Source organism: Populus alba, chromosome 19, assembly GCF_005239225.2.
Source record: "Populus alba chromosome 19, ASM523922v2, whole genome shotgun sequence".
NCBI classification, from domain to species: Eukaryota; Viridiplantae; Streptophyta; class Magnoliopsida; order Malpighiales; family Salicaceae; genus Populus; species Populus alba.
The window spans coordinates 10,347,924-10,420,012 of NC_133302.1; the positions used below are offsets into that span (position 1 = coordinate 10,347,924).

Sequence of the window (72,089 nt, forward strand, 5' to 3'; positions counted from 1 at the left end):
CCCAGCCTGTCACATTTTGGCTGGGAGACTAAGCCCATTTGGGCCTATCTCATTGTTATTTTATTTAGCCCAATTGGGCTTGTCTCATTGTTATTTTATTTATTTGAAATTATTTATGTTAAACAGTTTGATTTGATGGACCAAGCCCAATAGCGAGATGTTTTAGGGTTTACCATTTATATGTTCCTCTGTCATTTTGTAAGACAATTTTTTATGATTAATGAAAATATTGCAGCTTTTGCATATCTTCAATCCCTTTTTTTCTCTTCTTTAGCTACTTTCTTTCTCAAATGCTTTTTTTTTCTTGCTTTAATTCTTATTATTTATTGTCTCACATCATTGCCCCATCAAATCAAACTGTTTAACATAAATAATTTTAAATAAATAAAATAACAATAAGATAGGCCCAAATGGGCTTAGTTTCCCAACCAAAACGTGACAGGCTAGGCCATCCTACGTCGTCTCCATCCATATATTCGTGTAGCTTGTGATGTGGGTTTGGTGTCTCCACCAATCACTTTGGAACATTGATGTTGGTTTTTGTTATAATATATTTTGGTCATATCATTGATGTTCCCAAACATTAATATGCTTTTAATATTTTCAAGTTACAATTCAATGCATGCAATTTTGCGATTCTATATTTCATCTTAGTTTTTCAGCTCAACATTTTATAGATACACTTATTATGTTTTCCTTTGCTTTAATGATTCAGGGAATGAAATTGTTGCCAACTGGAAGGAAAAACTTTTTCCATCTTTTCATATATGGATCAGTGGTGAGTTTGCTTTTAGTTTAGCTGTAAGTTCCAATATTTTCTTATCATTTCTTCACACATGCTCCCTTTTTTTAGATAATTTTCTTCTTTCTTTTGTCTATGATGCATAGCTATCTTTTTATCCAATTCTGGTGCAGCTTGGAGCTGTCACTTTTGTTTTACATCAAACTTCAATTCTGGTAAATTCGATTCTTGTCAATTTTGGGCTGAGTGAAGAGATGCACTATCTAGTAAGCCTTTCTCTTTTGCATAGTTTTATAGCTTACTTGCAATTACAGATTCAAGGGAATCAATGTTCTAGAGCCATTCCTGCAACGACCACCGTCTCACCATGCAAGCACTCACATATTGATACTACATTAAATCTTTTGGGTACCTAATGCCAACGACTTCAATTTCTCATATTTTCTTTTGGAATATCCATAAAATTATCCACAAGCTACGTTGGCTGTTCTAATAGGCTTCTTAAGACACATATTTGGCATTACTTTCTTATTTGATAAATGTGATTTATTCTGATAATATTTAAAAATTTTGATAAAAAAAGAGAGATACAGCTTTTACTTAATTCAAAATCCCCTTCTCTCAAAGCACTTGTACACAAAGAAAAGAAGGGGAGAACCAATTGTGTGCATAAGGTCCTTTTTACTGTATTATTCTCCACATAAAGTTCATTCTTTATTTGCTTCTTCCTAACTGTTATTTTATGACCTTTCCCTATTTCACTACAGGTCTACATATTTGTATTAGTAGGGATTGTTCTTGCTGGAGCTGGTTTAGGGTACTGGATGGTGAGGAAATTTGTAATCTCAAAGGATGGAAGCGTGGATGATGGAGTAGCTCAGTTTGTTAAATGGGCAACACGCATTATTGCATCCATCTTTATTTTCCAGGTATGACATGTGTTCAGGTTGATTCCATTGCTCAATGATGAACTATACAAAGATTTCTAAAGTTGTTAAAATGCCTCAAAATTGAAGAATCATCATACAGTTGCAGCATTTTACAGATGTACCTTTGCCCCATTGTACATCCACACATATAAATACAACTAGAACCCATGCATGATGATGGCATGGATAATGAAGTTCACCTATTTACAATGAATACCCTCCTTCATTCGTTGCATGAATAAATCTCTTATGCCGCCATAGTCCACAGATGCATGAGGGGACTTGTTTAATTTATATATAAAAAAAAAGGGGGGGCGGGAGTTACTTTAGTGCATGAACACAAAAAAGCTTTAATGTTTTAGATAGTAGAAGATGTCATTAAAGAAGAAAAGCTTTATAAATCACCTAGAAAAAAGTTTTTTGGGGAACATAGAGGCTACTGAAGGGCCAATGATGCAAGCTTCAATCACTTAACAAGACCTTACTACCTATTCAAAGGTATCCAGTTCTTTGTTTTGACAAGAGAAAGTGAGAGAATGGTAATTGGTTATCTGTGACTTGCTTATATTGTATGATATTCCCTAAGTTACTACTATCATTGGACAGAATATTATATAGGATGAGGTAATGCCTCAGCAGACTTTGATTGTTGTTAGCCAGCCCTTTAGATCATGTTAGATAATTATATTATGTCATGGTTTGTGTACTTGTGTTGGTTAAAGCTGCTTTTCTGTTCACCGTGTTCTGCTTCGTGCTGAATTCCATTGTGGCAGTTGGCCTTAGTTTCAGCCCTGTAAGGCAATTCTTTGATCCTTCCAATAATTGTGCCTTATTTTCCTATGACAATGAGACAAGATGAGTGTGAACTTGCATACATCCTCTTCACACTCCAGAATCCATGTAGTATAGACTCGACTTTATTCAAAAAGCACCATCATCATTCACTACCTTGGGCACTGTGTACATTGTCATTCTATTACAATCTTCTTGTGTCTACTAGCTTAGCTTTTTTCTTTTTAGCTCATTTATCTTCTGATGCAAGTGAAGTAAATCTCTTGTAGTTATTTGAAGGACAAATTTTGTTTGACAGCAGATTTGAGTGATGACTGATGGGTGACCTTTCATATTCTTGTTTTCCTCTTCTTTCTCAGAGCACTCTTGATACTCTTTTAGCAATCGCTGCCTTGGTTTCTTCTTGGGCAATCTGCACTCTTATTTTAAAGAGGTGGTATCGAATGTGAGTACTATAATTTTTATGTCCCTACCTTTTTTTTCTTAGTACTTTTGTTTTGAAGTGGATGCATTCCGCTAAAAAGTTGGTAAATTTTGTATCAAATTAGTATTTGGAATCTAAAACAAATTAATTGCCTTGTGAAACGTTTTTTAGCAAATTATCTAGATTGTGCATCTAAATGGTCTTAAGAAAGTTATTTGGATGGGTGGTTGTAAATCCTGAAAAATAAATGTTTGCGTAAATTACAAACTAAATAAATGAAAAATAAAATTGAAGAAATTCATGTACAAATTTAAATAAAGAAAGACCTATATTGGTTGCTAATATGGTTTTATATGAAATGTATCCTTGAATGAGGATAGTTTATGAGATATGCTTGTGATTATAGGAGGGACCACATGCGTGATGCTGCAGCAGCAGCAGCAACAACAACGGAGCACGAGTAGAACTTCTATTGTAGGTAGGTAATTTGCACCTATGCTTCTTAGTTAAATTTCATGATTTAATATATTATTAAGGTGAAATGTGAATTAGCGAATGTTAGATATTATATGAAAGAATGAAAGTTTATGTAATGACATTGTTATTTTGGATAGTATCCTGAATGTATATGTGTTTAAGGTGAACGGTCTTTTGTGTGAATTGCCAATTGATGGAAGTATGTGTTCAAGGTGAATGGTCTTTCGTGTGAATTGCCAATTGATGGAAGTATCGCTGACATAGAAAATATGAGAAGTGTGATATATGGCATGGACTAACATACATTTAGTGTATGTTAGGATCCCAGGTAAGGGGATCACCATGTATTGCCTAACATATATTTAATGTATGTTAGGGTCTCGGGTAAGGAGATTGCTATGCATCAATGCCTATAAGGTGATGATGATACCGGTGAAATTGGTATCGACAATGTGTTAGGCGGTAATAGATGTGATTGATTTTATGGAATCTTGAATAGAAGTTGGAAATGGAAGATGAAACAGTTTTAGTAGTTGAATGAGAAAGAGTTCCAATAGAAACAAAAGGGAGAAGTGAATAGAATAAGAAGACATGTCTACCTTTTTAAGTTATTGGATATTTGTGTTACTATGCTTATTGTGATATTCATGTTTCAATAATATATATTTTGTTTCAGGACCATCGCATGCACGACAGGAGTAGATTCTAACTTTTGTTCACTTTCTGTTATGTAGTTTAGGGAGTATATCTTTGTATTTTGTAATAATGAAACATTTATATAACTTAATTTGTATAATTAATGTTAAAACTTGAATAGATGAACTTAACTCTAAATTTCATATAACCATGTTTCATGTATGCGTGTTTATCTCATTTACCCCTCTATAATGATATATGTTGTTTAATGTATGTTATAAATATTGTGGTTAAGATGATGATGATGATGGTTGTGAGATTGAGACCCAGGATAATTGGGTCATGATTGAGTTATGAAATGTGAGATATTAGAAGTGTAAACAGGTTATATGTCGATAACTTGGGACTTTCCAGTATAGAGAAGACTTCGCCGAAATTTCAAAAGACTTCTATATGAAAACTATATAAAAGAAAACATTTGCCCTGTTTGCTTATATCTTTGGAGGTGATTTGTTCCTGAAAAATTGAAAACGTTACAGTGGTTGCCATGCTCCTTGTTCATAAAGTTCAATCAACAGATGTTGAATTTGTTCAACGTCATCTTGACATCCTACATTAGAGTTGAAGTTTTTTGAAAAAAACAGGTTAAGTTGGACACATTTCAGATGGTATAAACAAGGTTGTATTATTCTCTGTTTGTAAAGTGCTTGTGAAAGACTTGTTTGTTTGTATGTGTTCTAAATATTTTACTTCGTCTATTAGCATTTAACTTCAGAACTCAACTGTGATTTCATGCAGGGATCAATCAGATTCTGGGGGTGCGCATGCTTGGCTCCAGCCCACAGGACAGGTGGCAAGATATAGACGTGTTGAATTCCTTAGCAGGTCAGGGAAGATGCGCAGCAGTCCAAAAAGCTCTTCTGCCTGGACCAATTCCCCTGTTAAAGGTGAGTAGCTAGGACCACAATTGTTACACGATTTTGGTGCACAAAGTGGTCACACAGTAAATACGAGCCAATGGATTAGAATCTTCTTGCTTATTTTGTCCTTGTTCTACAATTCCACTTTAAGCCATTAGGCTCTGATGTCAAACATACTATAAATTATGAAACAATCTCTGAACTAAGAATTCATATAAAACAATCCTATTTCATTCACAAAAAAATGTGAAAGAATTCAAAAAATAATTTTGACAATACAAGGCAGTCCCAAAATATTTAAATTTGTACACAGTTATCCTGAATGCTATTATTATTATATGATCTATCTATCTATCTATCTATAGTTTGTTCTTGAATTTAGGCCAAAATCTTCAAGTCAAGGACCGAATGGGCATAAGAAAAAATTGATTCAATGAATAAGAGTCCAAAATATAGATAGATAGATAGATCATATAATGATATAATTAGCGAATAGGCCTAATTCTTTTATATAATGTGAGTTTCTTTTCTTGGCTTTGGCAGGTTTGGTATCACCATCTTCTCTTTCGGCAACAGTAGATAAACAGGATTACTACTCAACCTTCCACAAGACACCAAAGCAAAAGAAGTTCACAAAGAAACAGAGGGAGGATTTCACCAGGGAATCAACACACCAAGCTGCGGCCGAATGGGCAGCGTCACCGGAAGTCACCGCTGGATCATCAGGAATGCTGATCGGATTCAACTCCTTCCAGGTGATAGCTCAGAAGAAATGGTGGAAAGCAAATCAGACTCGACGGGCGAGACTGGGAGTGGCAAGCCATTTTTTAGCCTTTTTAATCGGCGGTGACTGGACCAGAGAAATCAAGGTAGCAATCAGGGATCAGGTATTTAAATTGTGCAGGAGGTGGCACTAGTTTAGGAAATGTAGTTTGCTGCACCAACAAGCCGAATGGCTTTTTTTCTAGGATTAGCTAACCATTTGGCTAACAGTTTGTTTCCAGAATTAATCTCCTAAGGACATGCAAGGTTACCTCTGTAAGTAAAAAATCACAGTTGTGCACAGAAGGGAAAGCCATTACTAGTTCTTGATTACTTTCTGCTTGCTTGTATGGTAATATGCGGTGGGAGGTGCTTCTACTCCCACTACACTATCAAAAAAAAAAAAAAAAAAAGTTGATTCCACCATCAATTAATGCTTGTGGTTGTGGTCAATGGTCATAATTAAGTTTAATTATACAGTAGAATACTTTTTAACCATAACTTTTTATATATGTATTAAAATCCAAAAGCAAAAGCAAGAAACAAGAGTCAGAAAAAGAATAGTTTGTTTCAAGTATCAAATCCATCCATAAGCATGTAGCCATTCGCAAGGTGATGGAGTTTAGTAAATAAAACTAGTGGGGGTGGCCTGCCCAATGCTACGGGTTATTATTATTATTTATATTATATATATATATATATATATATATATATATATATATTCAAGAATATTAGATTATCCAAAAATTTTGAGTTTGGTTGTAATATTTTACTCAATAATAATATTTATAATAATTATTATAATACCAATAATAATATTTACAATACAAATAATAATATTTTTCATATTGGTAATAATATCAAACTTATCTGACTCGGGTTTTTATAGTTTTTTATCCCTTGAAATCATATTTATGGTTTTTCTTCGATATTAATAAATTGTTAATAATAATGATAATGATAACAATAAAAATAATACTAATGATTATAAACTTGGGTTTGGCATCCCAGCCACATCCAAGTTTTTGGGGTCTGGTTCCCCTAATAATAATAATAATAATAATAAACTTATTTGATCCAAGTTTTTATAATTTTTAATTCTTTCAAATTAAATTTATGTTTTTTTTTTCAATAATAATAATATTTTTTTTCAAATTCAATAATAATAACAATATTAAGAATAAAAATAACACTAATAATCATAATAATAATATTAGCAATATTCATCATAATACAAATAATAATATTTTTAATAATAATAATAATAATAATAATAATAATAATAATAATAAACTTATATGACCTAAATTTAAGTGAGTCTGGCTGCAACGCCAAGCCTAAAAGCCTTGGGTTTGGCTACATTAACAGACCCAAGAGCCTTAGGTTTAAGTTTGACTGCAAGACCGTATCATGAAAGTGCGATAACTAAATAGAAAAAAAAATTAATATTAACAACTAAAATTAAAAAAAAAAAGATTAATTGAAAAGGGAAAAGCAAAGAAAAGCATTATTCCAATGAATAGTGCTTTGCGAGGAGAGGTAAAGTAAAATCTCCTCATGAGATCACGATAATCTAATGAAAAGTAAAGAAAACAAATTATAAAGTTTAATTCTCAATCAAATCAATATTAAAAGATAAAATTAAAAGAAAAAAACTAATTAAGAAAAAAAAATCTGAATTAACCAAGTTAACTCGCCAAACCTGGGATCTGCGTCATGAGAGTGCGATAACTAAATATTAATTTTTTAAATATTAACCAACTAAATCAAACAAAAAAAAATTAATTAAAAAAAAGAAAAAAAAACATGTAACTAGTAATATGTTTTTCAAATTTATTAATTATTATATTAGCAATATTCATTATAATAAAAATAATAATATTTATAATCGAAATAATTATATTTTTAATATTAATAATAGTATTAAACTTGTATGACTCAAGTTTAAGTGGATTTGGCTGCAGCAACATGCTTAAGAGCCTTGGATATGGGTCTGGCTATTAAGTCGTGCCATGAAAGTGTGATAACTAAATTAAAAAAAAAATATTAGAAATGAAATTTAACAAAAAAGAAAAAGATTAATTGAAAAGGAACAAACAAAGTAAAAAAACAAAGCAAAGCATTATTCCAATGAATAGTGTTTTGCGAGAAGGGATACAGTAAATTCCCCTCATGAGATCACGATAATCTAATGAAAAGTAAAGAAAACAAATTATAAAATTTAATTCTCAATCAAATCGATATTAAAAGATGAAATTGTAAGAAAAAACTAATTAAGAAAAAAAAAAAAAAAAATTAAAACAATCGGGTTAACTCATCAAACCTGGGATCCATGTCATGAGAGTGTAATAACTAAATAGAAAAAAATTTAACATTAACGAACTAAATCAAACACAAAAAAAAATTAATTAAAAAAAACAAAGCAAAAAAAAAAAAACCTATAACTAAAAGGTATCTGCCTTTCAGTGTGGATTTGCATGGTGCAATCCACATTGAAAAAAAAAACCTATAACTAATAATAATTTTTTCAAATGTATTACTTATTATATTACCAATATTCATTATAATAAAAATAATAATATTAAACCTCATGAGATCACGATTATCTAATGAAAAGTAAAGAAAATAAATTAAAAAGTTTAATTCACAATCAAATCGATATTAAAAGATAAAATTGAAAGAAAAAAATAATTAAGAAAAAAAAATCTAAATTAACCGGGTTAACTCGCCAAACCTAGAATCTGCGCCATGAGAGTGCGATAACTATATATAAATTTTATTAATATTAACGAACTAAATCAAACAAAAAAAAAAGATTAATTAAAAGCAAAAAAAAAAAAACATGTAACTAGTAATATGTTTTTCAAATTTATTAATTATTATATTAGCAATATTCATTATAATAAAAATAATAATATTTATAATCGAAATAATGATATTTTTAATATTAATAATAATATTAAACTTATATGACTCAAGTTTAAGTGGAATTAACTGCAATAACATGCTTAATAGCCTTGGGTCTAGCTGCAATATCAAACCCAAGAGCCTTGGATGCGGGTCTGACTGTTAAGCCGTGCCATGAAAATATAATAACTAAATAAAAAAAATATTAAAAATAAAATTTAACAAAAAAGAAAAAGATTAATTGAAAAGGAACAAACAAAGTAAAAAAAAACAAAGCAAAGCACTATTCCAATGAATAGTGCTTTGCGAGAAGGGATATAGTAAATTCCCCTCATGAGATCACGATAATCTAATGAAGAGTAAAAAAAACAAATTATAAAGTTTAATTCTCAATCATATCGATATTAAAAGATGAAATTGTAAGAAAAAAAACTAAAACAACCGGGTTAACTCATCAAACCTGAGATCCATGTCATGAGAATGTGATAACTAAATAGAAAATTTTTTAACATTAACGAACTAAATCAAACACAAAAAAATTAAAAAAAAAAAGCAAAAGGAAAAAAAAAAACCTATAACTAAAAGACATCTGCCTTTTAGTGTGGATTTGCATAGTGCAATCCACATTGAAAAAAAAAAAAAAAACCATAACTAATAATACTTTTTTCAAATGTATTAATTATTATATTACCAATATTCATTATAATAAAAATAACAATATTAAACTCACATGTCCCAAGTGTAAATGAGTTTGGGTGCAACGCTAAACTCAAGAGCCTTGAGTCTGGCTGCAACATCAGATCCAAGAGCTTTGAATGTGGGTCTGGTTGCAAGGCTATGTCATGAAAGTATGATAATTAAATAAAAAAAAATTTAACAATAAAGAATGAAATTAAAAAAAATTAATTGAAAAGGGACAAACAAAGAAAAAAAACAAAGCAATGAATAGTGTTTTTGCGAGGAGGGTTACAGTAAAATCCTTTCATGAGATCACGATAATCTAATGAAAAGTGAACAAAACAAATCATGAAGTTTAATTCTCAATCAAATCAATATTAACAAATTAAATTGAACTAAACAAAATAACTACGAAAAAGAAAAAAAAATCTGAATCAAATGGGTTAGCCAGTCAAATATGGGGATCCGTGTCATGAGAGTGTAATAACTAAATAGAAAAAAAAATATTAAAGAACTAAATCAAACAAAAAATTTTAATTAAAAAGAAAAGGCAAAAAAAAAAAGCAAAAAAAAGAAACCTATAACTAAAAGCATCAATCTTTTCACTGTGGATTGCACAGTGCAATCCACAATATTAGCAATATTCATTATAATAAAAATAATAATATTTATAATACAAATAATAATATTAGATTCACATAATCCAAGTTTAAGTGAGTTTAACTGCAATGTTAGACCCAAGAGCCTTGAGTCTGGCTGTAACACCAGACCCAAGAGCCTTGGATGTGGGTTCGACTGTAAAGCAATATCATGAAAGTGTGATAAATAAATAGAAAAAAATTTAATATTAAAAAATAAAATAAAAAAAGATTAATTGAAAAGGAAAAAACAAAGAAAAAAAAAACAAAGCCTTTACTATTTCAATGAATACTACTTTGTAATGAGAGGTACAATAAAATCCCCTCTTGATATCACGATAATCTAATGAAAAGTAAAAAAAAGTAAAATCATAAAGTTTTATTCTTAATTAAATCGATATTAAAATATGAAATTGAAAGAAAAAAAACTAATTAAAAAAAGAATAAAAATCTGAATCAACTAGGTTAAATCGTCAAACTTAGAATCTGTGTAATTGAGAATGTAATAACTAAATAAAAAATAAAATAATATTAACAAACTAAATCAAATAAAAAAATTAATTAAAAATAAAAAAAAAAAAAAGTTAAAAAATATATAACTAAAAATATCAGTCTTTTTATAGATAACACAATGTAATTTAAAGTAAAATATTGAATATCATAATTTTAACATTTATATATTGAAATCTCAAAACAATTGGATCAAGAATATGGGATTGTGAAAGTGAAAAATTAATAATTAATTTTAAATAAATAAATAAATTTTAATAAAATCATGAAACATGATTTTGATTATAATTTTAAAAGGTGTTTGAAAAAATAATTAAAAAGTGTTTGAAAGAATGACAATAATTATTTATTAAAGTATTTTTTATTAAAAACATATTATTTTTTTAAAAAAATTAAAACATCAAATAATCTAAAAATACAAAAAAATAATTTAAAAGAAAATAATAATTTTTAATTTTTTTTTTAAATAAAACAAACGTTCTCAACGAAATTAAGCTATGAGAATATCTATTCCAGACAACTTTAGAAGAAAGGACGCCCACCACCCACCATCGTCACTCACCATGCAGACCGGCAGGCCCCACCCTCTCTTTATAAAATTAACCACACCCTCTCTTTCTTCTTCAAAAATCGAAAAAAACTTCCCCTCAAATTCCCAGCACCCAACACGCTCCCTTCTCCTTTCTCAATGCCACCCACCACCTCGTCACCACCGCCATGCACATCCCCGACCTCTTCGCTCTCCATAACAGAAACAGTAAACGGGTCCCACAAATTCACAATTCAAGGCTATTCATTAGCCAAAGGAATTGGTGTAGGGAAACACATAGCTAGCGAGACTTTCACTGTTGGTGGTTATCAGTGGGCAATTTATTTCTACCCAGATGGCAAAAACCCTGAAGACCATTCCTCTTATGTCTCTGTTTTCATCGCTCTTGCTAGCGAAGGCACCGATGTTCGTGCCCTTTTCGAGCTCACCTTGATTGATCAGAGTGGTAAAGGCAAACATAAAGTTCATAGTCACTTTGATCGCTCCCTCGAGAGTGGACCATATACCCTCAAGTATCGCGGCAGCATGTGGTATAATAAGATTCTGGGTTTTCTTTTTTACTTTTCTATTGTAGTTTCCTAATTAGGCATCAGAAGAACTTGGGATCTTGAGTAGAATCAATTGCATGATAGAGTAGAGTGATTGAATTTAAAATAAAGTTTGTTTGCGGGATGGTTGATGTCATTTATGAGCTGTGCTAATTTGTACGAATGCAGTTTCCGAGTGATCTAATTCTGAGCCCCGCTTGAGACTTGCAGATGAGACGCTGCCAATTAAATTGTTGTTGGTTTTTCATGGCCTTCCTTTGTGTGGTTTACTTTGTGGGATTAATGCTCTTCCACTATTTGGAACCTCTCCTATACTATTAAGAGGATATATGCTGTTTTATTTATTGAAATGGAATATTAGAGTTGACTTTGGTGATAAAATGGCATTTTCTGTATTTTCAATTTTACGGTTGAGAACATCTAAAGTTTTAAGTGATCTATAGATTCTTTACTGATACAATTTTCAGTGTTTTTACCTTTTATTTTGTTGGAATTGGTTATTAGCGTATGGAATGGTTTCCAGTTCCTATAGCTAAATGTGTGCCCTTTGTGCCCCCCCTCCAGGGGTTACAAGCGATTCTTCAGACGAGCAATGCTTGAATCGTCAGATTTTCTAAAAGATGATTGCTTGAAAATTCACTGCACTGTTGGTGTTGTGGTTTCCACAACTGATTGCTCGAGATTGCACTCTATAAAGGTCCCTGAATCAGATGTTGGAGACCATTTTGGTATGCTATTGGAGAATGAAGATTGTTCTGATATCATTTTCAATGTGCAAGGGCAAAAGTTTCATGCTCACAAGTTGGTATTGGTTGCTCGGTCTCCTGTATTCGAAAATGAACTTCTTGATGCAATGGAGGAAGATAACAGCGAAAAAGTTATTTCAGATATAGAACCTAAGGTTTTCAAGGTATCATTTCTTGAAGTGTTCTGCTTTACCTTTAAATAATGAATTATATGTTTGAAGCATGCATTATTTTAGAACTCAATTTACTCCAAGTATTGATATTTTTGGTGCAGTCGTGGAAATTATTTGTTCTAAAGATTATTTTAGTCTTTGAAGGTTTTGTCTTAGGTCAGTTAAGATTATTTTAGTCTTTGAAGGTTTTGTCTTAGGTCAGTTAAGTAATTATGCAGACAATCAGACATAATTCAAAATTTGCCAAGTTTGGTTAAAATATTCTATTAACCACCCACTGTAATGCATATAATTGAGTTTTTACGCTAAGATACATCCTTCAACTTGAGTTTTATTTCTATTTTATTTTTGGGTTACAAGGGACAATAATTTTATAAACATCAGAATAGGAGAGCAAGATATCCTTTGAAATAACAGTGTACCAAAAAAAACGAGCTTCTCAGTCCTGCTGTTTATCAGCCAGGGAATTTTGCCAAGTCTCTGCAGCAAAAAAACACAAAGAAGCTAAATCATTAGTGTTACCCCATGGAGTTCCAAAACCCTTTGATTTGATCTCAAAGGGTGCTTACTGCTGAATGGAGCTGAGGATCAGCAATGACAAGAGAAGATTTTAATGTGACCATTTCCCTCTCATAGATGTTTTTGATGACATTTATGAGACTTATATGGGATTGGAAAGAAATGTGTCATGAAATATGTATGAAGAACATTATGTTTATTCACATTGTAATGCTTGTCTCAAAAACAAGCAGATATGAAATTTAAGCTGTGGAATGAGTTTTGGTACCTGTAAAATCATGAAATATTTGGATATCAAATATAAAGGGGCCATTCGAAGTAAATATATGCGTGGCCTACAATAGAGGGAAAGAGAAATTTTCCAGCCTTGTTTTTTAATATCTTCTTGCATGTCTGTTGTCCAGGCTTTGCTACATTTCATATACAAAGATGATCTAATTGAAGATGAGGAACTTTCTGCTTCTAGTTCAACTTCTGTGATATCTGTGTTTGACACATTAACTGCAAAATTGTTGGAGGCAGCAGACAGATATGACTTACCTAGACTCAGACTTATGTGTGAGGCTGTACTCTGCAAGGATATATCTGTGAGTTCTGTTGCCAAGATTCTTGCCCTGGCTGATCGATACCATGCTATGGATTTGAAGTCTGTTTGCCTAAAATTTTCTGCTGAAAATCTCGTAGGTATGTTCTTGTTTTATTTCTCATTTTCAAGGTTTCTATATAGAACAGTTTGGACATTGCTTTACACAAACTGCAAAAATGATGTTTTTTTTTTTATTTTTTGTTGTTCTTGTGATTAATTGACTAGCCACACTTGGGATATCCGTTGCATATATTCAGGTTGTACTGAGTTAGACCATCATTTCAATGATCTTAGCAACATTTATATGTTTGTGGCCCTAAAAAGCAGTTCTTTTGTGAGTAGCATCTGATGGTTTCTGAGGTATTTGTCTGTTACTGTATCCTCTCTTGCATCAACTATTGGGACGGGTTTTGTGGCTTATAGACTTTAGTTTTCAACTCCCTCTTTCTCTCTTCAATGTTGGCTTTTATTCAAGGCAAAGTCATTCTTACAGAAATCAAATGAATTATGACTATTTCTGTAGGCTTTCTTGAATAGAAAACACATAAGAATTTCTTATATGAGAAAGAGGGAAGGAGGGGGGGTATTACTAACCTGGTAATTTTCTTTTTCTTTTTCTTTTTCTTTCTTTAAATGCTGAATTATTGTTGTTGGAGTGCATTAGATGGTCTAGCAAGTAAGTCACATGCAACCTCGCAAATTATAACCAATTTTAGGTTGCTCGCATGAATAATGATACAGCTTAAGTGCAAATGACATGTGGTGATAAAAGAAATTTTGGCTGGAGGGACAGTTTGTGGATTTCAAGAAAACTACTTCATTTCTTTGGTGGGATGCATAAAGGTTGTTTTTCTTTGTTTTCACTGATGCATGTCTTTGTTTATGTGCATTTGTAGAGAGGGGAGGGGTTTCCTTATCAACAACATAATTTTAACTTGTGAAATTTCCTTATTCTATGTTTAGTAAGAAAAAATATAATCTAAACTTGTGCAAGGAAATGTCTTAACTTTTTTCCTTTTCAACTTGAAAATGCACACCCAATGGTAATCAACCAGCAGTTGCCTTGTTTAGGAGTTAGATACTGTATCCATTAGGCCACTGGTGCTTCTTCTTATGTGCTAGGCCATGTAAAAATTTCTATGTAGTTTTACCGGTTTGTTTCTGTTTTATTTAATTACTCTACAGCTATTTGTTTGAAATGGAAGCAAAAAGATTCTTAAAAGCAAAAAAAGTAACGCAAGTTCAATGGTCCAATGTTGGACACGTTTGATCTGAAGTTAGGGACCGGTTTTTATAAAAACCTTTAAAGCTTGTTGGCCATTTTCCAAATGCCACTGGTTGAACTGGTTTTGACTGTTTTGCATTGCATCTCTCTCCATTGGAACCAACAAGCTGGAAAAGCTCTTGTCTATAGTATGGTTTGACAGTCTGGTTTGTATAACCATGCTATAGTCTTAGTGAGCTTACATAAAGGAGATGATAAAGTTGTGTTTATCATTTTTATGAGTCATTTTATGTTGTCCTTTGAATTGCTTTAAAAAGCAGTCCTGTCTCAAATACAGCTGTGAAGCTATCTTATATCCCATTTACAGAAGTATAGTTGAGCCAAGGGCCATGGACTATGTTTAGCACTTCTGCATTATGTTTGATCAAAATTTCCATCGCTACATTTAGTTGAGGTGAAAAGACTTCAAGGAAAGTTGTCTTGCTTTCCGTATTTGAACTCCTTCCCATAACTCTCTTTGCCAATGAAGAGCATAAAAATGCTCTTTTTTGCCAACCTTGCACTCTGTATATGTATATTATTGTGTTTTGGCTACCTGTCAGCCACCAAAAATAACTTATACTTTCACTGCTGATGTTACTTGTGTGTTTCGTGATTGCCCAGGTATAATAAATGGTGGCAAATATAATGCGATTTCTTCTCCTTTTATCTAATTTTTAAAGCCTGGCATGTGAATGGGCGATGATGTAATTATAGAACTGAGACCGGCACATTTTCTTTTCCTATGGGATTGTTTTGTGCTGGAGGTCCCAAGGCCATGTCACTAGGAAAGGGATTGGAGCTTAGGATTTTTATTATACATAAGCTTTTCTCAGTGTTTAATTATTTGTTTGCTTTGCTTGTTCTGATTGTATCATTTGATGCAGCTGTTGTACAGTCTGATGGTTTTGAGTATCTGAAAGAGAACTGTCCACTGCTGCAATCTGAGCTCCTAAAAACCGTGGCAGGATGTGAGGAGGATGTCAGTGGAGGTGGAAAGAGCCGAAGCGTTTGGGCACAGTTCTCAGATGGAGGTGATACAAATGATAGGAGTATCAGGCAACCATGGGAAAATGGAGGGGAAAGGAGCCAAAACATGTGGGCTCAACCTGAAAATAGCAATGGAAGGAGTCCTAGGCAAGAAGAATGACATGAAAGTAACCTTGATTTGTATTTTGACAACGGTGGAAAGGGATGGGCAAGTAACCGGGAATGAGGTAGGAGGAAGACAAGGAACAGTATGAAAACATTGTCTCCGTGATAGAATTGTGTATCCTCCTTTGGTGTTGCAAATACAGCTGAAGACATTTTCGTAAGAACTTGTAATTTATCCGAAGAACTTGTGATTTCTCTCCAGAAAAGGTGATTTTCTAATATTCTTCAACCTCTGAAATTCATTCAAAACTGAAATAACGGTAAAGCAATGCTGTAAAAAAAATTGATATGAATACTAAATTAGGGGCGAGCAAAATAAGTGAATTGTTTAGAGAGTAAGCCCTAGTTAGCTTGATAATTGCAGGCAAATATACCGATGAACAACTGGTGTTAAAAGGCAAATACATACATGAGTGAGAAACTGCTGAGTTTCAAGGGTTGGAAAAGAAATTAATCTCTGTAAATATGCACATTACAAAGAGAATTTGAAAGCAGTGGAGGATAATTAACTCGTTGAAAACTCCCTGCAGAAATTATCAACCACATAGAGAGTTGCTGGTGAAATAGTCATAGAGAAGAAAGTTGTTGAAGAAGTCCTTGAAAATTTATTGCAGAAACTTGAACATGTTGCTACAGCTGAGAAGATAACAGACATTGGCTTACAATATATGAACTGATGGATTATATCAAGGCGTATGAACATGATAGTGTCATGTACTGCAAATCAGAGCATGCTTTTTAAACCAAAATCACAAGGCTCGGATGCTTGTAAGAAGTTATTTGCAACAAAATGATTGTACGTGTTCCCCATACTGAATATTGAAGAACAAATCTTGTAAAAAAAAAAAAAAATATATATATATATATATATATATATATATATATATATAAAAGGCTTTTTTTTTTTTTAAATCCTTTTGAATTTCAAACCAATGAATTCTAGTCTAAATCTCAAGACTAAATGGACAAAAGACAAGAATATACAAAACAGCAAAAGTAATACGATTTAGCTTATTCACTGGAAAAACCCTAAATTTATAAAAGAAAAAATATACATTTAATATCCTATAGTTTGATAAAGTCTAATATATATATATATTTTAATATCCTATAGTTTGATAAAGTCTAATATATATATTATACTATCTTTGCTGGTAATTGATCCAAGCTTGGAAGAAGGGTGGAGGCTTGTTGAGGAAGCCATTCTTTTCATCTTGAGTGACCGGTCATGAGCCTAGGGAGGGAGGCAAGGATTTTGTGAAAATTCTACTAAAATCCACACTAAAATTAATTAAAATAAACACTAAAGAGGGTTAGATTGAAGTGATCATGGGGGAGTTAATAGAGTTCTACGTTAGGGTTTGGAGTTTTCTTGGTTATAAAAAGAGGAGAAAGGGACGGCAAGAATATGAGAAAAGGAGAAGTGAAAAACTTATCTTCATCACCATTTTCTTAGATTTTAGATGGTAAGTTAACTTGTTTAAAGTATGGATACATTTATTTTGATGAATAATCTTGTGACGAAAAATTGTGTAAATGATTAAATTGAATCCATATTGGATTTTGATGTTTTATTATGCTATTAATTAGAATTAAATGGATAATTGGGTGATGAACCAAAATTACAAATTAAGAAGAAAAAAATTGGCCTTTCTCTTTATGGGTGTTTTGGCCAAGGTGAAAAAAAAAAAGGAAATAATGTAGTTTGAAATTTTATAGCAATTGAAAATAAAATTGGATTATTTGGGTTTTGTAAGAGTTAATTAAGAGAAAATGTATATAAGGTGTTCTTTAGAATGGATTTCAGCTAATGGATAAATTTAGAGGGTAGATGGATTAAATTGATTTAATCAATGTTAGATTATGATTAATGATATAAAATAGTATAAATGGTGTGTTTAATGAGGGATGATTTTTTTTAAAAAAGACATGTTACTTAAATTTATGAAATTAGTGATATGAGAAATATTAAAGGATAGAAAAATTATTTTATTTGATTTGTGTTGTTCACGATGAGAGAGTTCCAAGGCTCTAATATGTTGTGAAGATTTGAATATTTAGTGATGGATTTTAAGATGAAATCTTAATAAGAAAACTTTGGGAATTTAGGTGATGGGCGTGTAGTAATAAGAGAGGTCATTGGGACTATATAACAGCAAGGAAGTATTAGTAAAATATGTAATAGAAAAATAAATGCATGGTATTGTATTTAAAGAGTTTACAAAATTAATTTACATAATAAAATTAAGGATTCTACTCATTATATATAAGAAGTATGTGAGTATAAAATATATCTAATTCAACAAAATCTACCCTTAATATATCAACATTGTCCTGTAGTGTGCGATAATTCTGCAAATGACAGTAATAAAATAATAAAAAAATTAATAATGAAATTTACAAATATACACTAGCATTTAAATAAATTCTAATAAGTCTCAACACACTAATTATCTTTTTCTTAATAAACATTTTTTTCCTTTCCAATCCAAAATCTTCATTTATTTACGAGCATAACCTCATCTCCATTCCAAAAGTTATATTTAATATTCACAAACACTTCATCTTATTGGTTTCCTTCTACCAATAAAAATGACATATTATTGCCTTACATTCAACCATGAAAGTAACATATAGTGGCTTTCACTCAACGATGAAAACTACAAACATTAGCTTTCATCTAGATATGAAAGCAATATAACAATGACTTTCATTCATCAATGGAAGCAATAAACATAGCATTGGTTTCCATTCAATGATGGAAGCTACAAGCATTGGCTTTCATCCAGGTATGAAAACAACATAACAATAGCTCTTATTCTTCCATGGAAGCAACAAACATAACATTGACTATTTTTATTTTTTGTTTCAAGAAAACAATACACATTGGTTTTCATTCAATATGAAAGCTATATATTCATTGGTTTCTCTTCAACAATGAAAGCAACAAACATTAGTTTTCCATAAACCTTTTGTCAAGATATGTGTGTCAACTTTACTAATGTTTTGTTAGAAATCTAAGATATAAGGCCACAACTTTTATAAAGAATGATGAACCCAGTTCTCCCATTTAGATATCAAAAAGTACTCATTACAGTAACATGTGGGGTTGTCCAGTAGGTTTCAGGTTAGACCTTTCATCACTTGTTTGCTTATATTTGGAGTTTCATAGCTTTAAATGACACAAAACCAATTGCATTTGAAAGTTAATATACACAACTATAACTTCCATTAAGATAGGTATATCATATTTTATCATTTTAAGAGTCAAGTTATACTTAGAAGTCTGATGACAAATCTGTATTGTTTTTAGCTTATCACTTTAACAAGCAATTAAATGCTTTAATGTATCTCTTCATCATTCAAAACACCTATTTTCTTTCAATATCTTTTCTAATACAATTAAATATGAATCTTACATAAATTAAACTAATCAAATTTACCCTCTATAGAAAAAAATCTCTCAATCAAACCGTGGTTAAATGACTATTTATAGTAAACAACATCATTCCACCATAACAACATCGAACCACATCATTTTGAATAATTATATCACACTCATAACTCATTAAATACTCCATTAGTCTTAGTAAAAGGAATTCTCACATTCAAATCATAATAATCAAGAAGAATTTGTAAGAAGAACAAGCTTTTATCCATTTCGATTTCTTTCTCATTTCCTTCCCTTGCTCGCCATGACCTTATCTCTTTTAAATCTACTTCTTCTCACTTCCCCATACATGATTTCTCTCAATTTAGTGTTTAGGAAGTTTATCTTTCACAAATTTACAAGGTTTTCCTTTAATTTTCTTATTTCCCCTAGTTTTATTAAACTCTCTCAAATTTCTCTCTTATTTTATTTTCCTCTTAAATGGCCAAACATAGGCCATATATTTATACCCATTTCCTTGTTATTATCATCGCCATCATTTTTCAAATAACATCCACGTATGGAACTTTACAAACCAACCCTTTTTAATACCAAATAATAAACTATAAATACGTTTCACAATCATGAAGGTAGAACAACTTTCAAAAGAAAAATCAATTTTGGATTCCATGTCATTAGAATTTTTGTTTTTTTTTTCCAATAATCCCCTATAGTTATATGAATTTTTTGGTGGATTATTAATTGGAATAATTTTGTTGATTTGGTTCGTCAAAGAGTCTTTTGTGTTTGTAAGCTTGGTTCTACATAAAGAGTTTGTAGAATAATCATCATCATGAGTTTGATGCTACTAGTTAATGTCAAAGATTTTTATTGGTTTGGCTCTAGGAAGGTGACATGATCAAAAGATTGATGTCTTATCCCAAGTGCAAGAGTGTCGAAGTAATAAATAACTCGGCAAGACCGAGGTCGAACCACAGGGAGGTGAACTATATAAATTACAAATAATAATAATAATAATAATAATAATAATAATAATAATAAGTTAAAGAGGACTTTGAGATGTAAGATTAATGTGAGGATTCAACAATAATAAAAACAAATGTCAAGGTTAGAGGATCCACTAATAGTATTAAAAATAAATATAATATAAACTCTTTTTATTAATCAACAAACCATACATAAAGGAAATTTCAATCGGATGATTTATCCTTAATATTTTATTATAACTTTTTAACATGATCATATTAATTATGTTATTTAAGTAACACCAAACTTTTAAATATTGTCAAGAATTCATGATGTTAACTTATGTTAACAACAAATCAAGTTTCTTTCATAGCACATGTGTAGGTTATACCATACGGTTGGCTATGAAAGTATCAAGCATTTGCTGTACTAAGTGTTATACAACACAAATCTAGATAAACCATTTAACAAGCAAGGGATTAAGAATTAATAAGATAAAAAAAAAATAAGACATGTTAATAACAAACTTTCTTAGATATAAACATTGAAGTCTATATTGAGTTTATATTATACGTATCCTAACACCATTAGTGAAACCTTTTCACCTTGACATAATGAACTTAGCTAAACATAATGAAAAAGATAAACATAAATAAACAACATAAGAACATAAGTATAGTAAAGGAAATGAAAAGCATAAATATAAAATAAAAATAAAGATTACAAAATACAAAGAAAAAAAGTGATCTTGATCTAAACAACCAAGATGCCTAAAAGCATGACAAATACCTTCTTTTATAGGCCAAAATTTGGAACTATTGATTTGATGACTAATTGTTGAGTGAGTGGCCACATCTTGACTAGGTGACCATCCTTATCTTCTTGTTTGAACAAAATATCATTGATAACGTCAGAATTTGAATAGACTTAACTCATGAAAGTTCTAGGAAATTGTCTCAGCTTTACAGGAAAAAAAAATTAAGGTCATTTAGACTTTTAGAACTCAAGATATGGGCTGAACACTGAACAGTGTCTCGGCTGCAGGATAGATTCAAACTTCATTATGGCTACAATTTGGACTTGAAAACAGTCTTTTTAAATCTTGGACTTCTCATGAAAGTTTTACGTCTATGTCTTAGTTTTTCATCCATATAGATCAGACCTAAATCTAAGATCTACAGCTCCAAATATGACTCAATGACCGAATAATGTTCCAGTTTGGACTAAACCAGCATCTCTTTTCTAAGTTTGACCCTCTCTTTGTCTTTTAAATTTTAGTAGTTAAACTTATCAATTAATCATTTGATTTATGTGATAGGCCTGCATTTAAGATGAATATTTATCATAAATTAAAGATATCTTTTAGTATCAGACTTGTTATTATAAAACATACTTTCGTTAATGAGTTATTGATACTTCAAATGAAAAATTATTATATAAAACCTTGATAAAAATGCACTTTTAAGTACTAATCAGGAGGCATTTGCTAAACTTGATGTTTGGGACTTTATCATTCTTTGCTCTCTCCCGGATCTTCAAATAACTATTCGTGTAATTATAACAAGTCTAGGTTAGTTTGCAGGTGGTGATGGCGAGGGAAGAGGAAAAAGCTATTTATGCTTCGGTGATTTTATTTTTATTTATTTTTCCTTATTTTAATGCAACAATAACACTTTAGTCATTAATTGGAAAATAATGGAAATCTTATAAATATTTCAAAAGTTTTTTGCTCACTTATTTTTGCACATGTTAGTAAAGATGTAATGTTATACAACTTTAAATATTGACTCTGCTTTATTCGATCATGAATTTGAAACCAAAAGCTATTATTCGTGCCTGACCCAGAAAAATCAAAGGATATGAATTTTAGATAATCAAACTTAACTCGATTGAGTTTTTGGTATTCATTCAATTACCCATAATGTAATGTTATACAACTTTAAATATTGAGTGCTTTATTCGATTATGAATTTGAAACCAAAAGTTATTATCCATGCCTGACCCAGAAAAATCAAAGGATATGAATTTTAGATAATCAAACTTAACTCGATTGAGTTTTTGGTATTCATTCAATTACCCATAATGTAATGTTATACAACTTTAAATATTGATGTAATGTTATACAACTTTAAATATCGACTCTGCTTTATTCGATCATGAATTTGAAACCAAAAGCTATTATCCATGCCTAACTCAGAAAAATCAAAGGATATGAATTTTAGATAATCAAATTTAACTCGATTGAGTTTTTGGTATTCATTCAATTACCCATAATGTAGCAATTTAGAATCTTATAAAACATTTTTTCTCTATCAAATTATTATATTGGTGCAAAATTGATTATATTGTTTTTTTAAAAAAGGTTTTCTTTTTCCCTATACAGAGGTCCATTCCAAAATAAATCAATTCATAAATTTTTCCACATAAAAGTGGCCTTAGGCTCGCTATTCATCAATTCTATCAAAAAAATATAATTATGCACGACATACATGCAAAATAACAAGATCACAAAACTTTCTTGAATATATACAAACATCCCCCAAATAAAAAAATCATCCATTCCTTTTGTTTTTCTTACAATCCATATGGTATTAGTAGCTTAAGTATATATAATAAGTTTATTTACATAACATTAATTTGTTTTACAAAATTTTACCTAATATGGAATAACTGAGAGGTATTTGGAGTGTGATATTAAGATAAAGATAGTGAATATGATGTATCTATAAAACATATAGAAATATAGAATATAGAATAAGTATATGAGTATCCATTTCATCTAAGAGCTTTACCATATTATAGGAATAACGTAACATTAAGGGACCTTTCACGAGCATATTCAATCTACACCATATTTTCAATTTATTTTGTTTTCTTTATCAAATGATAAGCCTCCCCCCCTCTATTATACTGTCATTTTCATGTGTCGGTTAATATTCCATCAAATATGCACCCATTTATCCATTTCAATAATCATAATTTGTGTCTTAAAATATTTTTTAGAACCCATCTTTATGGTCAATTCAAATTTGCAACAAAGCCCATGTCATTGCAGGCAACTCAATTTCTTATCATAGCCTTCATCTTTATGACTGACTCAATTTTCACGTTATAATCCTTCGCATTGTGGTCAACTTAGTTTCGCAACACATACTCATTTTGATGACATGCTTCATCCCATTTCAGCTGACTTAGTTTTCACATACTAGCCTTTGTTATTATGGTTGGCTTATTTTCACTTAATGAACATATATCCGTAGCATACTTCATTTACACACTAAATAATTATGCTAAAAACTTATTTAATAAAAAAAAAATGTCATGTAATGAACACGTACTTGAAGCTCTTGTGGAATGTGTTCTCTTTACAACAGGTTCCACTTCAAACATCCCTCTAAATTCTAAAAGAATATTCCAAATCAATACCCAATTTTTTTTTTTCCATTTGTAACTTTTACTAAATCATATTGTCATCATTTTCGTAATATAATTCAATGTCCAAACATATCTTCACTCACTTTTGTAATAGAATTTAATGTCCAATTATCATCACTTATTTTTTTCATACAATTTAATGTCTAATTATATCATCATCCATTTTTGTAATACAATTTAATGTCTAAACCTGTCATTACCCATTTTTATAATACAATTCAATATCTCACATCATATCTTCTCAATCTATTATTCATACATTTTATCAAACACATTGTGTGCATTTAAATTAAACCATTCTTTATATAGAGATTAGATATATTCAACCTTTCAAAACACAGCAACAATGGTTCAACACATCAAATATTTATTTTAAATCATTCACACAATTTATCAAACACATGGTGTTCACATAAATGAAACCATTCTTCACTTAACAATTATACTTACCCAATCTTCCAAAAACACACCAAGAATGGTTCAACACATTATTCCAACCTAACTATTAAAGGGTGATATTAAAAAAAAAAAAAAAAAAAAAAAAGACCTGAGTTAACCCTAAGTAACCTATCGCATCCATGGAGACATGAGATCGGGATAACTTCATAGAAATAAAAGTTTTTTTTTTTAAAAAAAAAAGCTAATCTCCAACCAACTAAATTTTAAGGGATGAAATTAAAAAAAATAATAATTAAAAAAGGGTCTAAAAAGACTGAAACCAGGTCGGTCTAATATTCAAAACCCGTGACACGGATCATGGGACTAGATTGCACCATAAAAAACAAACCTAAAAAAATAACAGTGTCAAATTCCCAACCAACAAAAATAATTAGGGATAAATTGAAAACAAAATATTTGAAAAGAATAAAGACCAAACTTGATACCAAAAAGAAAATGAAATCAAATTACAAGAGATGAAATTAAAAAATAATTTCAATTAAAAAAAGTATAAGAAAAAAAAGTCAAAAGATTAAGGACCCAACTTGAAATAAAAATCAAATTTCAAGGGATGAACTTGAAAAAAAATCAATAAATTATTCAAGACCAAATATATTGAAATTAAAATAATAAGGATCTAATTTGATTCAATGGATAAATAACCAAACTTCTTTGGTTTTTTGCAATGCCTAACATGTTTTTTTGAGTAGGGAAGAGAGAAAATAGGGGGGGACACACGCTGTATCAGAGCTCAATTGTCGCTCATTTGAAGGCACACACCTCACCACCATAATGGAGATAGTGAGACACATCAAACACGCGACGTAAAAGGCAATGTTTTAATTCTAAACAGCTCTACATGCATCACTCAAAAGGCATGGGTGTCACCTAACACATGCCAACTATTTTTTTTTTTAATTATATTTTTTATTTATTGAAAGACCTAATTACCCTAACCCCACATGATAATAATAATAATAATAATAATAATAATAATAATAAGCCAAAAAAAAATAAAAAAAGAACCCTTGTACATAAAACCAAAAAAGTTTAATTTTAAGAGGTATTTAAATCATTGTACTGTGCAAAAAAAAAGTGAAAAAAAAAAAAAAAACCTTTGACCCTAAGTTAAATGTTTTTTTTGCTTTTAGGGGCAATTTAGTATATCCATTATGAAACAAAAAAAAAATTAAAAAGACTAATTCACCCCTATTTAATTTTGTAATAACTAATGAGTCCTATGAAAAAGATTCGTATTTTCCTTGATATCTAGTCAAGTGGTTTGTCTTTTAAAGGGTAAAATGGTGATTTTACCTGGAGAATCCACAATAAACTAATTCTAGTACATATGGTATGTTGCAGGCTAAATCACTTTTAAGCATAAAAAAACATGTGGGTCCAGTTAAATTTTTTTATGTCGATGAAAAATCTCAAATGCACATTAAAAGCTTAATCAATGTGTTTAATAAAAATAATCGATCACTATATGAGTTAATAAACAATGAAAATAATTGTTAATGATAACCAAAGACTGAACGAAGATATCAAGTATTAGATGCAGATAGAAAACATGATCTTGTAACATGCCATGTTACTTAATATCTTTATTTAATAACGTGCCAATATTTTATTTGAAAAAAGAAAAAGAAAAATTGAATCGAAAAAAAAAAAAAAAACTTGTTAGCATAGTTCCTTTGTTTTTTTGTTTATTTATCTAGTTTTGCTCTATGTCACAATCCTTTATGTGGCTTAGGTTTCAACTCTAACCATGTTGGAGTGGACTTAGCGTGACGTGTTTGACCAAACGAGCCCAAATATAGTTCAGTTGCCTCATCTATAACCTAAACTCACTCTAAATTGTTTTTGAAGTTGTCGTTGTTTTAACCTTTAACTCACCTAATTAGGCTCAAATACAAAACAATAAACTGTAAAATGATAAAATAAAATAAAAATTTTACTAATTGAAACAAAAAGATGATGTCATACTAGATCAACAAAGTCAACCCAAATTAACCTTCTAAATTTACGACCTAGGTTGTGAAATGACCATAATAAGTTACTTTAATTTAGCCCTTGATCTCTTTCATTTCAATTAGTCCTTAAATCTATGATAAATTTTCAATTTAGCTATAGATTTCATCCCACCCGAGCCTAATTAAGGCCAAACCGGGGAGAAAAGAAGGGATGAAGTAAAAAAAATATTTAACGTGTGCGTTGCAATTGTCGGCGTGTGAGAAAGCACATTGTATTTAAGTGGCACAAGCAGCTTTTTCCTAGCTTTATCCATGGCCCTCTTGGTGATGTTTGAATCATGTGAACAAGTTCTCCATTCCAGGGAGCGCGTGTTAGCAATGAGTAAACAATATGGCATCGATGACTAATTTTTATTTTTTTGGTCTCTCTCATATCTTCATCTTTGTGCCAAACTAATAAAAAAAGAAATATTTTTGGTGTCCACGTTGTTTGTCTTATGAGACAGTAATAATGTTTTCAACTTAGGAATTATTTTTTATATATAATTATAATTATAACTATTAGGTAACATTTTATTATTGTCCTAAGATAAAAGGAACGAAGACAATAGAGATAGTAATGTGTATGGTAGAAGAGACAAAGATAGATACATAAAAATAAATTTATCTTTGAGATAATTTTGAAGTGAATTTATGTACTTTCAAAACAAGGAGGTACGAAGAAAACATATCTCTAGAGACAATATTTATTATTTTTTATTCATAAAATATCCTTGTAAAAACTCTCAATTCCAAAATTGTATAACTAAAACATGTGAGGATCAAAATAGTTACTATTATAGTTTTAAAACCTAACTCAATGGTTGATCTAGGGTCAATCCCGAGTCACTAGTCTAGACTCGAATCACTACCTGGGTTGACCCGAGTAAGCGTAAGAATAAAAGTGATTATTATTATAGTTTTAAACCCGACTCAAAAGTTAATATGAGATAAGGCATGGGTTATGAATAAGGTTAATCGTTGACCATGATCAAAGTAAAGATAAAAATTATTATTAATATAGTTTTATAACTTGAATTAGGTGTTAACCCGAGATAATGCCCGGGTCAAGTGTCAGGAAGGTTAACTTAAGTTGACTCATGTTAACATGAAATAAAAGTGGTTATTATCAAATTTTAAAACTTTATTCTTGGGTTAACTCTAGGTAAGGCTTAAGTCACGGGTTAGGAAGGTCAACTGGGTTAACCTGAGTGAATGTAATAATAAAATTGTTATTATCATAGTTTTAAAACATGACTTAGGGGTCAAATGGGGTAGGACCCAGGTCACATATCGAGAAGGCCAACATGGGTTAACCTGAGTGAATACATGGATAAAAGTGGATATTATCATAGTTTAAAAACCTGACTCAAGAATCAACCTGACTCAAGAATCAACCTGATACAAGGTTCTGGTTACTAGTTAGGAGAGTCAGCCCGACTGACAAAAAAATTAAAAATAATTAAAGCAATCTTGTTTTGACAAAAATTATTTTTCAAAAAAAATTAACAAGTTTTTGACTCGTGTTTTATCCCATATTAAATTAGTTTTTGACTGGATTAGGATCAAATCAATCATTTTTTAAAAAAAAACTTGGACCAGTCTAAGCCCTAAGCAACCAGTCAAGTCATTTCTAATTTTATAACTAAAGTTATTATAATATTATTAATTTTAATATTTAATATAAACTAAAGTAAAAAAATAATATCTAATTATTTTTTAAAAATATATAAATTTATTAACAATATATATTAAAAATAAAACTAATATTTTTATATTTTATTTATTTTATTCATCATAACTAAATAAAAATATAAAAAAATTATTTTATCTTATTCACTATTACCTACTACAATTAACACAATTCTGTTTTAATTTTCTTTTCATATATTGTCTTATCTGTTTTTTTTCACCTCGTCTCTTCTATTATTTGACAATAATCAAAAGCTGCCTTTGTTTTAAAAATCAGTTACATTTTTTTGTTTACTTTCCAAAAGCAAATCCAAAAAGAAGATACACGCAAGTACAGTGTGTGTGTGCATAACGGATCAAAATTCTTCAATATAGTTATAATAATTACATATTGTTCTCTCTCTCTCTCTCTCTCTCGATCCTCCAATTCTCAGTTTTGGATTTAGTTTCAAATTCAGGGCAGATTCAACGTACCCAAGAAGCCAACACCCCCCCTCCCCATCCCTTCTTTCATTCTCCACGCTGCCTTTTATTATTATTATTATTATTATTATCAAGAAGAAGAAGAAGAAGAAGAAGAAACAAGAGAGTTTATGTCAGTTTGTTTATGGGTGTGGCTGACATGCAAAGCAACGGGAATGGGAATGAGGGATTCAGCTTCAGGAGCTGTGTTTTTAGGAGAAAACAAGTGGATTCTCATCGTGTCAGCAACCATAGCGGTGGCCAAACCCAAAAATTAGCCAAGATTCTCTCTGTTGTTGACATCATTGCCATTGGTTCGTAACTAACTCCATTAATTCCATTAATTCTCCTTTTTTCCATCTGGGTTTTGTTTTTCTCATGGTGTAAGTTTCTTCCTTCCTTCCTATTTGGCTATGTGGGCATCTTTGCTTTTCCTTGAAAATTGAAATGCTGTTTCTTTTTTTTGCGTTTGTTCTGGTTTGCTTTGAAAGTCTCAAGGTTTTTCTACGTGAATTTTATGTTCGTCCGTCCTGTCTCGTGTCTGGTGTCTGCCTTTATTATCGGTATTGTTTGTTTTTCTCTTTGTAATGAAGCTAGCTGTCAGTGTTTTCCTTGACTTTAAGGCTTTGTTTAATAAATACAATTATTGCTTGTGGCTGTGTACTATTAAATGTTGGTTATATTTTATATCCTGGAAAATCTGAAATGCGAATCCTCTTTGTTGTTCGGTTCAGTCATGAATTTACTCCCTTATTAATTACCGGCAGTTAATGGGGATCTTGGGCTGCTGGGTGGGATTCTATTTCCTTTCAAATTTATCCAGTTTAGCTGGGGAGGATTTTATGCATGTTGATATTAATATTCGTCCTATTTTTTTTTTTTAATCAGGAGTAGGAGCAACGATTGGAGCTGGAGTATATATTCTTGTAGGAACGGTTGCTAGAGAGCAGACAGGACCGGCTCTTACTGTTTCTTTCTTCATTGCTGGAATTGCTGCTGCTCTCTCAGCATTTTGTTATGCTGAACTTGTTTGCCGGTGCCCATCAGCGGGGAGTGCCTACCATTACACATACATTTGCATAGGAGAAGGGTATTTACAACTTCTTGGATGATTTTTAAGCTTTCCATATTAGTTCTCGTCTTTATGCACATTATTATTTATTTCTGAGTTAGTGTGAGTAACTCTAAAGATGACATTGAAACAACAATTTGAGGTTTCAATCCTGTCTCAAAATATACAGATCGTACAACTTGATACATCTTTGAAATTATAAAAATGACGTGCTTAAGAAATTATTATAAAGGCATCTTGATGGTTGAGCTTGGTGGTAAGTTACTGCTTTTGATAAGAAGATTAAATTGCAAAAGGACATAATCAGTAAGCTCATTAAATGGAAGATTATGTAAATCTATATCTATATGCTTTGCTATGCCCTTTTCAGGACTTGAACATATTGTCTTGCAGTGCAGCATGGCTGGTTGGCTGGGCATTGATTCTTGAATATACAATTGGTGGTTCAGCTATTGCTCGTGGCCTAACCCCAAATCTGGTGCTGTAGATCTTCTCTACGTGAAGCTCTCTCTTCCATCTATGCAATAAATTCCTATTTAAACCCTAGTGTCTAATAGAGTTTCTTTTTTTATGGCTTCTGGGCATTTACTTGAGATGTGTGCGTGATTTTGTCCATGCATGCGCACTGTTCACAAAATTAAAGAAACATTAGTAATTTATCATGATTCATGAATTTTAAAGATGTAGGGCTGCTAGCACTCCATGAAGTGTTAATGGCACTCCCTTTCTCTCTTCAAAACAATGGTGTGCCATTAAAGTACTAATAGGCCCACTCATTGTAAAGCTATTCATATTGTTGTTCTCCAAGATCCAATCACTTAATAAGCAGTCTTATTTTGTCTTTACATCTTATAGAATGAATACTAATATGCCAGTGTTTAACCTTTAAGAGCATCAAAATGAAGTTAGATTTGGCCAATGGTTAGTTGCATGTATGCTTCCACCCAACCCTTGGCCTCTCTCTGTCTTCTTAGTCTTAGACCATGGGTGAAAATTGATACAAGAAAGTTTCCCCAGATCTTAATGGTCATTGGCTCAGGTATCCAAATGGTGGTATAATGCTTCACAGTTTGAAGATTAACTATTGGTCCTTTGTGGCATGAGCCTTAGAGTGGCTCAATAATGCTCACTCTGAATGTATCTTGACTAGTAACACATACATCATTTTTTTTTCTACCTTTTTTTTATCTGGACATAACTTTTATTGTTTTTCAGATGAATGATTAGAACTATCATTGAGGTTTTAACCTTTTTAAAAAAAAAAAAAAAACAAAACAAAACTTTCAAGCTAATCAGGTGACTTAGTTTCCTTGGATGCTGTACATCTATGGTTCTCATAATATATTTGTTTCATTTATCATGGTTCAAACCACTTATCTCTTCGGTTTTTCAGGCCTTATTTTTTGGAGGTCAGGATAACCTGCCTTCTTACTTGGCCCGCCACTCCATTCCTGGGCTTGGCATTGTGGTAGACCCATGTGCGGCAGTTTTGATTCTTGTTGTCACTTTGCTCTTGTGCATTGGAATCAAGGAGGTAATTTTTTTTTCTTTTCAACTACTAGCAAGTTTATGTTTTTTGTGTTGGCTTGCATCTGTTTTTTAATTTGTTTTAGCAATACTACATCTTGCAGAGTTCATTTGCACAGACTGTTGTTACAACAGTGAATGTTTTTGGGATGCTTTTCATCATAATAGTTGGTGGATATTTAGCTTTCAAGACTGAATGGATTGGATATGAACTTCCTAGTGGGTGAGTAGTGTATATTTGGTCTACTTTGGCTCATTATATCTACCCTAGTGGTCTAGTTCATCTTCTTTTGTTTTCCCTCTGGTTTGATAGGTATTTTCCATTTGGAGTAAATGGGATGCTTGCAGGATCTGCCGTGGTGTTCTTTTCATTCATTGGTTTTGATGTTGTTGCTAGCACTGCTGAGGAGGTAATTTTTAATGTGGAATGACTGGTGTTGCATGTGAAAAAAGAATCAAGAGAAGAAATGAGAAAGGAAGATTGCATTCACGGTTCATCCTCTTCATTTTACTTCCTTGCTAAACTAAAAATCAAACTTAGTGGAAATCCTATGATGCAAACTCAACAGATATTCATTGACTTCCCACATTGCGCATTAGTTAGTGTGTTTGGTATTGTGATAGCTTGTGTGGTTATGGTTTGAAAAAAATTGTTTTACAAAAAGTAATTTTAGTTGATGTTGGTTTGGTATTTAATATGTTTGGTTAAAATTGTGGTTGAAATTGAGATTGAACAAAAGTAGTTTAATGTGTTTGGTTAAAAGAATGCTTTTCAAATTGAGGTTATAAAATAATTAAAAATATATATATATATATATATATATTAATGGTTTTTAATTTAAATATTGTAGATTTAACTACTACTATTACATCATGAAATAAATAATATTTATATCAAATGTTTTTTATTGTTCCATTAAATTATCTACAATTTTATCATATACGAAATCCATCTGACAATGACTACAGTTTTTTGGTTTCTTAAGCGCGCAACAACATCAGGTAAAATATCATCAGGAATAAAATTGGGATTGCAATCAAATTCTGCAAATACTACGTCATCAAGTGATCTCCTTCAAAATTTTTCAAATAAAACACAATTAAAAATAAAAATAAAAATTGAATTTTTTTTTTTTAACTCGGTCAAACCCAGTTCAAAGTATTTAACTTTGGACCGGACCTGTCCGATGGGAACAGTGGAGAGTGACTCCACTGTTCACATGAACAGTGGAGTCACTTTCCATTGTCTGTAGGTTTGTAGAAAGAGAAAGAGAGCTGCTTTCCGCAAACTTGTGGTTTTAACAAAATTTGAATGGGTTCCATGTGAATAGTAAACTGTGTTTTATCATTATCAAACATTTAACATCTGCGGTTTGCTTTAAAAGCTGCCGCAGCCGCATAAACAAGCGGATACTTCAAAAATCTGGTTTGTGATCTCTTAACTTGTGTGCCTGATCTTAACTGTCCTACATGAAGATGTGGTTTACTTAGCTTATTATTGTAATTAATACCACTATAATGTATACATTCTGATATGATTTCTTGTTTGGGCATACCTAGCTAATTATTCTGCAATCTTTAACCTAAGATTCAAAAGGCAATTATTCAGTTGTGGTCTTGCCAAGGTGGGATCCTGGTAGGAAGAATATTAAATAACTCTACTCTGGGAGTGCTTTTCAAAAGCACTTCCAAAAAAATTTGAAAATTTTTTATTTTTTATTTTGCTTTAAATTAATATGTTTTTGATGTGTTGATCTCAAAAATAATTTTTAAAAAATAAAAAAACATTATTGGCATGTTTTTCTAAGTGAAAAGCACTTTGAAAAATACTCTCAAACACCCTCGAACATATCTGCAGCTTTATGAATATGAGTTCAACTATTTTACCATTGCATCAATGATGATCCCCTTGAATACATGGACATGAATAAATTTGAAAAATCATTTACTTTTCTTCATGTCCTTAGACAAGTTGAAGTGTCTGCAATTTGGCAGGTCAGTGGAAGTTACCCGGTTCAAAATTTGATATAATAAAGTTACAAATTCATCAATCATTCTGGGAGTTATTAAAGCAAAAATGTATTGTTTTTCTTTATCTATCATCTATGCCATAGTGGTAGCTATGCATCTTAAGGTCTCATTTCTTCTGCGTGATTGTTGACATATGACTTGCTGTGTTCTATAAAGAAAACTTGTGTTATAATTTGACATTATAAAGGATAGGAGGATGCTTTTTCTTGAACAAAGGGAGTATAATAATGGGAGACCATGCTTGATACATAACTAGGATGGCAACCATGTATATATTGTATTATTAGATGTAATTTGATAAAATTCTGTATCATTCTTAATCTGATTCCATCTCTATATTTGTGTCATTTCTGTTTGAGTTATTATTTAGTAGTTTAATCTTATCTTTACATACCATGTTAGTCTCAGTGAGTGAAACTTTGGGCCTCTTTTGTAGCTTTTTAACTACATTATGGTCATCATTTTCTTACCATGTCAGGTGAAAAATCCTCAACGTGATCTGCCCTTAGGTATAGGCGTTGCTTTGTCTATATGTTGCATTCTATACATGCTTGTCTCTGTTGTTATTGTTGGCTTAGTGCCATACTACGCATTGGATCCAGACACCCCAATCTCTTCAGCATTTGCTTCTCATGGGATGCAATGGGCAGTGTAAGCTTTTCCTCCTGGTTTGTCAATTTGATTGGTTATTTAACTTTGAGGTTATTCCCTCAAAGTCAGTTGTAATCTGATTAGTAACTTTATAATTGCAGGTACATAATAACAACTGGGGCAGTTACTGCTCTTTGTGCTAGTTTAATGGGTTCACTTCTTCCTCAGGTGCGTAATCCATGTTTCTCCAGTGATTTAGAATAACTCTTAGTCCTTAATCACATATTTAATGTGGTAGCATGGATATAGATTCAGCTCTCAAATTTATTTGAGCTCCAGTAAGTACACAAAAGTTGCATCACTACTTTTGCCTTTTGTTTTTTATATGCTTTGCATGAGACTTGTTAACTTTAAGCTATAGGTGAATGTTATTTTACTGCTTGATAAGGCCATTTTGCGGGAGTCGGTGCTGTCTTTTTTGTGTAAATACAAAACGGTATAAATCTATTTTGTCAGTGATTGTTTCCATGAATTCATTTCAGCCTCGAATGTTCATGGCAATGGCTAGAGATGGATTGTTGCCATCTTTTTTTTCAGACATTAGTGAACGCACACAGGTTCCAGTGAAGAGCACAGTAATAATTGGTATTCTATCTGCAGCCCTGGCTTTTTTTATGGATGTTTCACAGCTGGCAGGAATGGTATGTTATGCATTTGAATTAGAGATGTTTTATGAGGAGTAATGCATTGCTGTTTATTTTTTTTTTATGTACATGAACCTTCTGCTATAAAAAATATAGGAAGGCAAGGCTTCCTAATTCCTTTCCTGGCTACAGGTTAGCGTGGGTACACTTCTTGCTTTCACTTCTGTTGCAGTTTCAGTGCTAGTACTCAGATATGTTCCACCGAATGAGGTGCCACTTCATCCATCACTTCAGCAGCTGATTGATTCACCATCACTCCAATTCAATAGTGATTCTCAGGAGATTGCATATCAAAACCCTAAGGGTTCTCTCAGCAACCATGATCTTAGTCAACATTTACTTGACAATAGAGGGATTTCAATTGGATGCACGCTTCTTCCGAAACACATGGCTCAAGGTACTACCCAATGCATTCTTTAGTGTTTGAACATGACTCTCTTTTTCCATTCTATTATTCCCGTACTTTTTTGTCGTCATGTTTTAGCTTGACATTGAAATGCATATATGTAACAAGAAGTAGCGGAACTGCTATAAAGCATAAATGTTGATTTTTAATGTAAGTTGTTTACAAGGTTGCACAGCAAAGAAAGTGCTTAGACACTACAAAACAACTGAGTACTCTCAAAAAGCTATACTGCATTCTACATTACTTGAACTCACATTATTAGCTAAGGCAAGCATCTGTGCTGACACAATGTTTTTTGATAAGCCTTGGCAAGATAACTTGAAACTGGTAGGAGGCTAAATCCAGGCTGCATATGGCCAAAGAATTTGAAACATCACGATTTTGTAGAATTTATTTATTAATTTTGTTGTCAAAATATGATGTATTATATATTAGGCTAGAGCAAAGATGTTTAGTTTATCATAACAAGAGCATACAAAACATAAAATATTGTTTAAGGTAAACCTAGAGTGCATACAATTTTAAATCTATGAACATGCAAAATAAAGTTCTAAGAGAAATATACTTTCAACATAAATATAATAAAAATATTAATAGCATGCATGCTAAGTATATATTTAAACTTGCAATATATATAATATCAAAGGCTAACATGCATACTATAATAAAAATAACAGTGCCTAAATTAAAACAGAGAAGGGTACTTGTTGAAGTACTTTAAAGAAATGGAACTTTTGTTGTTGTCAAGAATGAATCTTTTGTCCTTAAGACTTTATTGCTCCTTGCTTGTGCAACTAGAATGTTTGAAATATTTCTCTCAAGATTCTAACACCACCACCTTAATTTAGATATATTTCTAAAAAAGGTCTTTGAACCAAAATAAATGAACTCAAATATCTCTCAACAAAGTATGAACCTAAGCTTTAGATTTGGGATAAAAACAAAAGCATAAAAAAGAATGAAAACTCTAAAAATGAGGTGAGAGAGTGAAAAAATATGAAAAATTCATGTTAGAAACTATTTGTTCATCGTCTTTTATAGTGAATTTTGGAAGCTAAAAGGTTGAAGAATTAATAAGAATTAATTTCCAAAATTATCAACCTTTAATTAGCCACCATAAATCAAGAATTAAATCTTGGAAAACCAAGGGTTCTTTGAGTAAAAAAACTAAGGATTTTTTTGAAATTAATTTCTCATTTACCCATAATTTATTAAAATCATGTTAATTAAATAAATTTCCAATATTTTCTGTATATGAAAGAGTGAGAAGAAAGAAAGAGGAAGAAGAGAGCTTTGAATCTTTAAATCCTTTTTCTGGATGTGTCATATTGGTTCTTTCATTCAGTTGTTGTGGTACATTAATTCAACTGAACCCATAACTTGAAACCAATTGGAAAAGCACAATGATTGCCATTCCTTTGTTCTTCATTGCTAGACATGTATAAGCCCATCTGAAGGGACCTTTTTTTAGGGAAGACTAATATTATTCTTGTTGATAATTGGCACAAATCCACACTGTACCTGACTTTTCGGTCCGTCCAGGTATCCTAATTTTCTAGGTTTTTGGTAAATCTGGTAAATTTTCTATCTACCAAATCTATGTTATGTGATACAGAGTTGCCTTAACCATTTCCTTTAACAATGACCCCTCTTTTGTTGGCTGTATGGATGATTTTGGATGGTCCATGTGTTTGTTTTATATTTCTTTGTTGAATTTCATTGGCATCATGAAGCCTATTATTAATTGGAATGATATATTGAGTTAAATAAACAATACTTAAGGAAACACTTCTGCATTAACATATTCACTGGAATTCTCTTGACGAATTCCATATGATATGTAAATTGATATTAGTTTTCTTGTTTTGTGTCAATTAAACAGGTGAACAGAATGAACAAAAAAGGCGAAAAATTGCTGCTTGGAATATAGCTCTTGTATGCGTAGGTGTTTTTGTCCTTGCATCTGCAGCTTCTGTTGAAAATATTCCCAGGTTTGTCATCTGCTCTAAAATCTGCAGCTTTCATCTGATTCACTCTTTTAACATGAGTCCCATTATCTCAACTAGAATTGTTCTTAACCTTTGGCATGTGAGTTCTCAATGTGTATAAACAATAAATGGAAGTTTTTTTTCTCTGGAGATACAGCACAACAATTCTTAAAAAAAAAACAAAGTACTTCATCATCTGCAGTATAGGGTTAGTCGAAGACATGTTTTACCCTAATATGTGACTGATATGGTTCTACTGGTTTGTAACTTGATCTTTACTCTACCAGCATTCTTCGATTCACATTGTGTACAGTGGGTGGAGCTATTCTTTTGTGCAGTTTGATTGTTCTGGCTTGCTTAGCACAAGACAATGCAAGGCATAGCTTCGGACACTCAGGAGGTATGTTCAAGCTTATTTAATACAATGTTAAAGGATATTGGTTGAGGTTGGGTATTGTGTATTTTGGTGAAGAATTTCATAAACCTCCTTACCACTGCAAAGCTTTGCTGGCATTTGGCTACTTGCCTTAAAAAGTTTTGTCAGATTAACATGTATAGAATCTTAAAATGGCTGGTGCAGATTAAAGTTATGAAGAAAACGTTGCTTCAACTCAAGAAACCCTCAAAATTACATGAATTGGTAAACAAGATCACTTGATAGAATTTCTTGAAAGTTCAAAATCACGTGCAGTAGTTGTGGAGAAGAAAAAGAAAAGCTGGTGGTGTATAGTATAGGAATTGCTTGCTCGTATCACATGAGTAATTCATTGCTAAACCATACTACCGTAGCCCTTTGGAAAGCCTGTGCTTATAGTCTCACCCATATTTACTGTATGATACTGTTACCTCCAATTTAAAAATGGTGTTCGATATGCATGCAATAATCATTTACAGAATTATTTTTTGTCCTTTTTTCCAGGTTTCGTTTGTCCTTTTGTTCCATTCTTACCAGTTGCTTGCATTCTTGTCAACACATACTTGTTAGTTAATTTGGGGTGAGTATCCAGCCAATTAACTTCGCCTCTCTCTCTCTCTAATAAAGTTTTTCATTTGAGCTCAATCTCACCAAGCTTTCCACCTCTGGCTGTAGTGTTGATCTTATGCATCTATGTGCAGGGCTGGCACATGGTTCCGTGTTTCCATATGGCTGCTAATAGGGGCACTAGTTTATTTATTTTATGGTCGGACCCACAGCTCATTGAAGAATGCAGTTTATGTTCCTACTGCCCATGCTGATGAGATCTACCGCACCTCTTCAGATCTTCTGGCGTAGCTCATGGCAAGGCATGCACCATGAACACATCTATCTCTCCTCCATCAGAGGCATTCTTGGATGCTCTTTTGCTGCTATGGTACATAGTTCCATCTGATAGAAAGGAAATCAATCGTTTGTTGTATAGTTGTATTGCTTAATTCGCTGGCATCTTCTATAATTCTTCTGCAAACATGTAAATAGCTTACGGCTCAAACGTGATGGTTGTTACAAATATAAGGTACAAACAGTATTTGAATGGAGGGAAATTAAAAAAATTGTTTACTCCCTGTGATACTTGTGACATTTCTCTTACAATGCCGCATGTGACAGTGAAAGTGGTTAATCCGGGGTAGTAGTAATAGAGAGAGTAATCCATGAGATGATTTTGACATTTTTTTTGACATGCATGGCATCTGAACTGGCTTAAGGTGACAAAACTATAAATGAGATTTTCAAAATATTTAAGAAATATTTTTATGCACACATGTCTTTTGAGAAACCTGATGGCTGAAGTAAGGTGCTTGCTTATATAGCCAGCTTCATACCACTAGCCATGAAAGGGACAATGGAAACAGCTACCTTAGAGGAATTACAAAAAAAAAAAAAATCCCAAATTTCAGAGAATGCCTTGGTCCTCGGGGTCATGGAGCTATGTTTCGTCATGATCTTGGGGAGATTGTTGCTGCACTAGTAAAACAAGTGATTTTTGAGATCTGGTCAGAAGGGAGTTTGCTGCACGTCTGATAAGGGGGTAGAAATATTGTTGCTCATAATTTAGCTTCAATCCCAGTACACGCTCGATTGGAGCATTTTTGTGGATCCACTCAGCCGAAGGCGAGGAGACAAAATAAATTTAAATATACATTAGACCCATGACAAAATTTGAACTTATAGATTTTTTTTTTTTTTTTAATATAATCGTGTTGTATTTAAAAATATTTTTTATTTTAAAATAATATTTTTTTAAAAAAATTATTTTTAATATCAACGCATCAAAATGATCTAAAAACATCAAAAATATATTAATTTTAAAAAATAATTATTTTTTTTAAAAACACTTTTAAAAACACGCATATACACTTCTTCTTGGGTATTTTACTATTCTAGCGTTTTTTGATAAAAATAAATTATAAAAATAATATTTATTAACCAAACTTTAAATTACTATAGGAAAACATTAATTTCAGACAAAATCATTAGTCAATTATTATGATCTTGTTTACTGATATTTTATGATATAGTTAGTTTTTTTTTATTGAAATCTTCCTAAAAGTATTAAAAGTCAATAAAAAATAGAACTCTAATGACTTATTCCTTCTTTTCTTTTGTCTACTTTATTTATGTTTTTCTCATGCTTAATGGTTTTTACAAAATTAATATTTAGAATTGAAGATGCATTTAAACCATGTTAGTTTTCAAATAATTTGCTAATCTGTCGTTTTTCCAAAACTTTCAAGAAACTTTATTATTTAAAAATAAAAATTGACATGATGTTTTTGTATAATTGAGGAGAAATAGACGTTGGCAATGATCTAAGCATGTCATCTCATGTCACATCATGCTAATGCACCCTATACACTTGATTGCAGCGTAGATTAATAATAATAATAATAATAATAATGAAAATGAAAATGATGATATAATGCACTCCATCTCATCTATTCTAGAAGGAGTTTGCTTTTTTTATAATTTTAAATTTAAGTATAATAACTACTAAAAATTTATATATTTATTGATTTTAAAGTTTATAAAATTAGTTAAAATATATACAAATTAGTCAAATATTTATATTATATAAAAAAATTATAAATAAATAATTTTAAGAAATATAACTCTTAAAATTTATTTTTTAAATATTATCGATTTGAGTTTTATAAATTTTAAAGTTATTAAAAGTTTATATAATTATTAATTTTAAAAATCATAAAATTAATTAAAATATATATAAATTGATTTGAATATCTCTATCAATTTAAAAAATAAAAAAGTTTTAAACAAAGAAACTATTCTTCTTTCCTTTCACACACGCAGATAGTAGCGTAGAGTTGCAGAACTTGACTTGAATAGAATGCCTGTGATGGGGAGACAATTCAAACATAACCTCTTTTGGCTTTCGTGCTCATTTTAGAAACATTTTTTGTTTCAATTCTAGAGATCAAACTTTCTATCTCTACTTTTGTTTTCTTAACGAAAAAAAAAAAAACTAAATTTATTATACTATTAATCGGTAAAAGATTTGAATTCTTGTTATATCTTGAACTCATTCTACGAGCTGAAACAAATCCAATGTTGACTTTGAAGACATGAGCTACTAGAATGTATAGATTTAGTGTATTTTGTATTGTAGGTGTGGTAATAATTTTTTATAAAATATTTTTTTATTTAAATAATATTTTAAAAAAATTATTTACATCAACATATCAAAATAATTTAAAATTATTAATTTAAAAAAATAAACTTTTAAAAAACAATTTCAATAAACAAACTACTTATTTAAACCAAAATCACCATGTCATCATTATATTTGATGTGGCTAGGTTGTAATTCAAGGCATAATGTATAAATTTAGTGCATGTTTGGTATTGTAAGTATGATCATGATTATTTTTTATAGTGTTTTTTTTAAAAATATATTAAAATAATATTTTTTATTTTAAAAAATTATTTTTTATATCAATACATGAAAACAATTTAAAATTACTAATTTTAAAAATAAATAAATAAACAATTTTAACCATGAGATCAATTTATTTAAACCAAGATTACCTTGTCATCATTATATTTAACGTGGCTAGTTTGTAATTCAGGCATGAAATTAGCTGTCTTGTGGTTAATTAAGTATCGAGATTAATTCGGGCGCAATTTAATTAATTAGATTTTAAATTTATTTTCTAGATTTATTTTATAGAGATTATTAGTTCAAGTTTCACAAATTTTAATATTATTAAAAAAATTTATATAATTATTAATTTTTATAAAATTAATTAAAATACACACAAACAAATCAAAACATCAAAGTTAATAATAATAAAAGTATATGGGCTCTTCCCTGCCCTATCATTATTAATTATATTAAAAAGAGTAAAAAAAAGGCATGATTGTGTTTCTTAACGGCATCGCTACATGAAATAACTTTGCACGTTTTCTTGACAAGTTGTTGTCTACTTTTCTTCACTTCTATTCTTACACGCATTCTCCACTGTAATAATAATAATAATAATGTTAATTGCGTGGCCATTATGCGATGTCTTTAATTTATAACATTTTTTATTTATTTTTTTAATATTTTGGGTGCTCATTATTGTGCCTACTAGTCATATATATATTATTATTACATAGTTAGCAAAAGTATATAATAAATTATATCATGATGGATTGGAGTAAACACTGTGTCTTCTCTCATATATCATGATGATGGGTTGGAGTAATGTTTTGTATTTATTTTTTTGTCCTTTTAGTTTTTCTTTGCTCTGCCTATTAAATATTTTTAATAATTTTATTTTTTTATATTACATTGATTTCAAATTTAATTTATAATTTATTTTAATTTATTTTTTATAAAATTATCACATATTAAAAAACAAACTATCATTGAATTAATACAAGATTTTGCACGAAGCAATTTCATTTTATAAAATTTAAATTTAAGATTTGTAGGATCAATATTGAAAATAAAAAATAAAATAAAATAAAAAAAACATGTTTGCTTTTGAGGAAAAACAACTCCTAAATTTAAGGGTGTTTATTTTTGGTTTGGTTCGCTTTTAAAAAAAAAACCAAAACCGAACTGAAACTGATTTGGCTCGGTTTTTTCAATTTCCTAATTTTTTCCGGTTTAGCTCAGTTTTTTTTATTTTTTCGGTTTGAATTTGGTTCGATTCGGTTTTTTCAGTTTCAAGCTTATAAAACTAAACCAAACCGGTCGGGTTTTTTAAAAATTTTAATCGATTTCTTTTTACAGCTCGGTTTTTTTCTGATTTTCTTGGTTTTTCGGTTTTTTTACTCATCCCTACTTAAATTTTCCATAACAATTAGTTAACTAGCTAGACATTAACTTTTGTCTTTCTATTGTATGATTTTATAAGCTGGTCAACCGTATCCTTTTGAAGAAAAAGACTTGCTCTCTCCAACTTGATGGACCGACCATTCCTTCATCTTCATCTTGTTCACACGGCCATTCTTGTCTAATGGCCTTCTGAAACACCACTAAATTAGATTTTAATGGATGGTTTTACATAAACTCACCATTGTTTTGTGTTTATTTTATTAATTTAATTTAATAAACATGATTATATTCCATGATTATTCATGGAAATTCAAACCTAAAAAACAAGCCATGCAAGCTCTAGGTAGTTTGAAATGGTCATTATCGCCAGCTGTGTCTGATTAGAGAGAAACCTAAAAGAGAAGGAAACATTGTGTCTTCTCTCGTGGGACAATGGATTGGAGTAGTGTTGGGTGTTTTTTTTTATCTTTTTTTTTTTCTGGTCATTAATTTCTTTTATTAATTTTCTCTTTTTATATTATATTAGTTTTATATTAAACTTATAACTTATTTCAGTTTATTTTTTACAAGGTTATGTAATATTAAAAAAAAAATTACTATTAGATTGATACTCAATTTTGCATAAAGAAATTTGGTTTTATTACCTTTAAAATTTAAGATTTCAAGGATCAATATTGACAATGAAAGAAAAAAAATTAGGGTTTTTTTTCTTCTTTTTTTTTTGTATTGTTCACATATCTTTTAAATAAAAAAAACAGTTGACTATAGGATTATGACATGATATTAAAGTTCCTATCCAATTTTGCCACGATTCTTAGATAATGTTATAGGTTTTTATTCGAAAGCAAACAATTTTTTTCTAAAATACTGTGTACCTAATATACAAAATAAGAAATAAAAGATTTCTCATGAATATATTCAATGGAAATAAAAATTCTTTCTTAAATTTTTTTACTAATTTTTTACATTATTTTATCATATTTATTAGTTTTTCGCCTCAATCACATATAAAACATTGAAACATTGTCTTAATATTTTTTAAAAATTTGCTTTTGAGATTATGATAGATTTTTATTTTAAAAAAATATATATTTATAATTTGAAAAAAATATTTTTTTTGTTCAAACAATCAAAAGATGTATAAATAAAAAAATGAAGTTTAGGTTGAATATATATATAATTCTCCAAGGTAATTTTATTCATTGTATTGCTTGCAAATATTTATTTTTATAATTGTTTAATTAAATGAAAAAAAAATCTATAAAAACATGATTATTAAACCCAATAAATATTATGATCTAGTTAATAAATTAGATAAATTAACTGAGTTTGATATGACCAATCCAAAAAATTATAATTCCAATATTTTTTTTAAAAAAAAACAAACTATTAAATCCACATTGTTTTTTTTTCTTTTAAAAAAATCTAGCTAAATTAGTCAAATTATTAAAGTGGCTAGACCATTCAATGACTCTCACCTAATTTCCTTTAAAAGTCAACTCATTCATATGCCAAGTTTACGGGTCAAGGACACATGCATGAGACGGACATTACATTTCTTTTTCCTAATTTTTTTTATTTTATCTTTTTGCTAACCTTTAAAAAGACCCGGCAGATATGGAGCATGTTTTTAAAATCACCTCGAAAAATGATATAATCTTAATTGATGTATAGTTCAATATCAATGTATTTATTTATTCCACATGGAAATAACAATCAAATCTCTAACTGCTCTCTAAAAATAAAAATAAAAGACATAAAAAAAGATGTTTTATGTGAGTTCAATTATGTGTAATAATTGGTATTATTTATATATTAAAAAAATAAAATGAAACTATACAACTCTTAAATTCTTCGAATTAAACTAAATAATTGGCATTTCAATTCAGATACGTGAATCAATTTAGGCTAATGAAATAAAAATTTTAAAATTAAAAAAAAATAATCAAATCTAACCCGTCCTGATATATTGATTTATTGATCCAGGGTTTGGATTAAGCAGGGTTTGCTTTTAAATCACATGAAAAACTGATTTAATCAAACATAAATGGACAAATGGAGTTAATTTGTTATCGAAATGAAACCTAAGTGAGACTAAATCAACAAATTTTAAAGATTTTTGTTTTTAAAATAAAGTTGTTTTAGTTTTTTATAAAAAATAATTATTCAAGACAATATTGTTTCATTAAAAAAACTCTATAGATCAAGTCAACATGTCAACTAGTTGACAAGCTCAATTTAAGATCTATATCTTGTACTTGTTAAATATATTTATTCAACATAAATATATTCCCACACAAATATATTCTGATCAAGTCAATAGAGAGAATCAAAGGTAATTTTTATTTAGAGTTTTAATTCAAGTGATAAGTTTTTATTTGATGATTAGAACTATAACATATGTGTCAATATTTCATAATGGAAATATCCATAAATAATAATATTTCATGACGTTTTATTCCCTTGCCCCTCGCCATAAAAGAAAGAAAGAAAGTTGCCCAGTTATTTATTTGGGCATATCATGTGATGTAAGGTGGGCCCCACTAAAGAATAATAATTAAGTGTCTTATCCATGTCATTAATCATTCTTTTTATATATAAAAAAAGAAAAGAAATAGACCAAAAAGTTACAATTATTTTGCCGTCATAAGGTTTTGCAGGGACCGCAGGGCGGTCCCTTGAAATCAGGCGACAGCGAATCAAAGGTGCGATCTCCCGAATCACAACCGGCCGCCGACCACGGTTTCATGCCCAGTTCTTTAGTTTTTTCTTGACAATCCCAAGACCATTCCGTGGGGGTAATGTACACGTGCTCCACGCGCAATCTTAACATTGCAGTAGTAGTCGTATTTTTCTAGCCTTTGAACTCTCTATAAGGACAAAAAAAAAATAAAAATCAACAAACTTAACTAGTCATATTCAACACAATTTCTGACCAATTCAATAAATAATATAACTTGTAATTCAATTTTATTTCAAATCAATTCATAATTAAACAAACTTAATTCATAATTAAAAAAACTCAATTAATTTATTATATCAATAAAATCAATTCTCATAATACATTATTTAATTACATCTAACACATTATGTCATTGACGAGTCTTCATCATCAAAATTATAAAGATGTCGATGTGCAAAAAAAATTGTCTCATTCTTCTTTATTATAATATTGATGCTTAGCCTCCATAACCTCGTAAAGTCTATAACAACACAATGAGAACTAAGTGAAGAGAGTGGTACACACAACATTGTCGGAAGCATCATGAATGATAGCAACGACTCTATGACTCTCCATTGTTAAAAGATAAAAGCATTATAAGTCTTGATTCAAATTTTCCCAAGTCAAATACACAAGCCTGCCTTTCAAGGAGCTTTCCTGTAAAAAACTTACACAAACCCTATTTCTTGAGGAACTTTCCAATCAAATACTTATACAAATCTCGTTTTCAAGGAGTTTTTCTTGTTTGTATCAAAAAGTTTGAGTCTTTTATTTACATTTTTACTCTTAGATCCATTGATTTCCTCTTCTTCTTATTCGATGTTGTATTCTTCTCTTCTTTGCCATTGATTCATCTCCAAACAAGTTGAACAACATTGGATTAGTATTTCTTTTGGACAATTTGAGAACTCTTTTTGTGATGTCTTTTTCTATTTAATTCATTAATTTCCTCATCATTTGAGGAGTTATGGCAACTATCGTCTTGGGTAGATTTATGGTTAATGGATTGAATGAGAGAAAATGTAGTGGTGGTGGTAGGTCTGTGATTTTAAGAATCCTCACACACAACTACGTACAAGGAACACTCTTTTGCATTTCATTCTCTTTATTACATATATTTAATTTTTTCTACACTTTACTAACTTAAACATCAAATATGCGTCCAACATGTTTTGCAAGAGAATACCAACCACAATGTAAACTACTAGTCAAGCCAAACGTCAAGAAATTTTCAAAGCTCATTAAACAGTAATGAAAAGACACAAAATCATTTTTTTTTTATTTGTTAGTAATCATGTAAGATGTGTTGGTAATGCATGTACTAATTTGATGTGTGTAGTAAAAAAAAATACACTAAGAATTAAGTAGCAAACAATTGAAGTTCATGATGTAATTATTAGGCAGAATTAGTTTTGATGTTGATTCAAAGATACAAATAGCTCAACTTGTTAGATGTTAAATTCTTGAGAATTTCATAATTAAATTGATTTGGATTTCAACAATTAGCATATATTTTTGAAAGCTAGTGGATCATTGTAATTTGTTTTTTTACTAGTTATATGTTTGATATTGTAGTGTAGATTATTTTTTTAAAAATTATTTTTTATTGAAAATATTTTAAAATAATTTTTTCTATATATATTTTTTTTTATTTTTTACATCAACTCATTAAAATTATTGAAAAATATTAAAAAAATATTAATTTAATATTTTTTAAAAAATAAATATTTTTTAAAAAATATATAAAAATAGAAGCTAAAACTTAAAGAGTAATAGTTAATCTTTATTTAATTAAATTAAAAAAAAATTGAATTTCACTTATATTATATATTACGTTGCCGCTAGGTTGATTAAAGAATATACTTGTCAATAAAAAAACATTTTCATTACCACAAGAGAGGTGAGGATCTCGGGAAAAAGAGTGTTTTTTTTTTTTTTTTTAATAAACAACTATAGTATTATCATTTATTATTAAAGGACAGGAACACATACGAAGGCCTCTCTTATTTCCTTATCACAAGTACGAACACTTTGGGGTCTGTCTTTGCCTCTCTGGGATCTGCCCGCCTCCCATATTCAGAACAGATCGCCTCCCATATCCAGAGCAGATCCAATCCATAAAACTTGATTGTATTATACGGAGGGAATGCGGGCAGGGTTTGTATTGCTTAGATTTTAGTTTTTGTACATGATAGAATTAAACTCTTGAGGTTTTTTTTTTTCTTTTTATTTGTAAGTAAGAAACATACCCAGTTGCAGCTGGTAAATTACTTATTGATAGGAGGACAGCGAAAGTTGTTGTCTTTGCAAGGGATTAAAAAAAAAGTCGAGAAATTTGATGGGTTTTCTTGTTGATTCACATAAAGGTGGTTGTGGAGTAGGGGGTGGTGGTGGTGGTTGTTTTAGGAGTTTGATAAGGAGAAAACAGGTTGATTCTGTTCATTCTAAAGCACCTGGTCATCATCGATTAGCCAAGGAGTTGTCTATTCTTCACCTTATTGCTATTGGTTTGTTCTTTTTCTCTCAATTCTTCTCTTTGACCAAAGAATTTTATCTGGGTTTTGTTTTTTGAATCATGGTTTTGATTGTCTTGTGCTTCTTCTTTCATTTTTGTTTGCTACTTTACCGGATGGATGAGTTGATGCTGATCGTGTTAATTGGTTTCAGGTTTTGGCCAGAAATTTTAAGCTTTCTTGCCTGTTTTTCTTTGGATGTATCATTTCCTTGTTGTCTTATCGAAATAACATTTCCTTTGCTTAACTTTTTATTTTTGATTGAAATTATGTTTTATTAAAACATAAGCCAAAACCTGATCGTGCTAAGCACCGTCTAAATGCTAATTTGAAAAGTTAAAATTATTTTTTTTATCCTTTTTGTAACTTTCAGTTTTTTGTGTTAGTTTTCTAGCTTTTGAATATTGGTTCTTGTGCTATAGCTTGCCTTCTATCTTTGAATTGCTGACTGTTGAACTCTGATCAGGCGTTGGCTCAACTATTGGAGCTGGAGTTTATATTCTTGTTGGAACAGTTGCTAGAGAGCATTCTGGACCAGCTCTATTTATATCCTTTTTGGTTGCTGGAATTGCTGCTGCTCTTTCAGCCTTTTGCTACGCAGAACTTGCAAGTCGTTGTCCATCTGCCGGCAGTGCGTATCATTATTCCTATATATGTGTTGGAGAAGGGTAAGTATTTGTTGTTTCTTGTTTGAAAACTTATTTACTTCGGTGGCAGTCTCTCTTCTGTTTGGTTCATGGTTTACATCCTGTTATCTCTTTATTCAAAGGGGATAAATAAGTTGATGCTTTGCTTTTTTTTTTTTTGATATGTGTAACTGTATTAAAGGGAAAACTATACAAAAATACTAGGGACATACCTTAAGATGTATATCGTCCCGTTACCCAAATCTATCTGACCTTAGGCAGCAGGAAAAAAAAAAAGCTAAAGAAAACTCAAATATATCTGAAAAAAAGACTGTCTGGACAGCAGCTAGGAAGCGGTCAACCGGTTTGTTGACAACTTAGAACCGGTCAACTGGTTCTGCAAAAACAGCAGACATGCTAAGAGGAACTCGAAGAAAAGCAAAGCAAAGGTACCTCATGACTCTAGCAGACACCATATGGACCTGAGAGCAACTGGAATCTGATACTTTGGTTCTAGCAACATGTTATTGGGGGATTTGGTTGGTCATAATATGGTTCCATGATGCAACCTACTTTTGGCACATTTCTTGCTGTTTTTGATATGATTATTGATTTATGTAATAGCATACCTCAGGCATTGTGTTTGGATAGTTCTTTGTTTGTATTTGGGTTCTATTTTTGGATTGGATATAGTTTTTGTCAGAACCTGCAATGCCCTTTGCTTATTGATTCCTGCATTTTCAATTTGCAGTGTTGCTTGGTTGATTGGCTGGGCTCTAATATTGGAATACACAATCGGTGGTTCAGCAGTTGCTCGTGGCATATCCCCAAATCTAGTTCAGTGACTTTCTGTTACCCAAGCTTCAATTTACTTAGATGTGGCACTTTTAATTCTTTGGGTTTAATTATTTCAATCTTATTGTTTCGAGTATAATTATTTTACATTGTTTTCTTTATAGATGAAAATGGTACACATTTTCCAATTTTCAAGCATTGCTGTCTTGATGCCTAGTGGCTAATTGCATCTTGTTGTTGAATTGGAATTTTGGAAGAACAGAAAATTAGTAAAATTGTCGATTCTTTCATTTCTTTTATGATGTATGAATGAGCATGCAAGTAATTCTTTTCAGATGGTCAAGCTATATTGATAATACCTTTCATTGGAGTCTAGCTTCAATTTAATTTGAGCGCTTTGATAGCTGCCATTTACATTAAGACTTGAAGAGTCATTTAGGACGTCCTTGTTTCCTTTGCAGGAAGTTCTAACATATTAGTGATCTTCCATTTTCACCACTACAAAATAAATTTCTACGATGCCCCTAGTTATAAGTGGTGTTCTTTAGGTTAGATCCTTGGTTTCAACGAAAAATATAAAGAAAAAGTAGAAAAGGAATTGCTGATACTCCATTGTGATTAGTTGACAAGCAAGTTGTTGGTCAATACTTGGCTTTTTTTCCTTGATGAGAGTCTTATTTTATTCCCCCCCTCTTATCTATCTAGGCATTGTATGTTCTCCATATTGTGATAGTCTGTGTGCTTCCCTTTCTGTCTATTTTTGAATTATTGTTTTTTTTCTTACTTGTCTTGTTTTATGCTTGTAGGCACTGTTCTTTGGAGGTCAGGACAATCTACCAACATTTCTAGCTCGTCAGCATATACCTGGGCTTGATGTTGTGGTTGACCCATGTGCTGCTGTTCTGGTATTGGTTGTCACTGGGCTGTTGTGTGTGGGAATAAAGGAGGTACATACCATAATTCTTTATCATGTTCATTTTCCCCTTTTGACTTGCAATTATTCTGAGGTAAAGTTCTCCTTTCTTTCCTTGCTATTATATTAATCTCCTCGAGTAACATCATTGTGCAGAGCACTTTAGCACAGGCCATAGTAACCTCCATAAATGTGTGTGCCATGCTTTTCATCATAATAGCTGGTACTTATCTTGGCTTCAAGACTGGATGGGCTGGATATGAACTTCCTACTGGGTAATAGGCATCCCACGTTGTAAAATCATTTTTGAAACATTTTGTGCAGAAGTTTTGTAACTAATATGATATTTCTGAACTCACAGGTACTTTCCCTTTGGGGTGGATGGGATGCTTGCAGGGTCTGCAACTGTATTTTTTGCGTACATTGGTTTTGATTCAGTTGCCAGCACTGCTGAGGAGGTATGCACCTTCCTGGTGTTTTTGTTATTCCTTCCCGCTTCTCTTCTACTGTAGTTATTTCATGTGTAGTCTTCATGTTCATGGGTACATGGTGACTTGTGGAGTCTTATTTCGTGTTTCATATTTTCTGACAGGTGAAAAATCCACAACGAGATTTACCTTTAGGCATTGGGCTCTCGCTGTCTATTTGTTGTTCTTTGTACATGCTGGTCTCTGTTGTCATTGTTGGTCTGGTACCTTATTATGCAATGGATCCCGATACCCCTATCTCATCAGCTTTTTCTGTACACGGGATGCAATGGGCAGCGTAAGTTTGTTGTTTTGGTCAAATGCATGGTACATCAATTTTTTCTCCAAAATTATATGGAAGTAATTGAACCTTCTTGGTTTATAAGTCTTTGTGCTGCTTGCGTGTTCAGGTACTTGATAACTGCTGGGGCAGTTATGGCTCTCTGCTCAACATTGATGGGGTCAATGCTTCCTCAGGTAATTTAACAGAATCTTCCAGGTGCTTGTATACCATATTTTTCTGACTTGCTGCTCCTGGATGCTATCTGTCATATGATGAATGTTATTCTTGATTGTTCTTCACTGGCCATGCACCTCATGACTGCCCACATACACTGACTTTTAGTTCAAGCAGTGTATTTTGATTTCCTTTATTTCATTAATATGGTTGATCTTCAAAACTTACATTGTGTACTTATATGAATCAATATATGTTTTTTACATACCTGTATCGCTGTTTTTTCTGACATTCCAGTACTTTATGGGTAGGCTCTACACTGTATTTTTCCTCTGCCATAATTCTCTCTTTTTAATAAAATGAGGAAGTTCTAATTAGAAAGAGGGAATTGTACACTATGACATTGAGAGTAATCCTATCAGAAAGTGAAATAGACACAGGAATCTAGATCAAAATAATAAAGCACTCCAATTCCCCTGAATATCAGTTCAGGAAATGTCCCTAAAAGCACTTGCTATGTGACACCACAAAGAAGCCAGGAAAAGCATCCAATCCAACGTTAACTTTCATGATGTGAAGTGATGATTGATAATTCTGCATCGCCCTCCTTCCAAATGCACCAAAAAACTGCACTAGGAAACACATCTCTTTAGTTCTTAGATTCTTTCTCTGACCCAAGACACCCCGAAAAGAAATCAGCAACACTTGTTCCACCATCCTCGGAATTGCCCAACACTAACAAATGCAAACAATCTTTGCTGCATATATTGAGCTGAAGGGCAATGCAGAAAGAGATTGACTTAGAGATTCTCTATTACGAGGACACATAACACAATTATTAGGAGTAAGGCCTTATGATGCTTTCGAATCTACAACAAGTCATTGGTGTCAATCTCATTGACACCATTCTCAAGATGAAAAGGTTGACTCAATAGGCTCATAAAGGGGTTCTTGAATATGAACCCTGGGGACAACTACTATATAGATGGTTAAAGCAAGAATGTGTTATTAGTGGTGTTGATAACTGTGTGTTTATATTTATTCTCTAATTGGTGATTATTGTGCACGCCTGTCTTAGTGGGAAAAATGCTTAATCTGTTTCTCGCCTCTTACTTTACTAGATTCACCAAATGTTAACTGTACTATTCTGTTCTTCCGTGATGATTTTTTGTTGTTGGTGTATTGTATTTACCTTTTCTTTATCTCCAAGTCATCAATTAACACAGCTTTTGTCTTTCCCAGCCTCGAATTTTGATGGCAATGGCTAGAGATGGATTGCTGCCATCATTCTTTTCAGATGTAAATAGAAGCACCCAAGTTCCTGTTAAGAGCACGTTGGTGACTGGCTTTGGTGCTGCAGTATTGTCATTTTTTATGGATGTTTCACAGTTAGCTGGGATGGTATGTGAACTTTGAATCAAGTAAATGTGCAATATAGTATTGTTGTAGTTGATGAGGCTTGCTTGCATTTTGCTTGGACCCATTTACTTCAAATCTAAGCAAGAAAGACAATGGATGGGAAATGGCTGAGTAACCTCTCTGTTTCCTGTTTCCTGTCTTTCGGGAGTCATATTTACCCATAAGTTCCTGATCAAGGAAATAGGAGAATTTTTTGCTCTTATCTTCAACTGTTAATGAGGGCTGACCACAGCTATTTTTTTACTTCAGTTATCAAACAAATAGGTGGCTTTCTGGGAATGTTATATATATATATATATATATATATATATATATATTTTCCTATCTCTGACATGCCCCTTTGTTTTAAGATTGTTACCAGTTTCTATGATCCAGCTCATTCAACAATTCAAATCAATATCTTGAAAAGAAAATAATTGAGCGCTTCATTATTTGGCAATGCTGCTCCTTATATTATGTATGTGTGTGTATGTCGATATATACATATTTCCCACTTACACTAAGATATAGTGATTTCCCCTTGAAATCCATTATTATGAAAAAGGCAAAGCCCAAAGAAAGAGACAATGAACCATCTTTGGTGATAATTTCAAGATGGATTTATATTTCTTGCAGTTATAGTCTGACCACATCTTTTACATTCAAATTATTAGTACCTAGACTATGCATTCACCGCTGTCAGCACCACTCCAATCAGGAACATTATTGCTGAGCATGGGACGGATCAACTAAAGTGGTTCTTTGAACGAAAACTAAAATACAAGAGTTGCAATCTATTCTGATTCAATAGAAATGAAAATTTATATTTAATTAGTATTTATTAAAATTTATTTTAGAATTTCTTAGAAATTATTATTCTAAAATATCCTCCTCTGTGAAAAAGGCTTGCACTCCTTTTTACAAGAACAATGACTGTGGGAAACCTCAGCACTTTTCAAACATACAAATTTTATTTATGTAAATGTCAGAATATTCTTGATAATGCCATTTTGTGCAGGTCAGCGTGGGCACACTTCTTGCTTTCACTATGGTAGCAATTTCTGTATTGATACTGAGATACGTACCACCAGATGAGGTGCCTTTTCCATCTTCACTTCAGGAGACTATCGATTCTGTATCATTACGGTACAGTAGCCAAGATGTCTATGAGGAAAAGGCAGCTATTCATGCGGGTACCTCTAAGGATAGCAAATTGCCTTTACTAGGCAAAGCAAAAACAATTGAATATCCTTTACTTGTAAAACAAGAAGCTCAAAGCAATTGTAAGTTCTTTGCAGCTATCACTCTTTACTTTTCTTGGCATGCATATGAATATTACTTGTTAGACTGTAAATAATCTAAAAACCTCGCATTTCCAATCATGGCCCAATTACAAGGCATGTGTTACAGAATTCCTGATTGGCATATGTAAAAGATATATTGCTTATATTACAGTGCTTTGAAATATTTGCAGATGGAATTCATACATCCACAGTCCTTTCTGTCCTGCCCTAAACTTTAATTTAAAGATGTTAGACCTGACTCTTAGTACTCTGACCTCGTGTAGTACATTAGCAAAATTTAATGTGTCAACTTTTTCATCAGATGGTTTCTCTCTCTAATTTTCCTTTGTACGAATTGTTTCAGTTGTCCTGAATGAAGGGAAAAGGCGAGAAATTGCTGGCTGGACCATAGCAGCCACATGCATTGGGGCGGTTCTCCTTACCTATGCAGCTTCAGACTTGAGTCTTCCTAGGTGGGTCAATATTGATCATAACAGTAATTTACAGTTACACACATACATCCTATAATGCTTTTAGACAAGATGGGAACCATTTTCTGCTTTTCTTTCAATGTTAATGTATTTGTTTGGACTCTTCTTCCATCAGTCCTCTTCGTTTTACAACGTGTGGAGTTGGTGGTGCACTTCTCCTTTCTGGTCTGATTGTGCTGACCTGCATAGAACAAGATGATGCAAGGCACAGCTTTGGGCATTCAGGAGGTATGTTGCTATTTCTTCTTATACCCTGTGTTGTTTCTTATTTTTGTAAGGCCAGTCTAGTTAATACCTGCATATGTGTTTGATGGAAATGTCGGAATATGTCAAGTGCTTGTGTTGAATGTGCTATATGTATGTAACCACTGGCCCTATTTGTTACAGAATAAAAAATGCTCAATTGTCTTGGAATGTCCTAGCAGAGTTGGGGATTGATCTTTGTGTTTTGATCCCAAGTAAAATGAGTTCTCATGTAGGTTAATTACTCACTTAAACCTGGGAGGGAAGAGCATTTTCAACAGTCTAACCACGATACTTGCTCATAATATGTGGACATTTTAGTAAATCCAGCAGTTAAGCTACTAGTGCCTGTGAATCCTGAGATAGTTTCTGGATAGAACTCTGTTTAGGTTTTACATTGACCCAGAACAGCGTGAGAGTGTGCTATATGTGTTTTATTCATCTTTTTGAAGTCCTATCGTGTACTGCATTTAATAGTGATATTAATTACTTGAATCAGTGTGTGTTCTTATTACCAGGCATTCATTTATACCATAAACACACACCAACTTGCCAACACACAATCATATGTACAATATAGCTGCTTATGTTGGTGTTACAGTGTTAATAACTCCTTTGATTAAAGGTTTTAGTGAAACTAAAAGCAAATTAAATATCTTTTCAGGTTTCATTTGCCCATTTGTTCCACTTCTTCCCATTGTCTGCATACTCGTCAACATCTACCTGCTGATTAATCTTGGGTGAGTAAATAAAAATCAAGCTGCAGTTACAATGCAATTTCCCTTCAGAGAAGTAGTCTTTTGCCTGTATGTTGAACTTTACGTTGTGTCCCTGTGGGGGGTAGAATTGGGCCTTGGAAATATTTATCCACCTTTGCTGTTTTATGATTTTGTTCATTCTATGGATCTCCATTTCTCTTCTCACAACATGCTCCCTCCCTCCCCTTTTCTCTCTGACCTTTCAGTGCTGCCACCTGGACCCGTGTTTCTGTATGGCTTATTGTTGGAGTGCTTGTTTATGTATTCTATGGACGGAAACACAGCTCACTACTGGATGCTGTCTATGTACCTGCAACTCATGCTGATGAAATTTATCGGAGCTCTGGAGAAAGTTTGGCATAGAATTCGTTTCCAGTTTATAGCGTCCAGGATTCAATCCCGTGCGTTCCTTACAACAGAATCTCTTTGTTGTAATATTGTATTTTACCTTCCCCCAAGTGCTGTTTGTATTCTTATGACACCATTGATGGCTGAAATCCGTCGTGTAGTTTATGTATAAGGTGGTGGTTTGGGGACTTGCATGTACATATTCTGATTCAAGAATGAAATCCGTCTTGTGTAGTAAACATTGATTGATCCTTTATTTTTGATGGATAATTCATGGCCATTAGCATCCATAAGTTTTGAAAGTGGACCAAGACCGAGTGTTTCAGTTTAAAAAAAAAAACAGTTAAAAAAAAACATATGAGCTAAATATAAAGGCAATGTTGTAAATAACTTAAATGGGGACTATATAAATGTCTCTCTAAAGCCAAGAAAGGGGCTAAGGGATTTTTATTATTTTTTTCATCAAATTATGAGATAAAAAACATGAATTCAAGCTAGATTAAAAGACTAAAAAGGGGTTTAGAGGATATAAACTAGAGACCTAAAGGCTTTTCTTTTAGAGCTTTTATGTGAGAATTTTAGGAGTTAAAGAGAGAAAAAGAGGGTGAAGAAAGCTTGATTTCTTTCGCAATATTTTAATGATATCTTGTGTTTAGAAATTAAATCACTTTCACCAATCATTGTTTTTTTAGCATAAATTATTAGCAAGTGTAGAATATAGAATATTGATTCCTACGAGTGCTTGTAATAATGTTTTGTTTTTAGAATTATATTTTTAAATGTGAAAATTTAATGGGTACTATGAGAATTGTAAAAAAATTAAAGAAAATAGTATCCCTCTTTTGGTGTGAGATTCTGACCTTAGTTTATAATTAGGGAATGAATTAAATTGTCAAATTGTTAAGGAGTTTGGGTTGAATTGTATTATGATAGATATGAAATGAATGAGTAAAAAACCAGTTTCACAAAAACCATGAAGAGAAACTTATGATCCTATTTAAAGCTAAGTACTGGTTAGGAGAATAAAAAGAAATTTAAACTAGTTGACCTAATCAAATGTGATAATTGTGTTGGATTACATCCATATAAGGTACAAAGTGTAGAGGAAAAAGAAAAAGAAGAAGAAAAAAAGGGCCTAAAGCATTGATAGGAGAAAATAGGGATTAATGGGAGCCAAAACAAATATTTGTTTATCTATGAGTGTTCAAATAAGTGTTGATGTATTAAAGATGAAGTGAAATAGATTTAATTAGTTTACCTAATTGTGGTTGAGTTTCTAATGAAGCTTGAATTTTTGAAGTTTGTAAGATATCGACAAGATAAATGAGCATAGATATATAATTAATTTGTGAAAACATAGAATAAATGATGAATTAATGAAATTGAGATGAAATCATAAATGTAGTATAGATATAAAAATGTAATAGAAGCAAATATAGATATGGCTAAATTAATGGACGATCAAAAGTGGGAACCTTGGAGAATTTAGCTTAAATAAATTGACATTTGCTATGAATAGAATGTGTATAATACGTTAAGTAAATGAAACAAATTTAAAAATGGTAGAAATCCTTACTTGATTGAAACTTGTATTCAAAAGAGTATTCCTTTTATTATTATTAAAATAATGTTAATGAATGGATGCCTCTAAGTATGAAAGAAGCTGCAAGGATTCATCTAGCAGCAGAGCACCACTATTTGAGCTAGAAACTAGGAGGTGTTTTGCATGACTATCCGTTATTAAGTATAAAATTCTTAATGATATAGCAATTGTAGTCTTCTTTAAATTTTTCTTCATAAATGTATGTATATATGAATATATCAACAATAACAGGATCAATGGAAAAATGGTGATTTTTTACTTACACCTTAAACAGTACTAATAGCGTCCATTTATCTAACGAAAAAGAATTTTTTTTTTACTAGTACCTTGAATGGTACTAGTGGCGTCAATTTATTTGATGACCGGAAAGTTTGTTGACTAGTACCCTGGATGGTGTTAGTGGCATTAGATTGTCTGACAACTGGGTTTTTATTGACTAGTTATCCAGAGGTACTAGTGGTATCAGCGAGACATATGATCGGGATATCTGAGTCGCTTAACTACTTCGAGGAGTTCTATGGCATAAATAAAATTATTGAACTAATAATAATAAATCTTTGGCTAGAAAGAAATTTAAATTGTGAATTACATGATTTAATTCTATAGCTTATTTATATTATATGTTATAAGAAATTTCAAGTACATCCCAACCTCGCATGTAACATTAGATTAGCCTTGGTAGCACATTCAATGCAAAATCGTTGTCGACTAGTATCTTCCTAATCAGGACATCTTTACATCGCACTGTAATATATAATGACTTGTTATGCCCAGTACTGTTAGGATCCAATTCATCTTTGATGAAAACTGAAGTACATGTAATTTAAAGCTTGGATCCTCCCCACTAAATGTTTCATAGTTTCTTGGTTGGTATCTTGAGGCACATAGGCCTCATTCAACACCTTTTGTAGGGCCTTCCTTTATAGCTCGAGGCTCAAAATTAATGACAACAATGATATTCTGGCAGGAGTTTTCATAAGTTGCTTAACAACACTATATTTGCTATGTTTTATCAACTTTAAGAACTCATTGGTCTCCTTTTCATTTATGAGTTTATTCATTTCCTCAATCATGTTAACCACTTCTTTCCCTTTAGCCTTCATTTATTTCTCAAGTTTTTTTAGGGTAAAGCATCCTTTGATACGTGTTAGGTCTCCAACTTCCACTTGTAAGATGGGTGTTAGTTGCGTGCTCTAGAAGAAGTGCCCATAGTTATGAGGTAAGGCATTGTAGTTTCTTTTATTTGCCACTATAGGTTTAGACAAGACCTATTTGGGCAACCCGCCTACAATAAATTGCACCCAACATACTTTCTTGTTTTTGCTAGATTCACCCACCATGGACACCTCTCTATCCGTTCCCTTTTTAATTCAAAAAATTCTTTAAATCATCATTTGTATCACTTTGTTGTGGAAGCCTTCGTACTAGTTGATAATGTGACCTTCTTCATTGTGATACTTATAAAAATCATGCTTGTTAGCCCTTTATAACTACCTTTTTTGTGTCCAACTTTTGCCATCATCTCATAAACTCCATCCATATGTATTTTTAAACTCATTGGGTCTTTCACCTTTAGTGTGTTTACTAACCCATTACTCGAGACATGATTAGGTAAAGGGTTTGTACTCACATTTAGAGCCTCCTTAAATGTTATCCACCCAGCTTTAATTAATTGCAAGAGCTTTTTCTTGAAGGATTGCAAGTATGAATGCTATGTTTTGCAATGCCAGTATGATACTCATACTATCTTAAAACAAATGCATTAATAGTTTTTCATTGTATACTAGTTTTATCATTTTGTTGCAATAGAATTTGAAATAAGTAATAGAGCACTAAGCTCTAGTGTATTTGATAAACTAGAGAACACATAAATTCTTTGGTACAACCACATTCAGAACTGGACATATTTCTACGACTTGCATTGGATTATGCAAATCTACTCCTTCAATATCCCTTATTTTGGCTTCTGATGATTCCATTTTATCTTGATCAATATCATCTAATGATCTTGTCTTATGAGTTTCATTGGTGAATGCATCTACAACTATAAGGTTGGTGCCGATATTGTTTACTACATAAATGATGCATTATATTAGGGGTCCTGACCCTGTTCGCCCATCCTATTTTTAGGTTGAGTTGTTGCTTGAGCTTGAAAAAAAGTGATGGGCCAATTTGAAGGACCTTTACTAGATGCATTTCTAAGCACTTGCACGAGAATCCATATTTTCGTATCGAAGTTGGGTGTTATAGATTTTATGGATTGGAGCTCTTTGGGGACCTATATTTTAACCTGTAATATATTCATGTCATTTAAAAATGAATGTATGTATGCTTATGAACAAATATATGTACATGCATATTGGGTATGAGTTAACCCGTTCAAAGAGTTAATCCATGACTTCCTTGTTAAGCATGGGTAAAATACGTAACTTGATAAATTTGAAAAGGTTTTCCCCGATTCCTTAAATTGGTTGAATCTCATATGCATTAGTAAGTATCATAAAAAGGGGTTTGGGCCCTTCTTATTTATCAAAAACAAGTAGTTCATATAAAGAGTTTTCCTATATCTCCACTCATTCTCAAATGTCAGCCTTTTATTAGCTATATTCTTAATAAAATTTAAAACATCATTCAAATACTTTTCATACTTATGATCATAAAGGCTTTTACTCATAACTTATTTGCCTTCCAAGCCACCATAAAAATCAGCTTGTTAGTCTGTTCAATCTTGTAGCGGAACCAAATATTATCTTAAAGCAATGTATCATTGCTTGTAGCTAGTGATTTATTATTCCTACCTAACATTTAAGCTGTCTTTTTTAGCTCCTAGATCTAGTTCTAGTTTTCCATATCGAGCTTAGCTATCTTTATATTTAGTTGTATGTAGAAGTTGTCGATGTTGTCCTGTTGATGTGGTCCTACTAATGTGGTCTCCTACCTTTAGAGGTCTTTCTTAGAGTCACCAACTCTTTTTCCAGCATCACGTGCTTGTTCAGCAGGTCATCATACTTGGCTATCCTTTCTTTCAACTATTCTTGGATTCCATACATAATTTCCTTAGACTGCTTATATGTCTCTTTCTGGCTCTTTCTTGCTCTGAATCATGTATTAATTCAGTTATTTGCTCATCATTTTCTCTTAATTGTTGGTTTCAAAAAGGCCTTTTTCTTTTCTTCTTTCAAAAGTTGGTTTTCTAAGAATTTTTATTGACTCTTGCTATTACTCAGCTCAATCCTCAACTTATCCATATGCAAATCTTCTTCATTATTTACCTTTTTTTCTCTTGGGTTCCATGGTGGTGAATGATCCCTCCTTGTCGACTAATATTTGGCTTTGCATTCTCGTGCTTCTAAGCACCTTGGATAATTCACCATTTCTCTATACTAAGTAATTAAGGCTGATTAAGAATTTCTTTTGTTGTTCCTCTTTTTAGACTAGAACAAGTTGTTTCCAATCACATTTGATTGCGTCTGATTCAACTACAGAATTAAAATCTTTGAAAAACCAATATACTTGGCTAATCCCTAGGCCCAAGGTCCTTGACATATACTAAATGCCTCTGAGCTGCCTAGCTACCAATGAGGGTGAGTAGCTGATGTAACCAGTCAAACCAATCAGTGGTGCCCATGTTTTATCATCATAACTCATAAGATAAGATGAATTGCCTACTTAAAGGGCTTTCCATCTGAAACTGCTATGAGGGAGTGTTTGGTAATTTTTTACCCATACCTTCTCATTTAGGTTATTCCATTCCTCACTCAAAATCAACATTAAAGGTCTCATGTTGAACCACCAAAAATTATTAAAAGCTTCTTTTGGTGTCTTCAAATGACTGACTATCCATATAAATAGTAAAGGAACACAACACTGCATCACTCTTTTATAGTCTACAATGGTTTATGAGTAAGAGAGTTTCAGCTAAGACAACTGAGGTGGACTTATTCTTTGTTCATTCATATTCGACGAAGGCATTGAGAACTTCAATACTGATGATCCCAACAGCTTCCAAAAGAAAGAAAACTTACCTGAAGTGACAAAAATAACAGCTTAGTATTTCTCTTTTCCTAGCTTTCCTTTGTCTTTATCTGCCTTCAGCTTATTCTCAATTAACTTCAATTTAAATCCTCTGTTAGACGTCCTATATTGATCAACATGGTCTACATGCAATAATTTCATGACCTCGACATCCATGTTCTCGATTCTTTGTCTGAAATATTGTGAGGGTCATTTAGAAAGTTCAAAATCTGAGTATACTCTTCAATGGTAGGGATCATGTCAATATTCCCAAAGGTAAAACATCTATAACCTGGATTCCTGAAAATACATCAAGGCCTTGACTGTAAAAATCTAAACTAGGATCCTTATTATGTGGGCAATTCTCCTATAGTTTCTCTCAAACAAAGTCTCATCCATATATCTCAAGATTGACACAAGCTTTTTTATATTATTTATAGAGTAATGTACTTTGTTCATATACGGTAGTTCTCTGACCTCGGTCCTTAAGGAATCCCCTTCAACTAATTACATCATCTTGGATCTTTCCCCATACTTAGAAAAAGTCATGGAAATCATAGTCTTAGTTAAAAAAATCCTGCAGAGTTCAGGATTTTAATCAGGTTTGCCTTAATGCAAAATGAATTATTAAGGAGTCCATACCCTAAAGGTAGATTCTAGATTATTAAATGAGGGGTAAGTTCACTACATGGTCTTAAAAGGGTTTATGATTTACCTAGTGACCACCTTTTATGAAGGCAGTGTAGAGGTTTACAAGGAATGACTGGGGCACAATGTAACTGCCATTACCGAGTAAACACTCATCTTATAATTGGTTGTTTCATGAATTTGAACCTCAACTGAAAGTTATGAGGTAGACTGTTACTCCCTATTTAACCTAGAATTGAGTTTATTCAAAAATTAAAATGCTTGAAAGCATTAATCCATACCTATTGTACTTATGCATGAGCTATTGATAAAAATAGATTCTAAAGTAATATGTAAAAAAATATGGTAAAATCAAATTAATCAGACCAATAAAAATAAATAGGTAAAAAAATCAAACAAGCAAAGTTCAATCCAACCAGACAAGTTCTAGCAGAGTCGTCATCCTGTTTCGATGTACATGACGTTGAATGGCGGAGCAACCTCTTAGAAATGAGAGAGTTTTGGGTTTAATCATAAAGTTATGATTATAGGGTTTAAAAGTCATCACCTAGTATTATCGTCACTAGAAAACTTAATAGTTTGCAAAATTCTTGGTAAAGAGACTAGTTGTACAAAGAAAAGATGCATCAGCCCCAATGCACCTTATCTATGGTAATCTACATCATTGATTGATTGTTAATCCTAAGGCATGTTTCTATTTGCTGATCTCATTTAGGGTTCAAAGTAGATATCTTTTCATAATGAAGTCTCTACCTTATTGTGTTAAATCTTAACCGTTCTAAAGCCTAAATTTTAGCATCGCATTTATTTTTTATTTTGTACTTTAGTACCTGAGGGTATACTTTACAATGTTATTTTATACCCTCAACTATTAAAAGTCTACAACTAAATCTTAACACTTTGAATATTAATTAAAGAAATTAATTGCTATAAGATTTTTGATATTTTAGTCAAGTCTTAATGGATAATCATAAACTGATTATGATATCTATTTTGTATTTTTAACATAAGATAAAAATATGATTTTATCTTTTAAAAGAATATGCATAAAAAAATATTAGGATTTAGTCGTATGCATGAAAACAAAATATATTTTTTTGTATTTTTGAGGTGAGGAATTTTTTGAATTTTTTTAGAATTTTTTTTAATTTAGAGAAAACTGGGTATTTTAATACGAGCTTCATATCTCATAATGTAAGTCTATAGTTCAATATTAAATGATATTGTTGAAGAAAAAATGTTTTTTTTTCCTGAAACAAGGAAATTTTGTTTCAAAATTTTTGAATTTCTTTTGGAATTTTTGGAGAAAAATAAGGTATTTTTAACACCGAGTCTGTATTTCATAATATAAGTATACAACCCAATATTAGATAAAAGTTTTGGAAAATACGTGAGGAACCCATAAATATTTTTAATATAATCCTTGATTTTTTTCATATTTTTATTAGGCTTGTTTGGCTAAATATTAAATTAAAGACAAAGTAAAACTAAGGGAAAGGCATTAAGGGGTATTAGGCAAACACACCCTTAGTCTAGGGATTGGGCTGATTGGCCTCTTAGCCTAGTCTAGTTTGGTCGGGTCGGGTCAACCAAAGACCCAATAATTTCTATTTTTTTTTTAAAGTAGATGGATTTGGCCCATCCCATCTATCTTTATTGGCAAAAAGAGGCAGGAGGACATGAATTAATTCATGTCTTGCATGCATTCATAAACCAAATACAAGTTGTTAAGGAGGAAGATTACCTGGCGTAGGGGTGGTCGCTATTAGTGGCAATGAAGGCTAGCGTGGTTGAGAATAAGACCCCTGTTGCTCACATTGCTGTTGTTATTGGTCATAGTGGTTTTGAAGAAGAAAGAAATGAAAGGAAAGTTGTGGGTGTTGCTTAAAGAAGGAGAAGTTGAAGTTGGTGGAGGGAGGTTAGTTCTAACGGTGGAGAGAAGGAAAATGTTGCTGCAGTGGCTGGAATGGGTGTTCGCGGTGGTCTTTAGAGGAAGAGGAAGATGGTTGGTTGGATAGCTAAAAAATGGTGTGTAAATGATGTTTTTTTGCTCCTTTTTTCACTAGGATTTCCCCCTCTCTTTGCTCAAAATTCACCTCTTTTTTTTTTATAGAAGATGAAAAGGGAATATCTGGTCTTTATTAGAAATAAATCTTAGCTCTTGATTTAAACATGAAGGATCTCAATTGTTGGTCAAAAGTCATCATCATAAGCAGTGAAACTAGGCTGTAAAAACTAATTGGGTCAACCTCTTTGCGGTGGCGTCGCAATGGCTATAAAGGAGAATAGCTAGAAGGAATCATGTTAGGGTCTAGTACGATGCTGGGTCACGAGAGTTATGTCTTGTTTGTCCTGCTTGGTGGAGAGGTGAGGAATTAAATACCTTTGAAAAGTAGTCCACTAGACAACTTTTCAAGGACGAAAGGTTGAAGATGATGAACAATGCTAGATGACGCGTCTTCTAGCACTTTATATATATATATATATATAATCATTCTTTACTAAAACAATACTATTTTGGTCAAAACAACACCAAAAATACAATGTTTTAAATAAAAGAATGTTGTTTTGGCATTTAAGGTTAATTTAGGTTTAAAATCTCTTATTTCAATTTCAATCTTCAATATTTTGTTTTATTTAATGAAGTCCTTAATTGAATTTTGATTCTAAAAATTAATTCAATTTCACCCCTGTCCAATGTTAAAATGACCTTATAAGTTTAGCCTGTTTTTTTCAATTTGGTCCTTAATCTTGGATATTTTTAATTTCATCTTTGGTTAACCTTCAAACTTCTAATTTTTTCAATTTCATCCCTGATTTCACTCAATTAGGTCTTTAAATTCACTCTCCTTGTCATACCCTAGCGAGAGCTTGACGTCGTGGTGACCTTTTCTAGAGCAGGGATTGATGTTGGGGTCTTTGTTTTATGAAAAAGGGAGTCGCCATCTAGTATTATGGTCACTAGAAACCTAACTGCTCTTTCAAAGATTCAAAGGCAAGGGACTGATTGTGTAAAGAGAAGATTTTAGCACCTCTAGTACATCTTACCTAAGGTAAGCTACTTGGTATTTGGTTTGCCTATAATTGCTATGGTGTTGATGTTCTCTAACCCCATCAGTTTCCTAGGATAAGCCTGTTGTGATGAACGTTATCGGCTTCAAAGTCTAAGGGAAAGAACCCTTGACCAATATGGATCATACCTTTAGATATGTTTATAGAGTGCCAAAGAAACGGTCCAAATTTCTTTAAGTCTATGCTTGATTTGAAATAAATTCAAAATTTATGAATTTAGAGACAACTAAGATAGAAATCTAAGGAGATTCAATGTGTTTAAGAACTCATTTTTCATTTAGTATTTCAAGTGTTCGCGACTCGTAAATTGTAAGGAAAAGAAAAGAAAAAAAAAAACTAAGTTAAAAAATCTAAGAAAAATTCAAGGTGCTTTGAAAGCCAATTTTTCCTTAGTATTTCATATTTTCATGACTCATAAATTGTGGAATCAAAATTTGAAATGTCTTCAATTATAATTGAGGCTTCTTTTAAGGATATGCAATTAAATTGTTCTAAATAAAATTTTAGGCATAAATCTACCCTTGTGTTGAAAATAAACAAGTTGTATTCCTATTAACAATATTTTGGACATTTACCTTTCATAGGTTTTATTTGCCTTTATATTATTAAGGATAATGACTTGTTATTCCTAAAAAATTATTTTTGATATTTGCCACTTTGGGTTTCTTTATCCAAATATTAACAGTGAACAATGGCGAATTATTCTTAATAATATTTTGAATATTAACCTCTTTGGGGTTTGTTTATCCAAACATTTGTAGTGAATAATATTAAATTATTCCTACTAATATTTTGGATATTAACCCATTTGGGATTTCTTTATCCAAACATTACTAATAAATAACAAATTATTCCTAATAATATTTTGGATATTTATCCCTTTGGGATTTCTTTATCCAAACATTAATAGTGAATAAAGACGAATTTCCAAAAAGAAGATTTTATATTTTTGGAATATTGACCAATACCCTTTGAAATTTACAAATATGTTGTAAAATCCAAGATGCAAGAAAATAATTTTTATGTTTAAGAAATCCATGCTAAAACACATTTTTTTGAAACCTTGAATATTTGCTTTTTTGAAAAAAAAAAAGAAGAAATTTAAAATATGTTAGGGTATTGGTCGCATACAACATACCAAAATTTTTTACATTTCTGTCAAAACACAGACAACGCAATTTAACTAAGTATCATAATTATAAAAAAAACAAACCGTACACGTGTATTCCAGAATTCACAGGAAGCTTAAAACAATTCAAATCCAGCAACAAAGACCCAACATTGCAACTTAAATTTAAAGTTTGAAACAAGTTTGGCCATTACTCTAAAAGAAAAAAAAAAGCACAAGTCTGCATGAACCAAAAACAACAAAGTCCTGAAACTGAAGCTTATAATAGAAGCCATACCCCACCACCCATCCTTTTCTTGATCTTTAAACAAATGTCATGCTCATTTCACACAGCAGGAAAGAACACATTAAATGCTGATACTACAAAACACAGTATATGTTATCTTATTTTTACAAGAAACAGAGAGAAAAAAAACATGAAACTAGAACTTGCAAAAAACATAGTCCCCTTAACTAAAAGGACCCCCCAGGTTTTTTCACTCTTTCTTCTACACCTATAAGCCATAACTACTCCTATGTAATGTTCCAGTTGCACAGAGATGCTCCAACCAAAGGAAGGCAGGGATGACGAAGACCTTTAAAACCTACGGTCTCTCACAGTAATAGAACTGGAAAGCTAAACCAGCCTTTTAACTCAAAGCCTAAACATGACATGACCCATCATTTTTTACAAAGAGGAGCAAGTCATATACACATGGAAGTTGAACATTTGAAAACCAAACCTAATACAGAAAACATTGTTCACGCCTACCCTTTTTCTAATCTCTGATACTATCATGGTTTGTTTTATACAAAAATGAAAGAACCAAAAGAGCATGGCTTTCATCATGTATATCAAAGACACTAAAATAGAAACAACAAATCAAATGGCCAGCTATCTCTCTTTCAAAGAACAGGAAGGAAAACATGACTCCAAAACCAACTGAAATATCACCTCAACTGAAGAAGGCTTTCTCTCATTTTTCTTTTCCTTTTATACATAGCTTTATCTAGGAGTCGAGCTCATCCTATGCACCATCCTAAGGCAGAGATATGTGAACAAAAGAGACAAGGGGTTGGGAGGGCCTTTAAGGCTCACAGTTCCTCACGAAGGAGGAAGAGGAAGAAACACATAACTCTAACATAGACAAACATCTAAACTCAAAGCCATGGAAAATACAATGGTCAAGCATATAACCTACTATCAGCATAAAGAACGAACATCCAAAGCAAAGGCAGAAACAAAACTGGAATAGAACAAACAAAATAGATGCTAGTTTTGAAAATAACAGGAAAAACAAATAGGCCTAAACTTATACCTACATATCTTACTTGCAAAAATGGGGTACAAACTAGTGGCAGTCACTGCGTGTTTGCCTTTTGGTGACCTAAAGAAAAACTCCTTCTGTCGTTAGGAACTTTTTAAAACTCTTTAGAGCTTGTTAAATTCCTTTTTGGGAAGGTAGGATAAATTGATGTTAACCTCCTCTCTCTTTCGTTGTTTCCTTCTGTTTCTACTCTCAACCCTCTTCTTGTTCTCTTGATTCTCTATTTTCCATTTCCTTTTTGTTTTCCTTTTCTCCTCCATCTCTACTTCTTCTTCTTTTTTGCGTGTTTAACTCTCTTCGTTTCCCTTTACTCTCTTTGTTTTTTATTTTTTTTCTCGCCCTGTACTCTTCCCTTTTTTTTTTTTCTTCCTTTCTCCTTCCCTTTCTCCCTTTTTCTAGCTCGTTTTTATAGCTGAGCAAAACACTTGGACACTAACATAAAACCCCTCTCATCCCAGCCGTCTCTATTAGGGATGGAATTCCAACCATTAGATGATGGTGAGGCTCCTTCTGCGTCCTCTTACCCAGCTGGCACTGGAGGTACAAAGTCGTTCCCTCTCGTAGCTGTCATCTTAGCGTGAAAAAGGGGATTGTTTTGTACAGTGCAAGGACGAGAGAAATGCCAAAAAAAATAAATGGTAGGAAACAGCTATAGAGGAGGGAAAAGGTTGCAAACGGGGGTACAATACCATGCTCATTAATTCAAAATGGGGATATTTTAAAACAGCGCGCCTTGCTTCCTTAGTTGAAGAAAGGAAAAACAATGCACATTAAAGTGTAAAAGCATGACGACGTCGTTTGTTGCTAAAATGCAAGGCAAAGGCAATTGGTATGCAAATTAATCCTGTCCCTGTTTTCCATTTCTTCAAAACCCAACCAAGTTTCTTCCAATTTTTATCTGCCATTAATTCCTTTATTTCAGTCTTTTTTCAATTCAGTCCTGCAAACTTGGGGCAAAATCCTTCTCGTGGAAGAATTTTCACTTTCACATTAGATATTCAAGCGTGAATATCTTGAGCTTTTGATATCGACATCAGGTGACTCCAAAACCAAAATTCATCTGCACATGTAGGACTACAACTTTCATGAAGGATTCGAAGTGAGATAAAATCGTTTTAAAGAACAAAATTCAACAGTAATCTGGTTAATAAAAAAAGGGGTCTCTTGATCTGATTCAGAAACTGACAACGCCGAGCATCCCAATATGACTGAGAGTATGAACTAAGAATAAAGACCAATAAAATTGTGATGAAAGTAGGGTCTTTAGTGCAAAACTCAGGTCAGAATCCTTCTCACGACAGAATTCTCTGCTTTCATGTTTAGATATTCAAACAGGGATATCTTGAGCTTCTGATATCGAAATCAAGCGATTTGAAAACCCAAATTCATCTACATGTATAGGAATACAACTTCCATGAAGGATTGAAAATGAGATAAGTTCATTTTGAAGAATAGAATCTGGTTGCAACCTTGTTGGTCAAAAAAGATTTCCTGATTTAATTCAGGAAACTGACAATGCCAAGCATCCTAATTTGACTGAGAGTTTTCCATAAAAATAGTGAGCCCTAGGACCCAATAAAGGTGAAGGTCAATTCTTCAACATCTCATGAGTGACAGAATATAATCAGGATGGTTAGATATTGCACGAAACCAAGTCAGAATCAAGACCTAAGTTGGAACAAAAAAATTGCGACAGCAGCATAATCAGTTTTTTAGTGCAACTTCTTATCCAACCTTAAAGACCAGATAACAAAGGAAAAAATTTAGCATTATAAAGACTCCTAATTAACCTAAGAATCTTAACAATTTCGATAGCAAAGGGGAAGGATAAGGAGAGTAGATCCCAGCTGAAACAGGGTTCGGAAAACATTTCTTTTTTCTTTTCTTTTGTCAATTTTCCAACAACCTTGAACTAAACTCCTGCCTTCACTTTAAAAGGGATGGATATACACCATCTTCATATGGCTCAAAAAAATGAGTAACAACACTCCTTTTGCAAAAAGGTCTTTGGTTTTGGATTACTTCAATTTGGACCTTAATTGACCTCAAAACTTTTATTTTCATGCAATTTTAAACCTAATTTCACTTAATTGAGTTTGGAAAAAATTAAATATAGTCCTTTAAAATTTCATTCTTAATTAAACCCAAATTAAGCTTCTAAACTTATTGTTTTACCAATTAAGTCTCTAATAAAATTAATTTGATATATTAAAAGTCTAATTAAGTTCTTACACTTAATTAACTCTTTCAATTTAACCCAAATTAATCCTAAAATTTAATTAAACCTTTAATTGGGCTCATGATTAAATCAAATTGTCCTATCAAAAGCCTAATTAAGTCCTCATACTTATTTTTTATATAAATTCATCCGATAATCATTTGATTTAACCTTGAATTTGCATTATCTTTTAATTTTGAGTACAATAGAGTACGATTGGGCTCCTAAATTTATCCAAAATTTAAGCTTGATTTCTCTATACATTTGAAACCCTTCTCAGCCTGTGTTTTTCAAGTTGCTAGTCTTTTTGTTATTATTTTTGTTATTATTTTTAAAATGAAAAAGGTAAATTTGGGTGGAAATATAAAAATGGATTATGACATGGACATCAAATCTGCTAGTATGATCTTGCCATTCTTCGAGCTTCTCTTTTTGCTCATTCAGCTCTCCCCTATCTTGATACTACTCTTTCAACTTCTTCAATTCCTTCTCCAGAATTTGTAGCTCGGGTTAGACTATGGTGACTCATTCTTTTAAGGCATTGTTTCTTTCTTGGTAATCCCTTGTGTCCAATTTGACTGCCCCTTCTAGCTTGATCTTTTTATTGAGCTCTTAATCCTTTTTCTTCTTCAATGCTAAGATTGACCAACCTATTCTTTTCTTTTACAGCTTCCAAACCTCCTTCTATTATTATCTCTTTCCTCTTTTAAATAAGCTATTAATTATTTTTCTGCATGTGTTTTGCCTTTAGAAGTCCTTTTTAAAGTAACCAACTCTTTTTCTAGTATCATATTTGTTCATTAGATCATTATACATGGACATCTTTTCTTTTTAACTGCTCTTGGATCCTCTGCACAATCTCCTTATACTTCTTTGTCATTATTTCTCCATTCCAAGTCTTATATTTGTCGTGACATACATAACACCGAATGGCAGATTTGCCTTTTGAGAATGTTAGATGGGGGTTTCAGGGTTTAATTATGATTATGAGGTTCAGGGGTCGTCACCTAGTATTATGGTCATTATAAAACCAAATAGTCTATGAGAGTTTGGGTAAGAGGACTAGTTGTGTAAGGGGAAAACATATAACCCCCAATGCACCCTACCTAAGGTAAGTTGCGTGGCTTGTCGATTGTTTTTCTAAGTGATGTTTTCATTTATTGGTCTTGTCTAAGGTTCAAGGCAGATTTTCTTTTGTGAGGAAGTCTCTACTTTATTGGATCTTAATTGTTCGAAGTTCTAGATTTATCATCATATTTATATCTGATTCTTAATGTTCCAAGTAACAAACTAGTTATTATGGGATTTTTAATATTTTTTTCAAACCCTAATGGATAATCATAAACTCATTACGATATCCATTTTTGCATTTTAAAACATGATAAGAATTTGATTTTTTTTTTCTTTTTAGAAAATATGCATGAAAAGCTTTTAGGATTTAGTCGTATGCACGAAACAAAACATCTTTTTGATTTTTTTTAAAAAATAAAGTTCATTTTTGAAATTTTGAATATTTTAAGGGGGAAATCATACATTTTGATGCCGAGTCCGTAAATTTAGGTTCATTGGATTATTATTATTTATTAGGTTTAACCATATTCATTAGGGATATTCTATTAGACTCAAGATTCTTTCTTATATAAATACTTTTTTGTGAAGATGTTTTTAGGGGAAGACTATTTTTAATATAAAAAATCAATATTTTTGTGATTTTTTGTATAGTTGAGTGATTTTAATATTAAGTTCTTGATTGAACTTGAAAACTCTTTGAATGATTTATGAACTTCACTGTGATTTTATACTATTTATTCATGTCTCTTTATAGGTGTAGGGTGAGAGTAATCATTATGTATAACTTTATTTTTTCAAGGCAAGTTCTTGTTGGATCAGGTTACAAACCATTCAAATATGATTTTAGTGTATCTTGAGAGGTGTCCATATTATAAAGTGCCCTACTTTTTGACATTCAAAGAATTTTTATTTTTTTTTAGATTTCAATTTTGATCTAGACTTGTCTCCATTACTCAAACCTTTATTATTTGTTTTACCCCTTATAATCAAGCCTTGTGCATTATCATCTTTATGACTCTTTTACACTCACTTTTTCAGCTCCCTAGGGTTTAAAGAAGATTCAACATCTTCTAAACTAAGACTATCCATTCAATACAGAAAAGTATCAATAAAATGATCATAACATAGAGGTAAAAAACATATAAAATCAAAACCTGGTCCTCATCTTCAATCTTAACATGAATATTTTATAAATCTAAAATTATTATACTAAATTAATTAAGATGGTCTTTAATTGGTATGTTTTTTTTTTCATTCAAAGAGTATATAACTGATGCTTCAAATACATTCATCAAATATTTGGTCATGTATATAGTTCTTAACTTTATCCACAATTCAACACATGTAGTCTCCTTATAAACCTCTCTCAAAACCTCTTCAAACAAATAAAGTTGAATAACATTGTACTTTTTCATTATATCTTTTTTCACCTCATCATCTATTCTCTTAGAAAAACTGTTAAATAAACCTTGTTGAACTAACAAATCAATCATCTTAATACACCACATAATAAAGTTGTTCTTGCTATTAAATTTCTTTACATCAAACTTCAATGCCGATATTATTTTTATCGACATCGCGAAAGCCAACTAATAATCAGGCAAACTTTGATACTAGTTTACTTTGAAATATACCTTAAAATCTCAAAGGAACAAGATGAACAAGCACATGAGTACACATAGACTTTGCATGGTTTAGCAACTTAAACCTACTCTACATGCGAGATTATCAAAGAAATTCATTATGAGAAAGTAAAAAATTATAAAATGTCACATAAAAATATTTTTTATTCAAAATGTCAAGATAACCTAAAACTCATTTTTTTTTATATACTAAAATGTAGAGAATAGATGCACTAACAAATAAATTTTAATTCTAAAATATAACAATTTAAAATTTTTATATATAAACTAAATACATGAATATTTGTTTTCTTCCTTGAACTTTATAATTTAAGACAAAACCAATAACTATTACCACAAACAAACTCGATATAGACTTATTTTATTTTCTGTTGGTATACGCCTCCATTCAATGTTGGTGATGAGGAGGCAAGTCATATTTTTTTGGAAACAAGGGTGC

At 31.6% G+C, this 72,089-nt stretch overlaps 3 protein-coding genes and 1 pseudogene across 4 annotated transcripts; all 4 read left to right on the forward strand.

Annotated features, from left to right (window-relative positions):
* LOC118027762 (uncharacterized) overlaps positions 1–6,015 on the forward strand; it is a 16,632-nt pseudogene extending 10,617 nt beyond the window's left edge.
* Positions 6,016–11,017: 5,002 nt separating this feature from the next.
* On the forward strand, positions 11,018–16,185 carry LOC118027761 (BTB/POZ and MATH domain-containing protein 4). Its single transcript, XM_035031217.2, has 4 exons — positions 11,018–11,495; positions 12,078–12,423; positions 13,356–13,635; positions 15,689–16,185. Exons 1-4 carry the CDS (start codon positions 11,104–11,106, stop codon positions 15,949–15,951), a joined length of 1,281 nt encoding a protein of 426 aa, XP_034887108.1. The 5' UTR covers positions 11,018–11,103; the 3' UTR covers positions 15,952–16,185.
* Positions 16,186–28,186: 12,001 nt separating this feature from the next.
* Positions 28,187–38,229, forward strand: LOC118027760 (cationic amino acid transporter 4, vacuolar). 2 transcript variants are annotated; one of them, XM_035031215.2, is made up of 14 exons: positions 28,200–28,666; positions 29,241–29,442; positions 29,818–29,902; positions 30,818–30,958; positions 31,056–31,174; positions 31,265–31,361; positions 33,461–33,633; positions 33,735–33,801; positions 34,116–34,274; positions 34,410–34,674; positions 36,566–36,674; positions 36,959–37,071; positions 37,591–37,666; positions 37,788–38,229. In XM_035031215.2, the coding sequence occupies exons 1-14, from the start codon at positions 28,498–28,500 to the stop codon at positions 37,942–37,944; spliced, it is 1,932 nt and encodes a 643-aa protein (XP_034887106.1). In that variant the 5' UTR covers positions 28,200–28,497; the 3' UTR covers positions 37,945–38,229. The 2 variants fall into 2 exon arrangements, with proteins under 2 accessions (XP_034887107.1, XP_034887106.1); XM_035031216.2 differs by lacking the exon at positions 36,959–37,071 and having other exon boundaries at positions 28,187–28,666; positions 37,788–37,927.
* Positions 38,230–46,649: 8,420 nt separating this feature from the next.
* LOC118027759 (cationic amino acid transporter 2, vacuolar) lies at positions 46,650–55,184 on the forward strand. Its single transcript, XM_035031214.2, has 14 exons — positions 46,650–47,160; positions 47,633–47,834; positions 48,544–48,628; positions 49,394–49,534; positions 49,657–49,775; positions 49,862–49,958; positions 50,093–50,265; positions 50,378–50,444; positions 51,667–51,825; positions 52,841–53,105; positions 53,470–53,578; positions 53,712–53,824; positions 54,504–54,579; positions 54,804–55,184. The coding sequence occupies exons 1-14, from the start codon at positions 46,992–46,994 to the stop codon at positions 54,958–54,960; spliced, it is 1,932 nt and encodes a 643-aa protein (XP_034887105.1). The 5' UTR covers positions 46,650–46,991; the 3' UTR covers positions 54,961–55,184.
* The last annotated feature ends 16,905 nt before the right edge of the window (positions 55,185–72,089 follow it).

Coding starts and splice junctions, on each gene's coding strand:
- LOC118027759 (XM_035031214.2), top strand. CDS start 46,992: ATGGGTTTTCTTGTTGATTCACATAAAGGTGGTTGTGGAGTAGGGGGT. Junction 49,776..49,861: donor GGATATGAACTTCCTACTGG/GTAATAGGCATC, acceptor CTGAACTCACAG/GTACTTTCCCTTTGGGGTGG. Junction 50,445..51,666: donor TGGGGTCAATGCTTCCTCAG/GTAATTTAACAG, acceptor TGTCTTTCCCAG/CCTCGAATTTTGATGGCAAT.
- LOC118027761 (XM_035031217.2), top strand. CDS start 11,104: ATGCCACCCACCACCTCGTCACCACCGCCATGCACATCCCCGACCTCT. Junction 11,496..12,077: donor AAGTATCGCGGCAGCATGTG/GTATAATAAGAT, acceptor CCCCCCCTCCAG/GGGTTACAAGCGATTCTTCA. Junction 12,424..13,355: donor TAGAACCTAAGGTTTTCAAG/GTATCATTTCTT, acceptor TCTGTTGTCCAG/GCTTTGCTACATTTCATATA.
- LOC118027760 (XM_035031215.2), top strand. CDS start 28,498: ATGGGTGTGGCTGACATGCAAAGCAACGGGAATGGGAATGAGGGATTC. Junction 31,362..33,460: donor TTGCTAGCACTGCTGAGGAG/GTAATTTTTAAT, acceptor TTACCATGTCAG/GTGAAAAATCCTCAACGTGA. Junction 33,634..33,734: donor CATGGGATGCAATGGGCAGT/GTAAGCTTTTCC, acceptor TTATAATTGCAG/GTACATAATAACAACTGGGG.